This window comes from Sceloporus occidentalis, unplaced genomic scaffold, assembly GCF_023333645.1.
Source record: "Sceloporus occidentalis isolate IW3139 unplaced genomic scaffold, rSceOcc1.0.p SCAF_36, whole genome shotgun sequence".
Classification (NCBI taxonomy): Eukaryota; Metazoa; Chordata; class Lepidosauria; order Squamata; family Phrynosomatidae; genus Sceloporus; species Sceloporus occidentalis.
Genome location: NW_028317016.1, coordinates 8,799,537 through 8,871,625, shown reverse-complemented (window position 1 = coordinate 8,871,625; position 72,089 = coordinate 8,799,537). Strand labels below are relative to the sequence as shown.

The 72,089-nt window shown below is 42.3% G+C and overlaps 1 protein-coding gene across 2 annotated transcripts; it reads left to right on the top strand.

Moving 5' to 3' along the window:
- Window positions 1-42,456: 42,456 nt before the first annotated feature.
- Window positions 42,457-65,917, top strand: LOC149297916 (neuronal vesicle trafficking-associated protein 2-like). Of its 2 annotated transcripts, none has more exons than XM_089488106.1 (4): window positions 42,457-42,585; window positions 50,478-50,561; window positions 64,822-64,932; window positions 65,726-65,917. In XM_089488106.1, the coding sequence occupies exons 1-4, from the start codon at window positions 42,457-42,459 to the stop codon at window positions 65,915-65,917; spliced, it is 516 nt and encodes a 171-aa protein (XP_089344232.1). The 2 variants fall into 2 exon arrangements, with proteins under 2 accessions (XP_089344232.1, XP_089344231.1); XM_089488105.1 differs by having other exon boundaries at window positions 50,478-50,597.
- Window positions 65,918-72,089: the final 6,172 nt, after the last annotated feature.

The following is a 72,089-nucleotide window of genomic DNA, read 5'->3' as shown; positions in this document are numbered from 1 at the left end:
AGGGACTGCAGCAGACATTTTCACCAATTAATTTTAGGACAAAACACAACATATTTTGTATCTTATCATATTCTTCATCTTCCTTGATAAATATTGGGGACAGAACTAGGCATTTTACAGGTATTGTGCAGTTGTTTAAAATGTAAAACCTGTTCCTGCGCAGTTTGACAGTTGCCCGTTTATGCTACCAACCAAACCTCTAATTTGTGGTCAGTTATTTTTTAATTATCTTTCATATGATGTCATATATTATTTTTCATTAATAAATAAATATTGGTGACAAAATCAGGAATGTATAATATATAATATTGGGATAATTCAGTCATGTTCCAAAGCTCTGCATGTGCCTATCATCTGCCAGTGTCTGCCTGCCCAGGCCAGTGCCCTACTACTACTACTGCCGCTGCACCTCTTTGACTGTTCTAACTCTGGGGAACCGTTTTTAAAATTTCTATAATATTGGGAAAATTCAGTCTTGTTACAAGGTGCTGCATGTGCCTATTATCTGCCAGCAGGGCCGGCCTTAGGTGTTCAGGCGCCCTGTGCGGACTACTTCTCTGGCGCCCTCTTGACAAAAGAGAAAGGGAAAAAATCTAGTTTTAATTAGAGATTATTTATATTCAAGTGCAAACAAGCACAATAATATATACCATATTTGCAAATGCAAATGCTCTGAAAAATAGCCCTAGTCTTTTAATCGAGGTCGTCTTCTAATCAGACTTCAAATAGATGTCTGACTATGAGACTAAGATCCAGATCCCCCGCAGCGCTGCAGGGGACCTGGATCCTCCTGTCTGGTAACCTGAGCTGCTGCCGGCATTTCCATCGGCGTCTATCACCGAGCGCTGCCGAAAGTGCGGGCAGCAGCGGAGGTTGCATACGCGCCTACCTTGCCACTGCCGGGGAAACAGAGCCGGTTGGGGAGATTGCTCCAGAAGCAAGGCCGGGACCGGCAGCACTGTGCCGTCCCAAAGCGGATTCGGTAGACTTACCTCTTTAATTTTCTGGAGAAGGCGGGGCCTAGCAGGTCACACAGTGAAGTGCCTTAGTTGCTTAAGTGCGTGTCTTGGTTTGGAAGTGTGTCTGAGTGGGTATATTAGTGTCTGGGTATGTAAGTGTCAGAGTGGCTATGTTAATGTATGGGTAGGTGAGTGTCAGAGTAGGTATGTAAGTGTCTGGGTATGTAAGTGGGTATATTAGTGCCTGGGTGAGTAAGTGTCCCCCTATATGCCACTCTATCCCATGATATGCCTTTTCACCATATAAGGCATTTCTGGAGGCAGAGTGGCATATAGGGGGTTAAAAGGCATAACATGGCAGAGTGGCATATACGAGGGTAAAAGGTATATCAAGGAGGCAGAGTGGCATATAGGGGGTATAATGCATTTCTGAAGGCAGAGTGGCAAGCCTGGGGGTAGATGTGCATAACTGGAGGCAGGTTGGTAAAAAAAAGGAAATAAAAATAAAAAAATAGTTTACATGAATTAATATTTACTAGGGCTGCAACTAACGATTATTTTAATAATCGATTAGTTGGCCGATTATTTTTTCGATTAATCGATTAATCGGATAAAAAAAAACAATATGCAAATTTTTTGTTTATTTAAAATAATTTAATGAACTGGATGTTAAAAAACAACTTAAAATTTACATTAACATTCTTATTTTGTTATGATGTAATAAAAAAAACAATATTTTCAAAGTACAAAAACCCAAACACAATATTTATGAAACAAAATAACCCCAAACATTCCGAAAAGAGGTGGACTATTACTGTTCAAGAAACTTTGCCCCAGCCCTGGCACTTTGCACCCAGCGCTTTGCACCCAGCACTTTGCACCCAGCACTTTGCACTTTGCACCCAGCCCTGGCACTTTGCACCCAGCACTTTGCACCCAGCACTTTGCCCCACCCCTGGCACTTTGCACCCAGCACTTTGCACCCAGCACTTTGCACCCAGCACTTTGCCCCAGCCCTGTCACTTTGCACCTAGCATTTTGCACCCAGCACTTTGCACCCAGCCCTGGCACTTTGCACCCAGCACTCAGCACTTTGCCCCAGCCCTGGCACTTTGCACCCAGCACTTTGCACCCAGCCCTGACACTTTGCACCCAGAACTTTGCACCCAGCCCTGGCACTTTGCACCCAGCCCTGGCACTTTGCACTCAGCCCTTTGCCCCAGCCCTGGCACTTTGCACCCAGCACTTTGCACCCAGCCCTGGCACTTTGCACCCAGCACTTTGCACTGTGCCCCTGCACCCAGTCTCCAACTCTGCCCTGCACCCAGCCCTGCCCCCACACTCTGCCCTGCCCCCACACTCACACCCTGCCCCCACACTCACACCCTGCACCCACTCTGCCCTGCACCCACACTCACACCCTGCCCTGCCCTGCATCCCCACCCCCACTCTGCCCTGCAGGGTCGTCTTATAATCGAGCAAATACGGTAACTGGAAACACTGGTAACAATAATGTACCTTAAATACATTAACCCCTTCAGGACCGGGATTTTGATAATAACGTGTCGCTAAAGGACCGGAGCCGTTATCCCAAATATATTCATTAAGTTGTCCTGATTTGGAAACCACCCAACATGGCCAGGATTTTTATCTATTTTGACCAGTATAGGGCAAATATTGCAAGGCATGCATCACGTTTTTGAAATGTAATTTTTTTCAAATTTGGCATGGTAGTCTAATAACTGCAATAGTTGTCACACATACTGATTATCCCCCCAAAATTATATGTTTATGAAAAGTAGATAAGTCAAGGTGTACAACTAGGGTCATTTTGACACTTTTCAAACAGGGATTTTATCGCCAATTGCTGCCAAATTTTGAGGTATTTTTTTTGCATATGTTGCAATGTTGCTTTAAATTTTATATTATTTTTTGTATAGAATATGTGCAACTGCAGAAAAAAACACCAAATTGTGTTCACCAACATCCCCCGGTTCCAACAAGGCCTCACATGCATGGTTCATGCATTTTTTGAGGAAGCTATGAGGGCAAAACTGGAACATGCGCATTTTCGTTTTCACATTCGGAATTTTCAGAAATTGGTTTCCTGGGCCCATATCCCATTTGGGACATTTTGGAAGCCCCCCGCTGTAAATTACCCCATAAAAGTATATATTTATGAACAGTAGCCAAGTCAAGGTGTTCAACTAGGGTAGTTTTGACAGTTTTCAGCTAGCCATTTCTTCACTGATGTCTGCCAAACTTCACAGGGAAATTATTTTACTGCTTTTTTAACGCATACATTTCAATGTTGCACTGAATTTCTTGCACACCATAAGTGCAACAGTGGAAGAAAACACCACCATTTTGTTCACCAAGATCCCCTGATTCCAACAAGACCTCACATGCATGGTTCATGCATTTTTTGAGGAAGCTATGAGGGCAAAACTGGAACATGTGCATTTACATTTTTTTTTTATATTTTTTTTCATCAGATTACTTGTAAGTGACAGGTTTAGGCCGCTGACATCAATCAGGGAGACCGATCAATAATCAGCGACTTAAAATGTCACCGACAAGTGATCAGGTAATAATTATGATTATTTCATTTATTAATAATTTGTGTTTTTTTTGTAGAGCAGGGTCATCCGTGGGCTGCCATAATGATCCGATCACTCCTATTGGCCAGGAGCGATCTGATCAGCCCAGCCCAGCATTTGACCTGGAAGCACCCTGGACTTTCAGGTCAGTGCTGTTATTTTTACAGGAGTCCTGGGCAGACAGCAGCAGCAGCGCCCCCACAATCACCGCGATTGTGGTGATGTGGGGGCGTTTTTTGGAGGAGACGTACCTGGTACGTCCCGGTCTACCGGTGACTGTTAACCAGGAAGTACCAGGTACGTCCCGGTACTGAAGGGGTTAAATATAGGAAAAAGCACAGCTAACAGTGGAATCTTTGTAACAAAAACATTTTCCCTTTAAATATTGAAAAATTGGACCCTAGGCAATTATTTCCTTTGCACCCCCCCCACGCTTCCTAGCATGCAATCACTCCCTCTGCTCCCACACCAAAAAAAAATATTTTCCGCGCTGACTGCAGATTAGGGGAAGACCGTGAGAGTTAGTGCTGTCTTCCTTCCTTCTGACTCTAGTGTGACTTTGAAAGATCCTCTCTCCCGTACTCTTCTCCATAGTCCTTTTGTCCCCTCATTCACTAAGCCACACCTCTCTTTTTAACCTCCCTTTAGTTTAGGTATAAATCAAATAAACAACACATGTAAACAACACTTGCGTGTATAGCATTGCAGGTATAGTCCAACAGATTAACACACAAACCCAGCTTTGCAAGTATAGATCAACTGGGGACCACATGCAAACTCAGCACTGAAGGTATAGATCAAATTAAAAAAAACATAGAAACAGCACTGCACGTTATTATTATTATCCTTTATTTATATAGCGCCAACAGTTTACGCAGCGCTTAATACAATACATAAATTCAAGGGATATGACAAGACAAGAATTGACAGACTAAGACAAACCGATACATTTGGTGGAGAGAGCCCTGCTCGCAAGCTTACAATCTAGAGGGAATAGATAAACTAAATAAAATCTACAAACCCTGTATTTGCAGGTATACATAATGTATGAAAACATAGCATAGCAGATTTAGATCGACAGAATAACACACAAATTCGGCTTTGCAGGTATAGATCAATTGGAATTCACATAAAAACTCAGCATTAAAAGGTATAGATAAAAAACTAAATTACAGGCATAGATCACAGGTCGCACACCCCAAATCCAGCCCTGTCCACATAGAATTTGACCAGCACCCAGATTACACACACAAATTATAGCCAAGCCTGAGCCATCTTTGTCCCCAAACACCCTGCCTGTGCCATCTTTGTCCCATAAACACCCTAGCTGTGCCATCTTTGTCCCATAAACACCCTGCCTGTGCCATCTTTGTCCCATAAACACCCTGCCTGTGCCATCTTGGTCCCCAAAGCTCAAACACCCTGCTTGTGCCATATTTGTCCACAAACGCCCCTTTCTCTCCTCCTCCTCTCCCTGCCACCTGAGCACGGCCCAGGCGTTGGTGATGGGACGACGGCATGGCACCCCTGCTGCCGTTGCGCCTACACAGCTTGCACACCCCTAAGGCCGGCCCTGTCTGCCAGTACCTACCTAGGCTCAGTGCCCTACTACTAGTGCTGCCACTACTCTTTCACCATCATTACCTCTTGATGGTGAATTACCGTATTTGCTCAATTATAAGACGACCCTGCTTATAAGATGACCCCCAAAATTTCAATATGAATTTAGGGGAAAAAAGCCTGAACATAAGACTACCTATAAGAAAAAAGTTTAACTGGTAAATACTAATTCACATGTAAACAATATTTCATACTTAATAAAAACTATGATTTTATTTGAAAACCTGCCCCCAGTTATGCCTTATAGCCCCTTATATGCCACTGCCTCCCTGATATTCCTCTTTGCTACCAGATATACCTCATACCCCCTATATGCCACTCTGTCCCAGATATGCCTCTTGATCCCCTTATTGCCACTCTGCCCACCAGATATGCCTTATACCCCCTATATGCTACTCTGCCTCCCTGATATTCCTTTTAACCCCTATATGCCACTCTGCCTCCCTGTTATTCCTTTTAACCCCCTATATGCCACTTTGCCTCCCTGATATTCCTTTTAACCCCTATATGCCACTCTGCCTCCCTGATATTCTTTTTTACCCCTATATGCCACTCAGCCTCCAGAAAGCCCTTATCCCCCCATATGCCACTCTTACCCTCCCCTGACTTACCAGACTTCTCCCCGTGCTTCAGATTCCTTGGTATGTAATGGTGGCAGCCGCTGAAGGTATGCGCTATTCTCGTTGACAACCTCCACTGCTGCTGCCGGCACTTTCGCCGGGCTTCTATGACTGAGGACCGGAAGTTCATGTGACGCCGGCGCTCCGTCATAGAAGCCCCGGCAGCAGCAGAGGTTGTTTGCGATTTGTACAGACATCCTCCGGCTATTTTTCAGAGCATTTGCAAATATGGTATATATTATTGTGCTTGTTTGCACTTGCATATAAATAATCTCTAATTAAAACTAGATTTTTTCCCTCTTTTGTCAAAGGGGCGCCAGAGAAGTAGTCCGCACAGGGCGTCTTATAATCGAGCAAATACGGTGTTTTAAATGGAAACTGAAAAGGAAATAAGCTAAACTATGGCATAATGAAAAAGACTGGCTTACATGTGAGCGGATGAATGATGAGAAATTAATACAGATGGGACAGGGGTTAGCAAAATTGATGAGTTGAACTGGCCACTGCAAGACAATACATCAATGGGAAAATGATCAGAAATGAAATATAGAATTTGGAGGAAAGAAAACATGTGGCAGAAAATGAGAAAATGATCAAATAAAACAATTTAAAAAAGTGAACCGGGATGGTTTGGCAAAGAAAATGCAATGAAGGAATGATAATGTACAGAGATTCAAAATTATTTTATTTGCCAATTAATTTAGTTCCCAGGGTCTTAAACATACAAGGACTGGATTCTAAACCATAATTGGTGATAGCGGTGTAAAATATTTGGTTAATGATTTGACTCCATATTTTAAGGGGAATATATGGTTACCTAGACTGCATGTGCAATAAGGGTACATTAAAATCCAATGTAAAACAGCTTATACAAAGCAATTCAATGGTGTGCACAACTATTAGCACCCCTACAATGGATGCATTTTGTACACATGCATTCTAGACTAACAAGTACTTTATCAAGAAAGGTGTAGACCAAGCACCACCTGCATCAGGGGATGATCCTTGACAAAGGTTACCTGCGAAAATGTCAGGGTATTATCCCTAGCCTTCAGCCTTTATCTATTCAATTTATATATTGGTGCATTTTTTATTAGTGGGTAATTTATTATTTAATATATTCATTGGGGATTGCTTTTGACATATGCATTCTTTGACATACTTTGTACTTGGATGTAAGTATTAAACTTATGAAATCAATTGCTATCTTTCTACAGTTTACCGAGTGGGAGACGTGGAACATTCAAATAAGCAGGGGAAATTTGGCATTGTAGGACCTCACATGTGAAAATTTGCCAATAAGACCAAATGAAGCTGTAGCTTCTAGTAAAATTGTACAGGCATATGAGTAGCACATTATGAGGATGCCAAGAAAGGCATCCACAGGAAAAGCAAAGGAAGGAATACGGGATATGAAACAAGAAATTGTCAGAAAGCATTTCTCAGAATAATAAACCTTTTATAGAAATGTATGCATTAAGCTGTCAAAGTGCTGGGAAAGAAGGCAATGTACTGGACAACGAACAAGAGTAGCATGATGATCATTTAACAGATACAGGTTACTGACTACCCCAGTAAAATAAAATGGGCCTAATAATGAGAAAATTAATGAAAATAATATCTGTTATGTTACCGTTTTCATTTCATTGTTGCTGGCCAACTTCATGCACACTTTGGCCACTAGCTTTTTGAGATGGAATGTACCAGTGGAACCGTCACCAACACAGCTTTACTACCATTAACGGTTAGAAATCCAGATGTTCGTACATTGTGACGTATCCTAGAGTACAGGTCTAGGGGACATCAGTCCCCCTACTGGAGGCAGGTAACTACATTGCTGACTGTATATCATAATAAAGTTATTTAGTTTCCTCACCTTCCCCTGCTGAAGTCTTGCATGTTTAATTGTAACACACATGACTTCAGTTGCAGAGGAAAGACTAGCATTTACACTTAAAACCTTATTATATAGCAAAGAAAATGTTGTTGAATGGTCTGTAACTGACTGGCTACTTCACTGAAAAAAAATCCTAATACCAGCAATCTTTCTGTTAATCAGGAAGCTGTTAATATAGCTGCTTACTACCATGATAACCAATGTAAAAAAATGTGGCAACACACTGCAAGCTTATATGAATACCTGAAACATACAGGTATCACTAACTATGGTGTCAAAGGTGGCACCTCATACTGTAATACCCCTTTTCCATGAGAAATACTTGATGACATTTAAATGTACAATAAATCATTTCAGAGTGGTGAGGTTTTATAGGTTACAACGGCATCGTAGACAAGAATATTCACGTGTGTCTCCCATTCTTTTACATAGATGGCAATGTTACAGGCCTCAGTAAAAGGGTGAAAGACAAAAAGGCTTCCACTGGTCACATGAATAATAAATAAAAATAAATAAAGAAATATATCCTACACGTTCTGCAGCTCCCAAAAAGGACACTCCTCACAAGTGTTCACACAATATATACGTCAAGGATGAGGTGCAAGAACATGTGGAAAAATAAAAAACAATACTGATAGTGTAGTAAATAAACACACTGGTATTAAGTGCACTCACAAGAGTAGCAGTAAAGAAGGTTCATCAAAAATCACAGTGGCTTCAATTCTTCTTGGAATCTGGAACATATGTAAATAACCCCAAATGGGTGATCAAGGATTCAGCTATGTTAAACAAGTACTTTTCACTTACATAAGCTGTTTTTTACTGTGGCATACGATTATAATGTTTTGGTAATTCTGTGAAAACAATAATTGCGTTCTCAGTCCTTTTTTATAGTTGTGCTCACGACTTCATTTACTGAATAAGAGACCTATCCACATGTATAAAATTGAGATTTGGTAATTTATCACTAAGGGTGGACCCTCTTCTTAAGACATTACATGGGAGGAAAGGTGTGAACCCATCACAGCAATCTCTTTTTAAAGCCTAGCAGGATTGAGCAGTGAATAAGCTATATAGAGTAGGGTGTATACTGACACTCTCCACAGCACACCACTTTGCACACTAACACATACATAACATTCAAGACAAAACAGTACACTGACACTCCTCCACACATGCTAATTCCAAAACCCCACACCCCTCTTCTGGTAAGGTTTTCAACAAGATTTTGGAGTGTGTTTGTGGGAATTTGCCCATTTACTGATGTTGGACGTGAGGGTCTAGCTTGCAATCAGCATTCTAATTCATCCCAAAGGTGTTTAAAGTCAGAGCTCTGTGCAGGCCACTTCAGTCCCTCCATCGCCATATTTACCCCAAACAGCCTGGCTCCCCATGTTTGTTCCCAAACAGCATGTCAGTGACCCTAGATAGGTAGTCAGGCCATCTTTATCACTTCTTTGCCACAAACAGTGTATTAGTGTCCCCAAAATGGTTGTGCCATATTTGTACCCAGTTTGTCTCTGTCATCTTTGACACCAGCTTGTCTGTGTCATCTTAGAGCCCACACAGCATGTCAATGCCCCCAAACAGCCTTCCTGTGCCATCTTTGTCCCTAAGCAGCCTGTTGTGCTCTGCCCACACCACTTACCTTTAGTGGTGCGTCTCTCTTCTTCCAAACTCTTTGCAGACTGATCCTGCATGCAAGAAGTAGATGTGTTGTCCCTTCCCTCACACTCTCTTCCTGAAGGCAGTGCTGACTGATCCAGCATGCAAGGAGAGAGTGTGAGCGATCATCCAATCAGATGATTTTTACACTCTTTGTGACGCTAACTGCAGCTAGTGACTTTAAAAGGGACAGACAAGTGGTCAGAGCAGTAGCTTGTTGCCTAGAGTGGTGGCCCGGTCACAGTTATGATCTCTGCTACCATAACTGTTAAACCCCTGTGTACATGGAGGGGGGCACACAGGGGGTCCCCAGGAATAAAAGAATAACACGCAAACATAACTAAGAGACTAAACAAACTTTATTATTAAATTAACATTTGCAGGCAGAAGCAGGATTTAAAACAAACAGCCACCTCTGGACTCACAAAGAGTCATTCTTCAGCACTCAGGAGAGGAAAAACCCATTTATTGGGGGAAACCTCCGAGGAACCATGTCTGAAGAATCGCCCTTCCCTCTGGGCACTAAGAGGTTGATTGATTTCATATATGAATGTTTTAGAATACAATTGTACTTTTACATTCTCACGTTATTATTGCTTCAATATCTCTGTATGGTCCAAACTTCTACAGCTGGTTACATTGTTTGCATCCCTTCATTTTGACTAAGACTAAAGTGTAAGAGATGTTGGCAGTAAGAGGCTGTCCCTCACCTTGAGCAATCCCTGTTGAATTCCTGCAGATGAGAGAGAACATGGGGAGAACACAATGTGCAAGCTCACTTTTTCGCAAATTTCACATTTACACCCAATCCCCACCCCCACTACAGTTCCCTTATCCGGGCTGCACACCAATGTTGCCTTTGGCCAGTTGCACAAAGAAACAGAAAGATAGTGCTCTTGCACTCTCACCACTGTGGCTTAGGCAACCACTGTCTTCTGACAGTTTCACATACAACCACACCACGGTCGCATTAGGCTGATTGCGCACACAGACAACACCAACGCCATTGGCCAGTTGCACTAAGAAACAGATAGGCTGGTTGGGCCATCACCATCACTTTTGTCTGTTTCACTTACATCCCTGGTTCCTCAGACAGACATCACCGTCACCTTAGGCCGGCTGCGCAGACACCACCGTCAAACTGTTTCACGTACACTCTCACCACCGAGCCTTAGGCTGGATGTATAGAACCGCGGCCTTCAAACAGACTTCAACCAGTTTCAATTACACCACAGACACCACCGTCTCCTTCAGCCAGTTTCATATACACTCCACCTTTACCTTAGACTGGTCGTGTAGACAGTTTCCACCAGCGCCTCCGGTCAGTCTCACATTCTCCCAAACCAAGATTGCCTTAGGCCAGTTACGCCAACACCACCGTCACCTTCGTCCAGTTTTACATACACCCACAGCATGCTTGACTTAGGCCTATTGCAGATCTGCTCCGCCACCTATTGACTAAAACAGACTCCACAGGGTCTTACGCTAGTTCACAGACAGACACCACCGCCTTCGGCCAGTTTATAATACACTCCCACCACCTTTACCTTAGGCTTAGGCTATTGAGAGACGAATATCCCCGATGCCCGGTTTGAAGTCCCTGGCCGAGTAAGTGGTACGATCCCCCTCAGCAAACCCTTAGCTATGCCCGTAGAACCCAGTGTCCCCCTGATTCCCCAAGTGTCCTGGGAGAGTGGCCTCCCACCATCGTCGCCTTAGGCAGACAGACACCATGGTCGCATTAGGCTGGTTGCGCAGACAGACACCACCATCGCTTTTGGCTAGTATCACATACACCCCCCACCATGGTTTCTAAGGCTGGTTGTCCCAACAGACACACCCATTGCCTTTGGCCAATTTCACATACACGCACACACATCATGGCCACCTTAGGCTGGTTGAGCAGAAAGACACCACCGTCGCCTTTGGCCAGTCTAACACGCACCAAAACCAGGGTCGTCTTAGGCTGGTAAGTGCCAAAAGATACCACTGTTGTCTTTGGCCAGTATCACATACAACAGCATCACCTTAGTCTGGATGCACACCAGTGTTGACTTCTGCCAGTCTCATATAAACCAACACCACGGTTGTCTAAAGCTGGTTGTGCAGACAGACACAAGACTCACGTTTGACACATACACACACTACGGTTGCCTTACAGACATCATTGTTGCCATTGGCCAGTTTCACATACACACACATCATGGTCACTAAAGCTGGTTGAGAAGAAAGACCCCCACCATCGCCTTTGGCCTGTCTCACATACACCAACACCACAGTTGTCTTAGGCCGGTTAGTGCCAACAGGCACCACTGTCCCCTTTGGCTGGTTTCACAAACACCCACACCACAGTAGGTTTAGGACGGTTGTGCCAACAGACACCAACGTTGCCATCAGCCAATCTCACATACACCTATGCCACTTTCACTTTAGGCTGGTTGTACCAATAGGCACCACCGTCACCTTTGGACAGTTTAGCACACACCCACACTACGGTCACCTTAGGCCGGTTGCGCAGATAGACACCACCTTCTCCTTCGGCCAGTTTCACATACATCTCCACCATTGTTGCTTTAGACTGGTTGCGCAGAAAGACACCACCGTCTCCTTCTGCCAGTCTCACATACACCCACACCACGGTCACCTTAGACCGGTTGTGCCAACAGACACCACCATTTCCTTCAGCCAGTTCCTCATATACCCACAACACTTTCGCCTTAGGTCGGCTGTGTTAACAGACAGCACTATCGCTTTCGCCTAGCTTCACACACACCCACACTACGATCACCTTAGGCCAGTTGTGGAGTCACCACAGTTGCCTTCAGCCAGTCTCACAGTACTCCAAAACCACGTTTCGCTTAGGCCAGTTCTGTCAACAGATACCACTGCCTCCGTCGCCCAGTTTCAGATATGCCCATGCCATGGTCGCCTTAGGCTTGTTGCGCAGAAAGACACCACCATCAACTTAGGCCAGTCTCAGATACACCCACACCACGGTCGTCTTAGGCTGGTTGAGCCTAAAGACACCACCGTCACCTAAGGCTAGTTGCATAGACAGAAACCAGCATCACCTTCAGCCAGTCTCCTGTACACCCACACCTCTGTTGGCTTAGGCTGGTCGTGCCAACAAACACCACCGTCCCCTTTGGCCAGTCTTCTTAGGCCAGTTGCGAAGAAAGACACCAACGTCGCCTTTGGACAGTCTCACATACACCCACACTATGGTCAATTAAGGCTGGTTGTGCAGAAAGACATACATGTCACCTCTGGCCAGTTTCACATAGACTCCTACCACCGTCACCTTAGTCTGGTTGCATAGACAAAAAACACTTTCTCCTTCGGCCTGTCTCACGTGCACCCACACCATGGTCGCCTTAGACCAGTTGTACCAACAGACACCAAATGTTGTGCCAGTTTCACATACAGTCCCACCACTGTCGCCATAGAAACCAGCGTCACCTTCAACCTGTCTCATGTACACCCACACCTCTGTTGGCTTAGGCTGGTTGTGCACTTTGGCCGTCCCCTTTGGCCAGTCTCCTTAGGCCAGTTTCACACCACCGTTGCCTTCAAACACTGGCCAGCTTCACATACACCTCCACCACAGTCACTTTAGAGCAGTTGCGTAGAAAGACACCACCGTCACCTTTGGCTAGTCTCAAATACAGCCAAAGCATAGTTGCCTAAAGCCGTTGTGCCAACAGACACAACTTTCACCTCTGTCTGTGTCACATACACCCACACCACATTCGCCTTAGGTGGGTTGCGTAAATAGACACCATGGTCACGTTCGGACAGTTTCACAAACATCCACACCACGGTCACCTTACACTGGTTGTGCCAACAGAAACCACCATCGCCTTTGACCAGTCTAACATACACCCACACCACGGTAGCTTTAGGCTGGTTGTGCCAACAGACACCACCGTCGCCCTTGGCCAGTCTCACATGCACTCCCATCATCGTCGCCTTAGGCCGGTTGCACAGACACCACCGTCGCCTTTCGCCTGTCTCAGATACACCCACACCATGGTATCTTTAGGCTGGTTGTGCCAACAGACCACATCACAGTCTCCATAGTTGCCTTAGGCCAGTTGTGCCAACAGACAACACTGTCGCCTTCAGCCAGTCTCTCTTACACCCACACCACGGTCGTGCTAGGCCAGTTGAGCCAAAAGACACCACAATCGCTTTCAGCCAGTTTCACTTACACCCACACCATGGTCAATTTAGGCTGGTTGCGCAGAAAGCCACCAAAGCCACCATCGCCTTCATCCAGTTTCACTTATACCCACACCATGGTAACTTTAGGCTGGATGCACAGAAAGATACACACATCACCTTCAGCCAGATTCACATACACTCCCAGCACCATCACCTAAGGCTGTTGCATAGACAAAAACCACTGTCGCCTTCGGCCTGTCTCACGTACACACCCACACCATGGTCACCTTAGACCAGTTGTTCCAACAGACACCACTTTTGCCTTCGGCCGGTTTCACATACACAGGTTGCACAGAGAGACACCACGGACGCCTTCGGCCAGCCTCATACCCACACCACAGTTGCGCCAACAGACGCCACGGACTCCTTCAGCCAGTTTCACATACACCCATACCACAGTCACTTTAAGGCAGTTGCCTGGAAAGACACCACTGTCACCTTTGGCCAGTCTCAAATATACCCAAAGCATGGTCGCTGTCGGCCGGTTGTGCCAACAGACACAACTGTGGCCTCGGTCTTTGTCACATACACCCACACTACAATCACCTTAGGTGGGTTGCGCAAATAGACACCACGGTCACCTTCGGACAATTTCACATACACCTACACCACGGTCACCTTTGGCTGGTTGCACAAAAAGACCCCACCGTCGCCTTCTGCCAGTCTCACATAAACCGAAAGCATGGCCGCTTTAGGCCGGTTGTGCCAACAGACAACTGTCGCCTTAGGCCAGTTTCAAATACACTACCGTCGACTTTGGATAATGTCACATATACTAACACCACGTTCCCGTTAGGTGGATTGCGCAGACAGACACCACCGCCACCTTCGGCCAGTCTCACATACACCCACACCATAGTTGCCTTTGGCCGGTTGTGCCAACAGACACCACTGTCGCCTCAGCCAGTTTCAAATATACCCACACCAAGGTCATTTAAGGCCGGCCGAGTAAACACATGCCAACGTTGCCATCAACCAGTCTCACATACACCACTTTTGCTTTAGGCTGGCTGTACCAATAGGCACCATCTTCGCCTTCGGGCAGTTTCACATACATCTCCACCATCGTTGCCTTACACTGGTTGCGCAGAGAGACACCACCGTCGCCTTAAAACAATTTCACATACACTCTCACCACCGCTGCCTTAGGCCAGATGCACAGACATATACCACCGTTGCTTTCAGACAGTTTCACAAACACCTCTACCACATTGCCCTAGACGGGTTGTGCAGAGATACACCACCATCGCCTTCTGCCATACCATAGTCACTTTAGGGCAGTTGCCTGGAAAGACACCACTGTCACCTTTGGCCAGTCTCAAATATACCCAAAGCATGGCCGCTGTTGGCCGGTTGTGCCAACAGACACAACGGTCACATACACCCACACTACATTCACCTTAGGTGGGTTGCGCAAATAGATACCACGGTCACCTTCGGACAGTTTCACATACACCTACAACACGGTCACCTTTGGCTGGTTGCGCAAAAAGACCCCACCGTCGCCTTCTGCCAGTCTCACATAAGGTCGGTTATGCCAACAGACACAACTGTCGCCTAAGGCCAGTTTCAAATACACTACCGTCGTCTTTGGATAGTGTCAGATACACCCACACCACGGTAGCTTTAGGCCGGTCTCACATACACTCCCAACACCGTCGCCTTAGGCCGGTTGCACAAACACCACCATCGCCTTTGGCCTGTCTCACATACACCCACACCACAGTAGCTTCAGGCTGGTTGTGCCAACAGACACCACAGTCGCCTTTGGTCAGTCTCACACACACTCCCATCACCGTCATCTTAGGCCGGTTGCATAGATACCACCATCGCCGTCTGCCAGTCTCACATACACCCACACCATGTTTGCTTTAGGCTAGTTGTGCATACATACCACAGTCGACTTCGACCAGTATCAGATATTCCCAACCCACGTTAGCTTTAGGCCGGTTGTGCCAACAGACACCACCGTCGCCTTCGGCCAGTCTCACATACACCCACACCATGGTAGCTTTAGGCCGGTCTCACATGCACTCCCATCACCGTGGCCTTAGGCCGGTTGCACAAACACCACCGTCGCCTTCGGCCTGTCTCACATACACCCACAGCATGGTCACCTTAGACAGGTTGGGCCAACAGAAACCAGTGTCCCCTTCATCAGTCTCACATACACCCACACCACGGTAGCTTTAGGCCAGTTGTGCCAATAGACACCACCGTCGCCTTTGGCCAGTCTCACATGTACTCCCTGTGACGGGACCGACCTGTACCCCGACTGGGTACTCCCACCAAACGTTGCTTCCTCCTGCCGGGACTCCAACAAGTAACCCTTTCAGCGCCAGGCAGAACCAGCGTTGTAGATAGAAGGGGGGACGTCGCTGCACTTGCACTGTGGCTATCCGAAGCTTAGCTACACAGTGTGGCTACAGCCCACCCCAACATCAGGCAACACTCATGTTGAGGTGAAAACAGGACTCATTTATTAAAACCAAAGACAGAGCTATATATACACAAGTACGAAAAGGGGCAAGACAAATATCACATGATCTAATTACCATGTCAGTAATTAGATCAAATCCTGCAACACAATATCCGGGGGAAGGACAGAATGACATGAGACATAAATAATTACATTAATTGGGGACGAAGACGTGGAATGACGATAGACATATAATTGGCTTGAGAATGAGAATGGCCAGGACACAGGGATAACAGGAGGCTGGCTCTCAGGCCTCTCCAGGGGCCCCAGTGATGGAGGGTTCTGTCACACTCCCATCACATACACCCACACCACGGTCACCTTAGACAGGTTAGGCCAACAGAAACCACTGTCCCCTTCGATTAGTCTCACATACACCCACACCACAGTAGCTTTAGGCCAGTTGTGCCAACAGACACCACCGTCGCCTTTGGCCAGTCTCACATGCACTTCCATCACTGTCACCTTAGGCCAGTTGCAAAGACACCACCGTCGCCTTCAGCCTGTCTCAAATACACCCATATAACAGTTGTGTTAGCCCAGTTGTGCCAACAGACGCCACCGGCTCCTTCAGCCAGTTTCACATACACCCATACCACAGTTACTTTAGGGCAGTTGCCTGGAAAGACACCACTGTCACCTTTGGCCAGTCTCAAATATACCCAAAGCATGGCCGCTGTCGGCCGGTTGTGCCAACAGACACAACTGTCGCCTCGGTCTTTGTCACATACACCCACACTACATTCACCTTAGTTGGGTTGCGCAAATAGACACCACGGTCACCTTCGGACAGTTTCACATACACCTACAACACGGTCACCTTTGGCTGGTTGCACAAAAAGACCCCACCGTCGCCTTCTGCCAGTCTCACATACACCGAAAGCATGGTCGCTTTAGGCCGGTTGTGCCAACAGACACAACTGTCGCCTTAGGCCAGTTTCAAATACACCAGGGCTTGACAAATTTGTAGTGAATCTAGGCGCCAGGTAAAAAAGTTAGGAGCCAGGATTTTTTTAAACTAACAGTTGGTTAGGAGTGATCTGATCATCATCAGTCCACTTACTAAACTCACAGCATTTGACCTGGAAGCACCCTGGACTTTCAGGTCAGTGCGGGGGGGGGGGGGTTGTTTATAAATTATTTTTTTTTAACACTTTCAATGCTGATGTTCCATTGGAGCACAGCATTGACTGATATTTAGTCCCCACAAGCTTGTGGGGACAAATGTTAACCCCTGCAATGCCACGAATGTGTCATACACAATTGTGGCATTGAAGGGGTTAACGCTGCACTGTCGCTCTCAGGGAGCGATCAGGCAGCAGGGGAGGGTTGGGGCTGCTCTCTACACTCATGTGGAGACCAAAGAACCCTCTCCCCTGTCCCTGAAGCTGCCTCTGGCAGCTGGGACACATTACTGGTCTATAGACCAGCCATTGCAGGGGGGAGTCTCTGATGACTGATGTAGGCTTCCATGCCTACAGGAATCATCACAGGGCTTGTGGGGGCTCGTTTTAGCTGTTGCTGGCTTGCCTGGGCTTCCAGGCAGACCACCAGCAGCAGAGCCCCGTACAAAACGGGAATTAACCCCTAAATGCGGCATTGAAGGGGTTAACGCTGCACTGTCGCTCTCATGGAGCGATCAGGCAGCTGGGGGGTGTTGGGTCAGGTCCCCACACTTGTGTGGGGACCCAATCAACACACAACCCCCTTCCCTGAAGCTGCTTGTGGCAGCTAAAAACACGATTGCTGGTTTTGCAGCAACCGCGTTTTCAGCCTACAGAATCACTCCGTGGGAGTGATCTCAGGTTTGGGGGCGGGCTCGGAGTAGCTGTGCTGTCTGCCCAGACTCCTGGGCAGACAGCAGCAGCAGCACCCCCGTGTGGTGACTCAGCCTCTTACATCCACAATTTTTTCTGGATGTAAGAGGCTGACAAAACCTAGACGCCAGGACAAAATTCTCTGTCGCCATGGCGACCTGGTGCCTGGGATTTGTCGAGCCCTGAAATACACTACTGTCGTCTTTGGATAGTGTCACATATACTAACACCACGTTTCCGTTAGGTGGATTGCGCAAACAAACACCACCGTCGCCATCGGCCAGTCTCACATACACCCACACCATAGTTGCCTTTGGCCAGTTGTGCCAACAGACACCACTGTCGTCTCAGCCAGTTTCAAATATGGCCACACCAAGGTCATTTAAGACCGGTTGAGTAAACACATGCCAATGTTGCCATCAACCAGTCTCACATACACCACTTTTGCGTTAGGCTAGTTATAACAATAGGCACCACCTTTGCCTTCGGCCAGTTTCACATACATCTCCACCATTGTTGCCTTACACTGGTTGCGCAGAGAGACACCACCGTCGCCTTCAACCAATTTTACATACACTCTTACCACCGTCACCTTAGGCCAGATGCACAGACATACCGCCGTTGATTTCGGACAGTTTCACAAACACCTCCATCACATTGCCCTAGACCGGTTGTGCAGAGATACACCACCATCGCCTTTTGGCAGTCTCACATACACCCACACCATGTTTGCTTTAGGCCAGTTGTGCAAAGACACCACCGTCGACTTCGACCAGTATCAGATATTCCCAACCCACGTTAGCTTTAGGCCGGTTGTGCCAACAGGCACCACCGTCGCCTTCGGCCAGTCTCACATACACCCATACCACAGTAGCTTCAGGATGGTTGCGCCAACAAACACCACCGTCGCCTTCGGTCAGTCTCACATGCACTCCCATCACCGTCGCCTTAGGCCGGTTGCACAGTCACCACCGTCGCCTTCAGCCTGTCTCACATACACCCATGCCACGGTTGCGTTAGCCCAGTTGTGCCAACAGCACAATACATACCCAACAGCACCCATACCACCGTTGCATTCGGACAGTTTCACAAACACCTCCACCACATTGCCTTAGACCGGTTGTGCAGAGACACACCACCATCGCCTTCTGCCAGTCTCACATACACCCACACCATAGTTGCCTTTGGACGGTTGTGCCAACAGACACCACTATCGTCTCAGCCAGTTTCAAATATGAACACACCAAGGTCATTTAAGGCTGGCTGAGTAAACACATGCCAACGTTGCCATCAACCAGTCTCACATACACCACTTTTGCTTTAGGCTGGTTGCACCAATAGGCACCACCTTTGCCTTCGGCCAGTTTCATATGCATCTCCACCATCGTTGCCTTACACTGGTTGCGCAGAGAGACACCACCGTCGCCTTCAAACAATTTCACATACACTCTCAGCACCGTCGCCTTAGGCCAGATGCACAGACATATACCACCGTTGCTGTCGGACAGTTTCACAAACACCTCCACCACATTGCCCTAGACCGGTTGTGCGGAGATACACCACCATCGCCTTCTGCCTTCCCAACCCACGTTAGCTTTAGGCCGGTTGTGCCAACAGACACCAGCGTCGCCTTCGGCCAGTCTCACATACACCCACACCACGGTAGCATTAGGCCGGTGTCACATGCACTCCCATCACCGTTACCTTAGGCCGGTTGCACAGACACCACCGTCGCCTTCAGCCTGTCTCATATACACCCACACCACGGTCACCTTAGACAGGTTGGGCCAACAGAAACCACTGTCCCCTTCGATCAGTCTAACATACACCCATACCACAGTTGGGTTAGCCCAGTTGTGCCAACAGACGCCACCGACTCCTTCAGCCAGTTTCACATACACCCATACCACAGTCACTTTAGGGCAGTTGCCTGGAAAGACACCACTGTCACCTTTGACCAGTCTCAAATATACCCAAAGCATGGCCGCTGTCGGACGGTTGTGCCAACAGACACAACTGTCGCCTCGGTCTTTGTCACATACACCCACACTACATTCACCTTAGGTGGGTTGCGCAAATAGATACCACTGTCACCTTCGGACAGTTTCACATACACCTACAACACGGTCACCTTTGGCTGGTTGCACAAAAAAGACCCCACCGTCGCCTTCTGCCAGTCTCACATACACCGAAAGCATGGTCGCTTTAGGCCGGTTGTGCCAACAGACACAACTGTCGCCTTAGGATAGTTTCAAATACACTACCGTCGTCTTTGGATAGTGTCACATATACTAACACCACGTTCCCGTTAGGTGGATTGCGCAGACAGACACCACCGTCGCCTTCGGCCAGTCTCACATCCACCCACACCATGTTTGCTTTAGGCCAGTTGCGCAAAGACACCACCGTCGACGTCGACCAGTATCAGATATTCCCAACCCACGTTAGCTTTAGACCGGTTGTGCCAACAGACACCACCGTCGCCTTCAGTCAGTCTCACACACACTCCCATCACCCTCGCCTTAGGCCGGTTGCACAGACACCACCGTCGCCTTCGGCCTGTCTCACATACACCCACACCACAGTAGCTTCAGGCTGGTTGTGCCAACAGACACCACCGTCGCCTTCGGTCAGTCTCACACGCACCCCCATCACCGTCGCCTTTAGCCTGTCTCACATACACCCACACCACGGTCACCTTAGACAGGTTGGGCCAACAGAAACCACCGTCACCTACGACCAGTCTCACATACACCCACACCACAGTAGCTTTAGGCCAGTTGTGCCAACAGACACCACTGTCCCCTTTGGCCAGTCTCACATGCACTCCCATCACCGTCGCCTTAGGCCGGTTGCACAGCCACCACCGTCGCCTTCAGCCTGTCTCACATACACCCATACCACATTTGCGTTAGCCCAGTTGTGCCAACAGACGCCACCGACTCCTTCAACCAGTTTCACATACACCCATACCACAGTCACTTTAGGGCAGTTGCCTGGAAAGACACCACTGTCACTTTTGGCCAGTCTCAAATACACCCAAAGCATGGTCGCTGTCGGACGGTTGTGCCAACAGACACAACTGTCGCCTCGGTCTTTGTCACATACACCCACACTACATTCACCTTAGGTGGGTTGCGCAAATAGATACCACTGTCACCTTCGGACAGTTTCACATACACCTACAACACGGTCACCTTTGGCTGGTTGCACAAAAAAGACCCCACCGTCGCCTTCTGCCAGTCTCACATACACCGAAAGCATGGTCGCTTTAGGCCGGTTGTGCCAACAGACACAACTGTCGCCTTAGGATAGTTTCAAATACACTACCGTCGTCTTTGGATAGTGTCACATATACTAACACCACGTTCCCGTTAGGTGGATTGCGCAGACAGACACCACCGTCGCCTTCGGCCAGTCTCACATCCACCCACACCATGTTTGCTTTAGGCCAGTTGCGCAAAGACACCACCGTCGACGTCGACCAGTATCAGATATTCCCAACCCACGTTAGCTTTAGACCGGTTGTGCCAACAGACACCACCGTCGCCTTCAGTCAGTCTCACACACACTCCCATCACCCTCGCCTTAGGCCGGTTGCACAGACACCACCGTCGCCTTCGGCCTGTCTCACATACACCCACACCACAGTAGCTTCAGGCTGGTTGTGCCAACAGACACCACCGTCGCCTTCGATCAGTCTCACACGCACCCCCATCACCGTCGCCTTTAGCCTGTCTCACATACACCCACACCACGGTCACCTTAGACAGGTTGGGCCAACAGAAACCACCGTCACCTACGACCAGTCTCACATACACCCACACCACAGTAGCTTTAGGCCAGTTGTGCCAACAGACACCACTGTCCCCTTTGGCCAGTCTCACATGCACTCCCATCACCGTCGCCTTAGGCCGGTTGCACAGCCACCACCGTCGCCTTCAGCCTGTCTCACATACACCCATACCACATTTGCGTTAGCCCAGTTGTGCCAACAGACGCCACCGACTCCTTCAGCCAGTTTCACATACACCCATACCACAGTCACTTTAGGGCAGTTGCCTGGAAAGACACCACTGTCACTTTTGGCCAGTCTCAAATACACCCAAAGCATGGCCGCTGTCGGCCGGTTGTGCCAACAGACACAACTGTCGCCTCAGTCTTTGTCACATACAACCACACTACATTCACCTTAGTTGGGTTGCGCAAATAGACACCACGGTCACCTCCGGAGAGTTTCACATACACCTACAACACAGTCACCTTTGGCTGGTTGTAGAAAAAGACCCCACCATCGCCTTCTGCCAGTCTCACATACACCGAAAGCATGGTCGCTTTAGGCCGGTTGTGCCAACAGACACAACTGTCGCCTTAGGATAGTTTCAAATACACTACCGTCGTCTTTGGATAGTGTCACATATACTAACACCACGTTCCCGTTAGGTGGATTGTGCAGACAGACACCACCGTCGCCTTTGGCCAGTCTCACATACACCCACACCATGTTTGCTTTAGGCCAGTTGCGCAAAGACACCACCGTCGACTTTGAGCAGTATCAGATATTCCCAACCCACTTTAGCTTTAGACCGGTTGTGCCAACAGACACCACCGTCACCTTCAGTCAGTCTCACACACACTCCCATCACCGGCGCCTTAGGCCGGTTGCACAGACACCACCGTCGCCTTCGGTCACTCTCACACGCACCCCCATCACCGTCGCCTTAGGTCGGTTGCACAAACACCACTGTCGCCTTTAGCCTGTCTCACATACACACACCACGGTCAACTTAGAAAGGTTGGGCCAACAGAAACCACCGTCCCCTACGACCAGTCTCACATACACCCACACCACAGTAGCTTTAGGCCAGTTGTGCCAACAGACACCACCGTCACCTTTGGCCAGTCTCACATGCACTCCCATCACCGTCGCCTTAGGCCGGTTGCACAGCCACCACCATCGCCTTCTGCCAGTCTCACATACACCGAAAGCATGGTCGCTTTAGGCCGGTTGTGCCAACAGACACAACTGTCGCCTTAGGATAGTTTCAAATACACTACCGTCGTCTTTGGATAGTGTCACATACACTAACACCACGTTCCCGTTAGGTGGATTGCGCAGACAGACACCACCGTCGCCTTTGGCCAGTCTCACATACACCCACACCATGTTTGCTTTAGGCCAGTTGCGCAAAGACACCACTGTCGACTTCGACCAGTATCAGATATTCCCAACCCACGTTAGCTTTAGACCGGTTGTGCCAACAGAAACCACTGTCGCCTTCAGTCAGTCTCACACACACTCCCATCACCGTCGCCTTAGGCCGGTTGCACAGACACCACCGTCGCCTTCGGCCTGTCTCACATACACCCACACCACAGTAGCTTTAGGCCAGTTGTGCCAACAGACACCACCGTCACCTTTGGCCAGTCTCACATGCACTCCCATCACCGTCGCCTTAGGCCGGTTGCACAGCCACCACCGTCGCCTTCAGCCTGTCTCACATACACCCATACCACAGTTGCGTTAGCCCAGTTGTGCCAACAGACGCCACACACTCCTTCAGCCAGTTTCACATAGTCACTTTAGGGCAGTTGCCTGGAAAGACACCACTGTCACTTTTGGCCAGTCTCAAATATACCCAAAGCATGGCCGCTGTCGGCCGGTTGTGCCAACAGACACAACTGTCGCCTTAGGCCAGTTTCAAATACACTACCGTCGTCTTTGGATAGTGTCACATATACTAACACCACGTTCCCATTAGGTGGACTGCGCAGACAGACACCACCGTCGCCTTTGGCCAGTCTCACATACACCCACACCATAGTTGCCTTTGGCCAGTTGTGCCAACACCACTGTCGTCTCAGCCGGTTTCAAATATGGCCACACCAAGGTAATTCAAGGCCGGTTGAGTAAACACATGCCAACGTTGCCATCAACCAGTCTCACATACACCACTTTTGCTTTAGGCTGTTTGTACCACTAGGCACCACCTTTGTCTTCAGCCTGTCTCACATACACCCACACCACGTTCACCTTAGACAGGTTGGGCCAATAGAAACCACCGTCCCCTACGACCAGTCTCACATACACCCACACCACAGCAGCTTTAGGCCAGTTGTGCCAATGAACACCACCGTCGCCTTCGGTCTGTCTCACACACACTCCCATCACCTTCGCCTTAGGCCGGTTGCACAGACACCACCATTGCCTTCTGCCAGTCTCACATACACCCACACCATGTTTGCTTTAGGCCAGTTGCGCAAAGACACCACCGTCGACTTCGACCAGTATCAGATATTCCCAACCCACGTTAGCTTTAGGCCGGTTGTGCCAACAGACACCACCATCGCCTCCTGTCAGTCTCACATACACCCACACACGGTAGCTTTTGGCCAGTCTCACATACACTCCCATCACCGTCGCCTTAGGCCGGTTGCACAGACACCACCGTCGCCTTTGGCCTGTCTCACATAAATCTCCACCATCGTTGCCTTACACTGGTTGCGCAGAGAGACACCACCGTCGCCTTCAAACAATTTCACATACACTCTCACCACCGTCACCTTAGGCCAGATGCACAGACATATATCACCGTTGCTTTCGGACAGTTTCACAAACACCTCCACCACATTGCCCTAGACCGGTTGTGGAGAGATAAACCACGATCGCCTTCTGCCAGTCTCACATACACCCACACCATGTTTGCTTTAGGCCAGTTGTGCATAGGTACCACCGTCAACTTCGACCAGTATCAGATATTCCCAACCCACGTTAGCTTTAGGCCAGTTGTGCCAACAGACACCACCATCGACTTCGGCCAGTCTCACATACACCCACACCACGGTAGCATTAGGCCGGTCTCACATGCACTCCCATCACCGTCGCCTTAGGCCGGCCTTTGGCCTGTCTCACATACACCCACACCACAGTAGCTTCAAGCTGGTTGTGCCAACAGACACCACCGTCGCCTTTGGTCAGTCTCACACACACTCCCATCACTGTCGCCTTAGGCCGGTTGCACAGACACCACCGTCGCCTTTGGCCTGTCTCACATACACCCACACCACAGTAGCTTTAGGCCAGTTGTGCCAACAGACACCACCGTCGCCTTTGGCCAGTCTCACATGCACTCCCATCACCATAGGTCGGTTGCACAGACACCATCGTCGCCTTCAGCCTGTCTCACATACACCCATACCACAGTTGCGTTAGCCCAGTTGTGCCAACAGATGCCACCGACTCCTTCAGCCAGTTTCACATACACCCATACCACAGTCACTTTTGGGCAGTTGCCTGGAAAGACACCACTGTCACCTTTGGCCAGTCTCAAATATACCCAAAGCATGTCAGCCGGTTGTGCCAACAGACACAACTGTCGCGTCGGTCTTTGTCACATACACCCACACTACATTCACCTTAGGTGGGTTGCGCAAATAGACACCACGGTCACCTTTGGACAGTTTCACATACACCTACAACACGGTCACCTTTGGCTGGTTGCACAAAAAAGACCCCACCGTCGCCTTCTGCCAGTCTCACATACACCGAAAGCATGGTCGCTTTAGGCCGGTTGTGCCAACAGACACATCTGTCGCCTTAGGCCAGTTTCAAATACACTACCGTCGACTTTGGATAGTGTCACATATACTAACACCACGTTCCCGTTAGGTAGATTGCGTAGACTGACACCACCGTCGCCTTCGGCCAGTCTCACATACACCCACACCATAGTTGCCTTTGGCCAGTTGTACCAACAGACACCACTGTCGTCTCAGCTAGTTTCAAATATACCCCACCAAGGTCATTGAAGGCCGGTTGAGTAAACACATGCCAACGTTGCCACCAACCAGTCTCACATACACCACTTTTGCTTTAGGCTGGTTGTACCAATCGGCACCACTTTCGCCTTCGGCCAGTTTCACATACATCTCCACCATCGTTGCCTTACACTGGTTGCGCAGAGAGACACCACCGTCGCCTTCAAACAATTTCACATACACTCTCAGCACTGTCGCCTTAGGCCAGATGCAGACATATACCACCGCCGGTCGCTTTCGGCTAATCTCACATGCACCCACTGTGGTGGTCGCTCAGTCCTGTTGTGCCAATAGACACAACCATCTCTTTCAGACAGTTTCAAATACACCCCTATCACGTCTTAGGCCTGTTGCGCAGACAAAGTCCACTGTTGCCTTCGGCCAGTCTCAAATGCACCCACCCCACGGTTGCCTTAGGCCGGCTGTACCAAGAGGCACTACAGTCGCCTTCGACCAGTTTAGCATACACTCTCACCACCGTCACCTTAGGCCAGATGCACAGACATATATCACCGTTGCTTTCGGACAGTTTCACAAACACCTCCACCACATTGCCCTAGACCGGTTGTGGAGAGATAAACCACCATCGCCTTCTGCCAGTCTCACATACACCCACACCATGTTTGCTTTAGGCCAGTTGCGCATAGGTACCACCGTCAACTTGGACCAGTATCAGATATTCCCAACCCACGTTAGCTTTAGGCCAGTTGTGCCAACAGACACCACCGTCGACTTCGGCCAGTCTCACATACACCCACACCACGGTAGCATTAGGCCGGTCTCACATGCACTCCCATCACCGTCGCCTTAGGCCGGCCTTTGGCCTGTCTCACATACACCCACACCACAGTAGCTTCAAGCTGGTTGTGCCAACAGACACCACCGTCGCCTTTGGTCAGTCTCACACACACTCCCATCACTGTCGCCTTAGGCCGGTTGCACAGACATCACCGTCGCCTTTGGCCTGTCTCACATACACCCACACCACAGTAGCTTTAGGCCAGTTGTGCCCACAGACACCACCGTCGCCTTTGGCCAGTCTCACATGCACTCCCATCACCATCGCCTTAGGTCAGTTGCACAGACACCATCGTCGCCTTCAGCTTGTCTCACATACACCCATACCACAGTTGCGTTAGCCCAGTTGTGCCAACAGATGCCACCGACTCCTTCAGCCAGTTTCACATACACCCATACCACAGTCACTTTTGGGCAGTTGCCTGGAAAGACACCACTGTCACCTTTGGCCAGTCTCAAATATACCCAAAGCATGTCAGCCGGTTGTGCCAACAGACACAACTGTCGCGTCGGTCTTTGTCACATACACCCACACTACATTCACCTTAGGTGGGTTGCGCAAATAGACACCACGGTCACCTTTGAACAGTTTCACATACACCTACAACACGGTCACCTTTGGCTGGTTGCACAAAAAAGACCCCACCGTCGCCTTCTGCCAGTCTCACATACACCGAAAGCATGGTCGCTTTAGGCCGGTTGTGCCAACAGACACATCTGTCGCCTTAGGCCAGTTTCAAATACACTACCGTCGTCTTTGGATAGTGTCACATATACTAACACCACGTTCCCGTTAGGTAGATTGCGCAGACTGACACCACCGTCGCCTTCGGCCAGTCTCACATACACCCACACCATAGTTGCCTTTGGCCAGTTGTACCAACAGACACCACTGTCGTCTCAGCTAGTTTCAAATATACCCCACCAAGGTCATTGAAGGCCGGTTGAGTAAACACATGCCAACGTTGCCATCAACCAGTCTCACATACACCACTTTTGCTTTAGGCTGGTTGTACCAATAGGCACCACTTTCGCCTTCGGCCAGTTTCACATACATCTCCACCATCGTTGCCTTACACTGGTTGCGCAGAGAGACACCACCGTCGCCTTCAAACAATTTCACATACACTCTCAGCACTGTCGCCTTAGGCCAGATGCAGACATATACCACCGCCGGTCGCTTTCGGCTAATCTCACATGCACCCACTGTGGTGGTCGCTCAGTCCTGTTGTGCCAATAGACACAACCATCTCTTTCAGACAGTTTCAAATACACCCCTATCACGTCTTAGGCCTGTTGCGCAGACAAAGTCCACTGTCTGCCTTCGGCCAGTCTCAAATGCACCCACCCCACGGTTGCCTTAGGCCGGTTGTACCAAGAGGCACTACAGTCGCCTTCGACCAGATTAGCATACACTCACCGGTTGAGCAGGAAGACGCCACTTTCGCCTTTGTCTTGTCTCACATAGACCACCACTACGGTTGCCATAGGCCAGTTGCGCAGAGAGACACCACTGTTGCCTTCAAACAGTTTCACATACACTCCCACTACCGTCGTCTTTGTATAGTCTTACATATACGGACACCACGGTCGCCTTAGACCGGTTGCACCAACAGACACCGTGGTGGCCTTTGTTCAGACTCACATACATCCACACCACATTCGCCTTAGGTCGGTTTTGCCAACAGAGACAACTGTCGCCTTCGGCCAGTCTCAAATACAACCACACTAAGATCACCTTAGGCCTGTTGTGCCAACAGACACCACTGTTGCCTTCGGCCAGTTTCACATATACCCACACCACATTCACCTTAGGCCGGATGTGTCAATAGTCATCACCGTTGCCTGCGGCTCGTCTCACATACACCCACAGTATGTTCGCCTTCAGCCAGTCTCACATACACCTACGCCACAGTTGCTTTAGGCCGGTTGCACCAACAGACACCACCGTCGACTTTGGCAAGTTTCACATACACCTCTACCACTGTCACCTTAGGCTGGATGCACAGACAGACACTACCGTCGCCTTAGGCTGGTTGCACATACACCTACACCACGTTCACCGTATGCCTGTTCCGCAGACAGTCGCCACCATCACCTTTGGTCAGTTGCACAAAAAAGCACATAGGTCGGTTGCACAGACACTCCCATTGCCTTCAGCCAGTTGCATACCACCCACACCACCATCTCCTTAGGCCTGTTGCACAGAAAGACGCCCAACACCACCGTTGCCTTAGGCCAATTGCAGAGAAACCACCTACCACCGTCCCTGTTGGCAGGTTGCACGCACAGACAGACAGACAGACAGATACCCCCCCCCCACTATTGATTTTTATTTGGACAAACAGACACCCCACTACCATCACCTGCTCAGATGGCATGAAAGAGAAAATTTAAGGCTATATACCAACTCTTACAATAAGTGAGCAAAACTTTCACGCACTGTAAAAGACACTGAATTCAAAACAGGATACATATGTCTGCAAGGACTCTATAAGAGAGCTCAGGGCTCCAGGATTTTGAGTTACACTACTGCTCTGTTTACCAGATTGTATTAATATGGCTGTAAATGCATGAAGTAAGTTAATTGACTCTCGGAAATATATATACACATATCTACCTACAAATGCACATTTCTTAAAGAAACATGCTTGTTTTTCCAGTATGTTTCTTTTTGTGGTTTGGTGGATTAACCATGAATAATGACAGTGTGTGATAATTGGTACTTATTTGTACAAAAAGAAATAGTGTAGATAACAGTGAAGCAAATCCCTCTTGATACAATAAAATCATTTAAATCAGCAATAAAGGATAATAAACTTTAACCCTCAAGTGAGAGTGTGCATCCAAAATTATAAATAGACAAGCCAGTTATCTATGCTGCTTAAAGTGCATTGCTCAAGTTTATTGGCAGGCGCAGGACGTATTGGTTACGAACAGTATAAATAGTGCTAGTGGCTCACATGAGCTCCGGTTCTTGCTAATGCTGTCAATAAACATGAAAGATACACAAGTAATGTTCAACATTAATTGCAGCTGGATATGGCTATGACTATGGTCTGAATGAGATAGAAAGGAGTTCAAAGGTTTGTACATCTTACCCATATTGACATTGACATGTAAATTAGTATTCTGTTAAAAGCACTGACAAACAAAACTGTTGGCAATGGTAAACTTTTGCAGCAAAGGCAAACTAGTTCTTCAAAACTAAAATATGTACCACTTTCCCTGTTAGTTTTACTGAAATAGAATTTAAATGCGAAGGCAGAGCATCCCTTACCGACAGCCCATAAAGACAGTCTGCAATAAACTGGATAAAATCCTCATAGCTTCGGACAGCAGGTCTAGCAATAACAGCCATAGCTAGAAACATCAAACGCTAAAATATTTTCTGTTACACATGGCTTAAAGAAGTATTGTTGCACAAACACTCCCCATCGCCTACTTGGATGGCAGCAAAGAGAAGCCCAACTCAACAGGGCAGCACCAGTCTGCCTTCAGCCGAGTGCTATGCCCAATCCTGCTCCTACACAGGAGGTCCAACCTGAACCGGGTACTGCATGGCTGTCTACACTGCTGTTATCTCTTTAAAACAGAAAGCTCCCATGAAGGAAATAAAACGTCAGACCTGTATTTGTGCGAGATGAAAAATTCTTCATCCTATAGTGACCTTCAGAGACACCAACTGGAACCCGGACACACTGCTAGGTAGCCAGCAACATCTATATCTCCATCCACACGCATCTGAGGGAGCTGAGTGAGCAGGGAGGATTTCCATAAGGCAAATGTCTTGTCACATCACAGTGTCATCAGCTGTGTCTATGACATCATTCACTGTTCTCACCATCTGAAAATGATGGATAACACTGGTATTTGAATTACACTATATTCTTTATACACAGGGATATTTTACTGACAGTCTTAGAAATTCTGCAGTTTATCAGAGTCCAAAGCTTTAGAATATCAAGGCTTGAAACATATATCTGTAGGATTTTCCTGATGGGTGATACTTTGTTGAGTTATACTGCTTGGTTGCTGCTGAGATGAATAATAGTTTGAATAAAGCATTGGCCAATCCATCATTATGTTTAGTCATTGAGGGTGTGTGGCCTTATCTATAATGGTTTGTTTGGTATGGTTGCAAGGGAGAAATACAGGACCCTCAACCCCATGATACAGAGGGATCCTATATATACAAAACGTGTTAACATATCACCAGTTCATATTTTGAACAAAATAGTTTATTTGCTCCATCATATGAGTGCATATAAGTGAGCAATGCTTTCACACACCTTAAAATAACATGTTTCACTACACAGCCATTTAGATACTTACATCGGGAAGGACTTCATAAACGAGCTTAGGGCTACAGGATTTTGGGTTACACTACTGCTCTGCTTACCACAACATATTAATATGGCCGCATATCCATGCATCAAGCAAGCTACCTGACTCTCGGAAATGTGTGTAATATATATATATATATATATATATATATATATATATATATATATATATATATATATATATATATATATATATATATATAATTGGTTGTGGCGATCAGAGAACTCCTTTGAATGAGCTGAAGCTAATGTAAAATTAACAAATGTTTTCTGTAACAGAGTACAATAGTATATTGTTACCTAATTGGGTGACATTTTTAAGATATCAGCTCATCTGAAATGAAAAATCACTACAAAATCACACAGGCTTAGTCCTTCCATAATTATTCTTGAGGACTTAGTGGCGTGTGGGATGGACACCTAAAAATCAGTTGCACACACGGCCGGCGCCACCTACAGTCAGCCTGGGGGGAGCCTCCTACGCGGCGGGCTAGCCGCCCACTGCTGTGGTAGAAGAGCCGGTTGGGGAGTTCATAGATCCCCCTCTAACAGGCGGCACTCCAGAAGCAGGACCGGCCCTTAAATGGGTCCCGGTGGGTCTATAGGACCCAAGCGGAACTATGCCGCCCCAAAGCCATTGACGCATCCGGTAGCGACAAAGAGGTAAGTTCCGACATCCGGACTTACCTCGATCTCTTTCATTTTCCGGGAGAGGTCACACAGCATCATTGCGTGATCCCGCGGGAGCTGCAGTAAGCTCCTCCTAAGGCAACGCGCAGAGTGAATTCTGTGTCCTGGCTCGGTAAAGTGTCTGAGTGGGTATGAGTGTGTCTGGATATGATAGTGTGTCTGGATATGATAGTGTGTCTGAGTGGGTATGTTGGTGTGTCTGAGTGGGTATATAAGTGTTCCTGATTTGCAATGTTAGTGGGTCTGAGCGGGCATATTTATGTTTGGGTATGTTGGTGTGTCTGAGTGGATATGTTGGTTTGTCTGAGTGGGTATATTAGTGTTTCTGATTTGCTATGTTAGTGTGTCTGAGTGGGCATATTTGTGTCTGGGTATGTTGGTGTGTCTGAGTGGATATGTTGGTGTGTCTGAGTGGGTATATTAGTGTTTCTGATTTGCTATGTTAGTGTGAGTGGGCATATTTGTGTTTGCGTATGTTGGTGTGTCTGTCTATGTTGCTGTGTCTGAGTGGGTATATTAGTGTTTCTGATTTGCTATGTTAGTGTGAGTGGGCATATTTGTGTTTGCGTATGTTGCTGTGTCTGTCTATGTTGCTGTGTCTGAGTGGGTATATTAGTGTTTCTGATTTGCTAAGTTAGTGTGTCTTAGTGGGCATATTTGTGTCTGGTTATGTTGGTGTGTGTGTGCTTAGGTATATTAGTATGTGTGCATATGTGTCTGCGTGTGAACATGTGTCATATCATCACTTTTTATAAATGTATCTAATTAAAGTACTGGAATTGTGGTTTTATATATATATATATATATATATATATATATATACCGGTGTGTGTGTGTGTGTGTGTATATGTAGATATATATATGAAACAGTTTATGTCTGTTTTCAAGGACACATATGGCCCCACAAGATGGAGAACGACTGCACAGAGGTGTTGATTTTAATTTGATTTGTTTTGATTTGGTGATTGTCTTTCAGACGCACAATCCAATAATCACAAACTGAACTAGGGGATTTACCATAGCTGTCCCCTGGGACCTTCTCTTTGCTGTTTCTTATTGGGAGCAGGGCTAGACATGTCTACGGGTGAGGTTAGTGTGCCCCCCCACTAACATATATGCACTAGGGCACACATACTCGCATATACACACTCACAGTAACACTCCCAATTACTTACATACACACCAACACACACATTAAAACATCCTCACAACTGCACCCACCACACTTCACAGTTTTACCTTGACTGGTGCCTTCCCTCCGCACCTCACAATTTAACCATGCATTGTTCAGGGCCAGCTAAGCCCCTGTAGAAGGAGATGATAACTGGGATGGGCACTTTATAATACTTAGCAAACTTGTCACCCATGTACAGAATGAGATAGGCTGCTCGCCATCTTAGTGTCTTCCTTGTACCTTCCTTGTATCCACATTTATTCAGCAGGTGACCGCACAGAAGAGTTCGGTGGAGTAGGTACGGAGACGTTGAGAGAGAGAGAGTGAGTGACACTGGGGGGAAAAAGCAATAAAATGCAAAAATTCAGACCTCTCTGCTTCATTTTTGAATACTTTGTTGGGGTTTCTTCTTTTCAGAGATTCATGTGAATTAGCAAAATTGGCAATTACATTAAAATTCTTAGGAATGTAAAATAATGAACTTCTAGTGTAAAAATCCTAAGGCAGAATACAGTGACAACAAAACAGGGGGAGCAATAATTTAAAGGCAATGCAATAAAGCAAGCAAGGTGCTGGGTTGTGTAGCTACAGGCATTAATAACAGAGAGAGACCCCATCTCCAGAAGGATATTGGCATGTTGGAGAGAGGAAGGATACTAAAATGCTAAATTATTTTGCAGCATTAAAATATCGGGAAAGACTAAGGGACCTTAATCTGTATAGCGTGGAAGAGATGTGATATAAACATTTAAATCCTTAAAATGATTTAACAAAGTCTAGGAAGAAAGTTTATTTCAATGGATGAGAGATGTTAGAGGTTATCGTCTAAAACCAGACGGTCAGAAATTTGTTGTAATGTAAGGAGATTTACAGAGAAGATGGTAGGTAAATGGGACAGCCTCTTATCAGAAGTGGCAGAGGCTAAGACAGTGAGAAAACTTAAACATGCCTGGGATAGATATATGGCTATTCTGAAGGCAAGGACCAGGAGTAATCCAAGTCTTTACATCAGGAAAAAAGGGAGGACTAGATGGGCCTACTTGTTATTATTTGCTGTGAAATTCTGTTTCTAAATATTACAATCGCTTATGGTTGATTCTTAAATAATAAAAGGCATTTAGCATGATACATTTATAATTACTAACGTAATTCAGTTGCACCTCTCTTCATTAACTCAGGTTTTTGCCAATGATAGCAAAGTTACCTCCTTATATCCACCACCATGCGCTTGGTTCTAGTCTACCAATGCAACTGGCATGTGGTTATTTTAAAATCTGCTTTTGTCTTGCACTAAAAAACTCATGCGTTCATTGGTAGTGAGAAATCTGACAGGAGCATTCCACCTCAAGTCATATTTTCATTTTCTGACCATTACTGCTACATTTTACAGGCTAAACTCAAGGTCTTGCTAATAAACCTGTTTTTATGTGTACGTGGAAATATCCTGTTTAGAAGATGGAGAGCAAAATAGTTTGTTCCACTAGGGTCATCTGCAACATGAGAAGATCTAAAAGTATCACAGAACCTTTTTATGTGAAAGATGAAAGGGCTAGAGGATCCAAGTCGAATTTTTATATTTGTTGATACTTCATTTTCCAGCAGCGTATTGTGAATTTAAAAGCTACTGCATTTTGCTCACACTCTTAAAATATAAAGTATTAATTATGCAATCTTGGATTCATTCATAAACAATCAAAGTTAAGTCTCTCAAATATCCTTGAATGAAAGTTGTTCATCTTTAATATATAACTTTTGCGTAGGTTTGCAATAAGTGTTTAAATAGAGGATGGGGTCACAACATTTTTGGCCCATTTGTTTTGGGCAATGAATTTCGTTCTCTGCCCATTTGGTTCAGCCGAAAAACCCGTGGACATTTTAGATTGGGGAACTAAATTTGTTGCCTGGTGCCCACATTCACTCCCACTCTCTCACATTCATTCTCGTTGACTCTCTCTCTCTCATGATTTCTAAATGTTTCCCTAGATCCTCTGCTGACCACTTCCGCATCTTCTCTCTCTCAGCTGCCTCTTTCGGTGATGTCGTCTTCCCCGATTGTAGGATTTCGGAAGATGTCACCGCAAGCGCTGACATTTTGGTGGAAGTTCCTGAATATATGAGACTATACTTTTTTATATATATATATATATATATATATATATATATATATATATATATATATATATATACACAAACCAAAGGGAGCGGCTGCACACTCAGAAATATTGTTAATATACACTGGCTTTTATTTGCCCGGGTGCTCCAAAAATAGCCAGAAACATGTAACCAAAGAAAAATGGGCACTCACGGGTCTTTGTAGCAAAGTGCATTAAACACTAGAGAAAGGACTGGAGGTGGTCCGAAACGTTGGCCGTGCTGATTGAAATAAACACGTGAAAAGACCCGTGAGTGCCCATTTTTCTTTGGTTACATATATATATATATATATATATATATATATATATACACATACATACATACTCGTATTGCAAGCACATGACACACAGTACTAAAAATGTGTTTACTGTTATAAAAGCAATTACTGGTATCTCTCTAGTACCATTAAGCAAGGCAGTTCATGTATAGACTACCCTTTTTTACTTTTTATTTTACTATAGGAAAAGTTTAGTAAGACATAACAAGCGTTAATTCTTGGATGACATTTCTAAATGATGCACAGCGAGAGTCATACTTCTCACTGCCAGATGCAACACAGCGTTACAGCTGTCTCAGAACGTTGTAAACAATAGATGTCTATAATAAATAACATGCACTCTTTCTCCCTCTTCCCCTACTTACTCTCTATATCTCTGTCCTTTCTCTCCCCTCTTTCCACTCCCCATCTTTTTCTTCTCTGGCTTTTTTTTTTTTTTTCAAATACTCCCCACTCTTTCTTCATTCTTTATCTCCCCTCTTTCACTCTACCCCTCTACTTATCCTGTGTCTTTGTCTTTATTCTCTCTCCCCTCGCTTTTTTCCTTCTCACTTCTCTATTTTTGTGACCCCCACATCCCACCCCCTGTACACACTATCTGGCCTCAATTATTTATTTTTTTAACTTTTTTTCTCACTGTTCTGTATAAGAAATTTGTTTCAAAATGAATGCACCAAAAATGAAACCAAAAAGTGGAATAGATTTTGCTCGCAGTGTACAAGCCTAATATGCGCTATATTAACGTTACACAATGTATAGTTTATCTCTTCATAGACTATCGTCTCTGGTTGTCATATTTTGGGATGTGAATTAAAAAGTATACATAGTTGTCTTCTGAGTCCTTGATACCCCAATCACGTTGGCATTTTTACAATCTGTATCAATCCAAAAATGGAGTAGGTGAGCGACTGGACAGCTGTGTAAAAATAAGGATCACAGGGATGCCTTTGCAGCCAGAAAGATCTATGAGTGATTATACCATATGTCATTAGACAGGTACACTTTATTACTCAGTAGACTTGAACATAGCTAAAGTGTTCTTGAAAAAAGAACAAAAATGAAACAATATCCCAGGGATATTTTTTTACCGTTCCTACAGAAGCATAAGCTTGATAAACCAGATCACAATATCACACAATTAAGCTCTTTTCAAGAAGTGAATATAAAGTACTGAAATCTGCTTTCGTCTCAGAAATATTGAATTGGATATTAATGGTTGCTATGGTCATTGCCAAATTAAAATAAAATTCACAAGGTCACTCAAAAAAAGCACATCCTGAAAACCTAATGCTTAAGTGCAATGCTTAGAAACTGCCTTCATAAACACACTCGACATAAAAGGTACTAATGGTTGCCTTGTACTGTAACCCCCAACTGTTGATTTTGCAACCCTTTTAACCTTTCATAACCCTTTGGTAGCACTTTCCCTTAGTCCATTAATTGTACTGGTTACACAACCAATTAAAGTGCTTTCTTCATTTTAATATATTGTTTTGTCTTTGAGCATTTCTCCAATAATTTAATTTTTGTTACACACAAAGATACATAGTTAAGGTTCGACCCTGTGTCTTAAGGCTGTTACTCCCATGAAGGGTTGCCAGTTGTCCAAGTTTCACCTGGGCAGCCCCAAGCTAAATATGTATATCATGGGTCCCAGATTCATCTTGGGAGGGGCAAACTGGGCAACCTTTGGACAACCGAAAGCAGCAGATTGCTACACATAGCAGGGACCTGGAATATAAGTGCAGTCCGTGTAGAGGAGCAACTGTAAGGACTCTCGTACGGCATCACTGGTTAGGGGTGGCTGGATGAAGTAGTAACGAAGTACAGACTGGGTAGGCAGCAAACAAGCAACAACGGGTAAACAGAGGTCAGGGCTGGTAGAGTTCAGGCGCTAAATTAGTAAACAGGATCAGAGCAAGGCAGCAGGCAGAGGAGAATCAGGAGCAAGCCGAGGTCAAAGCAAACAGATAATCAGGAATAGTGGGGAGGCAAGCCAGAGGTCAGAACCGGGGAATCCACACAGAAGAGTTTAAGCAATGGAAACAGAGGAACACACTGGGTGAGCACACTGTTGCTTGAGAACAATCAAGCACTGAGGTCTGACAGAGGAGGGTTTATATAGTGAGTGCTGACTGGGAGTTACTGAACAGCCCCTTAGCCCAAACCTCCTCCCCTTTTGTGATTAGTTAGTGCAGAGGGAACCTCCCTCCTCTTCTGGTGGGATACCTTGGCACGCCCCCTGGCTATGTTTACATACTAGCGCGATCGGACTGCCTTGAAAACAGGCCGCGCAGATCACGCGAGTCTGCGGGTGTGGCCTGGGGATGTGGCCCTAGATGAGGGCCTGGTACAGGGTAAGGGACCCCTGTGATGGCATAGATGGCTAGGGTCCTGGGTCAGGAGGATAGAACATGATTGTGCTGCATTTCTGAATATGCTTAGGAATATGAAAGATTTTAAAACATAACATTGTTTGTAACATAGTTAATAAATAAAGCCAAATGGTGGAAAGAATATGCCCAGCAGATATTAGGGATCCTAACTGAAAAATATTTCTTGGGCCTCCATCTTTAACATAACTAATAATAGAAATTCTTATATGTTTATGAAGATAATGTTTATCACATTTTAAAGAAAAATACATCACAGTTCTAAAACTTTATGCGGATTCATTGTCATTAAACTTAAATTTCAGGTGTCTCCCCTTCATCCTGTAAGCATGACATAGCCAAAAGGGGCTCTAACCATTATATATGGTAGCACTCCCAGGTCAACTGAACCATTAAAAATAAAATAAACTCTCTAAGCATCCCTTTACCATTGATGACAGTAAACTTCACTGCAAAATGCAAATAATACTTCCTATTTAATCATTATATCCACCATGCCATTTATAATTTATCAAGATGACTCAAACTCGCTAGAGCAGGTCTCTATTCTCATTCTGTACCAATATGTATTAACATATGTTAATGTTATTGTCAATTTTGTATATTGTCAGTGTTGTATATTGTACTAACCTTAACCCTGACTTATTCTATTAGTGCTACAAAACAACTGGAGTTCTATAAACAAGATATTGGAATATAATGCTTTCAAAGCAGCAACAGAAATAATTAAATTGGTTTTACACAAACTTTGTCGTGTCAATTATGTAACAGAACATTTCAACAGAACCACAACAAAACTGCCAGCAACAATATAAAGTTGAGTCCCAAATTAGCTAATAATACATTTGTGGAGAAAAACTATAAAAAAATGCTTCTGAGGGTGTTATGACGTAATATGTGAGAAGCTAATACTCACTGGCCAATTTTGGACGTGAGATTTTTTTCTGGAAACGTAATATGAAAATGTATACACTTACACTTAAAGGAAATAGCAATCTGTCAATATATGTGGAAGGAACAGAATGTGGATTACAATGAGCAGTTACCTGCCATGAAAGGGACTGCATCTTTAATGTTAGTGACACAATACCTGTTACACTGAACACAGGGTATTTTAATGCCTGGCAATATTGTGTCATTAATAAATTGATTAAATATCACTTTAAAAAGCATGCAGTTTGCCCTAATGCAGTAATTGTTGCTAAGCATGTGAAAGGGGACCCAAAATATCACCTACGGGAATACATCCATAGCTATGCAACAGGATACAAGGAATAAAATAATAATATTATTATTATTATCTTTTATTTATATAGCGCCAACAGTTTACGCAACGCTTAATACAATACATAAATTCAAGGGGTATGACAAGACAAGAATAAACAGACTAAGACAAACCGATACATTAGGTGGAGAGAGCCCTGCTTGCAAGCTTACAATCTTAGGGAATGGGGTGACAAACATAAGGCACAGAAAAAGGTAGTGTGGTGGTTGTCAATGACAATGAAGTTCTAGCAGCTAAGATGGTATGCTTCTCTGAAGAAGTGGGTTTTGAGATGTTTCTGAAATGTTGGGAGGGAGGGTGAAAGCTGAAGGTTTGCTGGGAGTAGATTCCAGAGATATGAGGCAGCTCGAGTGAAATCTTGTAGACGGGAAAAGGAAGGGGTGATAAGTGAGGAGAGCCTTAGCCTATGGGAAGAACGTAGGGATCGAGTAGGAGAGTATTTGCTTTTGAGGGCAGAGATGTATGAAGGAGCAGTATTATGGATGGCCTTATATGTCAGTACCAGGATTTTAAATTTGATTCTAAAGGTAATTGGGAGCCAGTGGAGGGTTTCACAGAGTGGGGGTGCAGAAGAGGAGCAACGTGCAAGGAAGATAAGCATAGCAGCGGCATTTAGGACAGAGTGTAGATGAGAAAGTCGAGACAGTGGAATGCCAATCAGAAGAGTGTTTCAGTAGTCAAGACGGGAAATGATAAGTGAATGAAGTTTTTGTGGATTCTTGGGTGAGATGTTTTTTAGGTGCAAGCGGCAGGCACTGGCGAGGGACTGAATGTGAGGGATGAAGGAAAGGTTAGAGTCAAGGATGACCCAAAGGCATCGGGCGTGGTTAGTAGGAGAGATAGTCATGTTGTTAATGGTGATAGAAAATTCAGGTAGTGGAGTGGAGGTGGAGGGAGGGAAGATAACGAGTTTCAGGTGGCGTTGTAACATCCATGAAGAAATAGCAGACAAGCAATTGGTAATGCGGGACATGAGAGATGGAGAGAGATCAGGAGAAGACAGGTAGATTTGGGTATCATCTGCATATAGATGATAGTGGAGGCCAAATGAGTTGATTAGTTTGCCAAGAGATGAAGTATAAAGAGAGAACAGCAGAGGGCCAAGGACTGAACCTTGGGGGACACCAACCAAAAGTGGAAGGGGTGATGATGTCTTGCCAGAGAAGTTGACAGAGAAGGAACGGTTAGACAGATATGAGGAGATCCAGGAGAGAGCTGTATCTTGAATGCCTATAGAAGCAAGTGAGTCTAGAAGAAGGTGGTGATCAACAGTATCAAAAGCAGCAGAGAGATCCAATAGTATTAGAATAGAGAAGTGGCCTTTTGCTTTGGCAGAGAGCAAGTCATTGGAGACTTTTGAACATTTCATCCAATGATAAGGGAGGGTACATATGCCAAATACAGTGCTAGATAAGGGCAGACTAGATGGGCCAAAATGTTCTTATCTGCCATCAAATTCTATGTTTCTATATGACATGTCTCCACTACAGCTAAGTAAGTGACTATACAGGACTGCCATTTTTTGGTGGTGGGGATCCACAAATGACCCTAAGAATACAAGAATCAAATTTATTGAATACAGAGAATAGTACATTTTATGCTTGCCAAGCAGGTTAGAATTAATATTTGTCTAAATACAAAGGAAAATACATTATTACAAACTGTCCAACAGGACTCTGCCAGACCTCTTAGTCCGGAAAGTCTCTGTACATAGAACCTGGCTAGTCTTAGAATATTGAAACTTTCTTATCTGATCCATTGTCTAAATGGCAGTGGGATAGAAAATTATTTAAAAAAATATATTTTGAAAGGTAATACTGTAGCCTTAAAACTGAAAGCATGTGTGCTCAGATTTTGTGAATAACTGAAACAATGGCTGAATGTACAAAATTATAGAACTGTCACCAAACACAATCTCCTTTTGTGAAATATCTGGTAAAACCGCTAGATATGGCGCTAAAAGATGGCGTTCCCAACCATAAAAATAATTTAAAAAAAAAGGAAATGTTTGAAACCGCATACCTTGTCTTGTCCAGTAATACAAATAATCAGCAAAATAAATCCATAGAAAAGACATATTTTGTTCCAAGGCTTAATCATACTAACCTTTTGCTAGTTTTGTGGCTACTCTTTCAGACTCATGATAATAGAGGGACGTGAAGCAGGGTGATTTAGAATAAATGTTGAAGTAAATTAGCCCATCACAACCTAATTATAGAATATAATTGTGTAATCTTAATAAACAACTGTTTGCTGTCATACTAATGCAAATATTTTATAAACAGGTATTTATTCCAACATCAGCTAGTTCTCCATAGCTTCTTCCCTGGATTGATGATCCTAAGCCTCCTTATAATCATACTCATGAGCATGTTACTGCCACTTTTACCTATTTATCCCTGGTTCTACTCATAAAGCTAATAGAAGTCATGTATTATTACTATTAATTGTATATATATAAACTGTAGCATATAGTTAATATAATGTAAGGGACCCATTTATATGGACTTAGCCCGTATTCTACTTTGCATACATAGTGTAGAGAGCTGTTTCTCAGTATTAAAGTACAACTTTCAAAGTATTATTATTATTATTATTATTATTATTATTACTGTTTTAAACAGGTTGAATGAAAAGAGAGAATACGTCTCAGATATGAAAAAGACTGATGATTGGAACATACTCTTCCTCCCTATAACATTCACTTGCTACTGGCTGCGTAGAAAGCAGTCCTTTAACTAACAATGAACTAATAATTCACCCCTTTTCTGTCAGATCGCTTGGACGGCTTTTAATGTGGTCTCCAAGGAAACGACATATTTTTTTCACAGTTTCTCGTGAAATAAGCTGTTTCTGGTTTTATTAGCGTGTGTTATTGTCTACATATTGCTCCCCAGTGACATAAGCAACCAAATCAGTTAATACTTTTGATTCATGAAATCAGAATGTCTGTCATAGTTATACAAAGGCAAATTAATGATTAACTCCCTCTCATGTCTCTCTCATTATCCGGTAGGAGGCATCGCTGGTTAAGAAAGATCTTGCGGCTAAAGGAATATTCCTAGACGAATCTGTTATTCTACACTTGTGACACCAGGTGGCGCTAGCAAGTGATCATCAGGGTAGTAGCTCCAGCCATAGTGCCGCAGGAGCGCTGAGCTGCAAAAAGCGCACTTAGTCGCCTTCAGTATCTCTTAGAAAAAGCCGATCTTTGCAAACGCTGTTCGCTTCAGCACCACAGACAGCACCCGGCTCATATCCGCTAGCCTGGCCACTAACCGTGCGTACTTAACGGTGAGTACCCGTGTGTATGGCTTGATCCCTGTACCTTCTATTAACAATGTTATGCTGACACTCCTAGAAGGAATGAAGATGACCTGTCTATATGATGCATGCCGTAGATATACACAGCCAGTAGGTTTAGTTATATAGATACACCATTTTCAATTATGCTCCAGGTTGCCATCAGAACAATAGATGCAGATGAAGTGCAAAGGTCTGCTGTACATCAGTAGTGGAAGCTTATGGAAAAATCTTGGTAGTGATCATAACACAGGATAACCCAGCCATCATTCACCTTTGTGTTTCTGTATAACAGCAGATCGTCGTTATTTTGAGGTTTGGGAAGTAAGGAGAAAGAATGGTGAAGCTGGGGAGTAATCTGAGTGATAAGAACAACAAGGATCCTTCTGGTGAAGATGGATTTCAGACGGTTCCTTTGATCACACCCTTGGATGTAAATCATCTGCAGTTCCCTGCCCCCGAAAAGGTAAATCTTCTACAAGATGTTCTGAAAGCAAAGGTCTAGACATTTTTTTTTGCTAAATTCCCAAGTGACCCCTTTATATTCAACAATCTATACCTTTCATACTGTCTTTATATTAGCAAAATACATTGTTCTGATTTCCAAAAAACCACAATTTTTTGGTAAACCAGCATATGTATTGGCTAAAATACTTTAGTAATAGAATTAAATATGGATATTACAAATGACTGAGAGCTTTAATGCCATAAGCAAGTAGAGAAGTCCATGTGATGTCAGATATTGCATAAGAAAAAGAAATATATTAACCTGCTGTGAATATTCTTTAGTTTAGTACATGTATTTGCAATACTGGGGCACATTTGTCATATTTGAAAAAAGTTATATACCATATACATATACTTATATATATATTTAGATTTGCTTCACATAAATTCTATACAATCTCTAATTATATTTTTCATAAAATTTGTATGCAACCTAAAAAATCTGAATATGTGAAAAGAATTTCATATTTTAGAACCTATTGGGTGTTAAGCCTTTGAGAGAACGGCACACCCCTCTATGCTAATAGTATTGAAGCATAAAGGAATTAATGAATTTAGATAAAAAAAACAATAGTTTTTTGTTGTTCTTGCCCTTAAAAAATTAAATCATGATTATCTATATTAAGGTACGTCTAATATTTCTGGCATAATCATCAGGGACTATTTCAAAATACATTATTTTTAACATATAAAAACAAAATAATTATTGATACTAACGGCAGCATAACACGAGCGCATGTCTGCAGCACTGCCTGTTTCTGGGATGAATTCCTGCAATAGAAAATCTTCAAATGAATTCCATTATTTATGGTTCATTTGTTTCACACCTTTGTTGGCTCCAACACAATAGTCTTGTCTGCACAGGCAGAGTGGTTTTTGGCAGTAATTGCTCTTTACCTCATTCTTGAAGCAGAATTTTATTTTGGTCAAATGATTTTAGCAGCAACAGATGTTATAAATCCTTCGAAAACATGAATATATATATATATATATATATATACCGTATTTGCTCGATTATAAGACGAGGTTTTTTTCAGAGCAAATGCTCTGAAAAATACCCCTCGTCTTCTAATCGGGGTCGTCTTCTAATCAGACCTCAAATAGAGGTCTGATTATGAGACCAAGATCCAGATCCCCCGCACCGCTGCAGGGGACCTGGATCCTCCTGTCTCCCACCCCACACACACCCCACACCCCCCACACACACACTTACCGGTGCTTCCTGCTGTATTGCCGGGGCAGCGGGTTGACGTCTAAGCGATTCGCGTAGACAACGTCCGCTGCAGCCGGAAGGAGGTGTGGCTAGCAGCAGGGGTTGTCTGCGTCCGTCGCGGATACCTTCCCCGACTGTCAGAGATCAGGGGAACTCTGATCTCTGACAGCCGGGGAAGGTATCCGCGACGGACGCAGACAAACCCCCGCTGCCAACTCCACCTCCTTCCGGCTGCAGTGGAAGGAGACGTCAACCCGCTGCCCCGGCAATACAGCAGGAAATTGGAAGCCCGGTAAGTGTGTGTGTGTGTGTGTGTGTGTGTGTTAAATGGGGGCATAGGGCATTTCTGGAATGCCTTATACCCCTATATGCCACTCTGGCACTTAGGGGGTTAAAATGCATATTATGGGGCAGAGTGGCATATAGGGAGGTATAAGGCATTTCAGGAGGCATAGTGGCATTAAGGGGGCATTTAATAGAGCACTCTGCCTCCTGAAATGCCTTATACCTCCCTATATGCCACTCTGCCCCATAATATGCCTTTTAACCCCCTAAATGCCAGAGTGGCATATAGGGGTATAAGGCATTTCTGGAGGCAGAGTGCTCTATACAATGCCTTTTAACTCCCTTAATGCCACTCTGCCTCCTGGAATGCCTTATACCTCCCTATATGCCACTCTGCCCCATAATATGCATTTTAACCCCCTAAATGCCAGAATGGGAAATAGGGGTATAAGGCATTTCTGGAGGCAGAGTGGCACATAGGAGGTCAAAAGGCATACCATGGGGCACAGTGGCATATAGAGGGTTAAAAGGCATATCATGGGCCACAGTGCCATATTGGTGTGGCAAGCCTTGGGGCAGATGTGCGTAACTGGGGGACAGGTTGGAAAATACAAGGAAATAAAAACAAAAAAAAATATTTTTCTCAATCATAGCTTTTATTTAAAAAAAATAGTTTACATGAATTAACATTTACTGGTAAAACTTTTTTCCTTTAGGGTCGTCTTATATTCAGGCTTTTTCTTTTTTTCCTAAGTTAATATTCAGATTTTGGGGGGTCGTCTTATAATCGAGCAAATACGGTATATATATATATATATATATATATATGCTATATTTATGCATATTGCCATACTCAATACCATAAATTACGTTTAACAACAGAATTGTAGAGACAAAATTGCTAAATTATCTGAGGCAATCATCAAATTAATTTTAAATTGTCATTTGTAGTTTTGAAATATGGATTCATCATTTTATATACTTACTCCGGAAATCCCAACAAATTATGATAGGTAACTTTTAATTATGTGACTTCAAAGCATATTGTATTTGAAGAAGCCAAAAACTCATATCTCATAGCGCTGCTTAGAAAGTATTTCTCCATGCATCTCTCAATTCGGAAAGGATGTGTTAAAGCCAGTGCTGTGAAGAAGTATTTGCCCCTTCCCGATTTCTTTCTATTTTTGCATATTTGTCACATTAAATGTTTCAGATCATCCAACCATCAAATTCAATAAAATGCAGTTTTTAAATGATGATTTCGTGTATAGAAGGAAAAAGTTATCCAAACCTACCTGGCTCCAGTGAAAAAGTAATTTCCCCCTTAGTTACTAAATAAACCAATTAACCAAATGTAATTGATAATTAGGTTCAATTTCATTAGACACGAATGATCACTGCCAGTCCAGTTGAATTGAAACATCAATCGAATAGAACATGTCTTGCAAAGTGAAGTAGGCTAAAAGGTCTCAAAAAGCAGCAAATGATACCGTAATCTAAAGAAATTCAAGAACAAAGTGATTGACATCTATCAGTCTAGAAATTGTTACAAAACCATTTCTATGGCTCTGGGACTCCAGAGAACCACAATGAGAGCCATTACTACAAATCGAGAAAATATGAAACAGTGGTGAAGCTGCCCAGGAGTCTCCGACCTACCAAAATTAATCAAGAGCACATAGACTACTAATACAGGAGGTCACAAAAGAACCCAGACTAACAGATAAAGAACTGCAGGCCTCACTTGCCTCAGTTAAGGTCAGTGTTTACAATTTCCAAATAAGAAAGACACTGTGGAAAGTGGCATTCATGAATGAGTTGCAAAGTGATAACCACTGTGATGAAAAAGAACACAAAAGCTCACATTTGCCAAGAAACATCTTTAAGACTTTTGGCATAAATACTGTGGACTGATGGGTCAATAGTGGAACTATTTGGAAGACCTGGGTCCCCTTACATCTGGTATGAAGCTATCACAATATTCCACAAAAAGAACATCATACCAACAGTCAAAGATAGTGGTGGTAGTGTGATGCTCTTGTGCTGCTTTGCTACTTCAAGACCTGGGTGACTTGCCATAATTGATGGAAGAATGAACTCTGCTCTCCACCAGAAAATCCTGAAGAACAATGTCCTGCCATCAGTTCATAAAATAAAGTCCACCTATGAATAGGTCAAAAGAAATATAATTAAGGTTTTGGAGTGACCTAGTTAAGGTTGTGATTTTAAATCAGTTTGAGCTGCTGTTACACGACCTTAAAAAGACAGTTCATGCTCGAAAACCAGACAATGTGGCTGAATAAAAACAAACTCCTCAATTATTGCAAACATTTAATTGCAGTTATTGCTGCCAAGGATGGCACAACCAGTTATTAGATTTAGGGGGCAATTACTTTTTCACTTGGATAATATAGGTTTAATTAACTCTTTACCTTCACCAAATTAAATGATTATTATTACATCCAAAGACATTGTCTTTGTCTTATACGTACATTAGCTGGATGATCTGAAACACTTAAACTTGACAAATAAGCAAGCATTGAAGAAATCAGCAAGGGGCCAAATACATTTTTAGAGCACCATATTAATGCCCATTAATATCCATTAACTAATCACCAAAAAAAACCCATTAACTGGTAAGGTGTTATGCATCAAACCAGGATGTTGACTTCATACTTGTGGTATTTTCCTTTATTTATAGTCAGCCGCTTTCAGTGCTTATTTGGCTTTGAAGAAGAGTAATTTTCACCACTGGGAAAAAACTATAATATGTTTCTTGTATTAATGGTTTATTGAATTGTTCTACTGTTGGCTAAAATTATAATCTAGAGTATTACATATTATATTGCTCTATGGTGGCTCACTGTTTATATTAATTCCTAAGACTTTTGTCCCACCTCATTATGATATTCTTCCTTAATGACATTTAGTAAGCTTAATAACAGAATGACACAGAATGTGGCACAGGAGGTTATATATCACTGTACATTTTCTTCTTATTGTAGGTTAATTATGGATTTGTAATGTTATCAATATGATCAAAGTTAGTTAGCAGTAATGTTTTTGTCTTAAAACAATGTCATTTATGTAAGAATCCAGAACACAAACTATCCCAATGGCAAACCTGCTTCTGGTCAAGATACTAATGGCCATGCCTATCAAGGCAAATCTGAAGTGGTTTAGAAGCAAACATTTAGTTTTGGACCCACTAAACAATAGATAATTCATGGACTGATGTTCATGCAGTCAAATTGGTTATAGTTTATGCAAAATGGACTCTGGCAAGCACAGAAAATGCACTGGAATTGATGTAAAAGGACTCCAACATTTTATAAAAAATAAAATTACCGTATTTGCTCGATTATAAGACGACCCTGATTATAAGACGACCCCCCAAAATCTGAATATTAACTTAGGAAAAAAAGAAAAAGCCTGAATATAAGACGACCCTAAAGGAAAAAAGTTTTACCAGTAAATGTTAATTCATGTAAACTATTTTTTTTAAATAAAAGCTATGATTGAGAAAAATATTTTTTTTTGTTTTTATTTCCTTGTATTTTCCAACCTGTCCCCCAGTTACGCACATCTGCCCCAAGGCTTGCCACACCAATATGGCACTGTGCCCCATGGTATGCCTTTTGACCTCCTATGTGCCACTCTGCCTCCAGAAATGCCTTATACCCCTATTTCCCATTCTGGCATTTAGGGGGTTAAAATGCATATTATGGGGCAGAGTGGCATATAGGGAGGTATAAGGCATTCCAGGAGGCAGAGTGGCATTAAGGGAGTTAAAAGGCATTGTATAGAGCACTCTGCCTCCAGAAATGCCTTATACCCCTATATGCCACTCTGGCATTTAGGGGGTTAAAAGGCATATTATGGGGCAGAGTGGCATATAGGGAGGTATAAGGCATTTCAGGAGGCAGAGTGCTCTATTAAATGCCCCCTTAATGCCACTATGCCTCCTGAAATGCCTTATACCTCCCTATATGCCACTCTGCCCCATAATATGCATTTTAACCCCCTAAGTGCCAGAGTGGCATATAGGGGTATAAGGCATTCCAGAAATGCCCTATGCCCCCATTTAACACACACACACACACACACACACACACACTTACCGGGCTTCCAATTTCCTGCTGTATTGCCGGGGCAGCGGGTTGACGTCTCCTTCCACTGCAGCCGGAAGGAGGTGGAGTTGGCAGCGGGGGTTTGTCTGCGTCCGTCGCGGATACCTTCCCCGGCTGTCAGAGATCAGAGTTCCCCTGATCTCTGACAGTCGGGGAAGGTATCCGCGACGGACGCAGACAACCCCTGCTGCTAGCCACACCTCCTTCCGGCTGCAGCGGACGTTGTCTACGCGAATCGCTTAGACGTCAACCCGCTGCCCCGGCAATACAGCAGGAAGCACCGGTAAGTGTGTGTGTGGGGGGTGTGGGGTGTGTGTGGGGTGGGAGACAGGAGGATCCAGGTCCCCTGCAGCGGTGCGGGGGATCTGGATCTTGGTCTCATAATCAGACCTCTATTTGAGGTCTGATTAGAAGACGACCCCGATTAGAAGACGAGGGGTATTTTTCAGAGCATTTGCTCTGAAAAAAACCTCGTCTTATAATCGAGCAAATACGGTACAATTTCTGGGACCAGACTTTTCATTGAAATGTAATAAGAATTTAAGGTGCATTTTACATGTTGAAAAACTGGCTGGTTTTCTGTCTACACAGTATGGTAGTGTGACTTTATTACTTATAGTGAAGTGGTCCCCTTTCTGTCAACACACCTTTTCTTGTACCTTCATCATTCAGAATGGCCTCTGGCATTTTTGCAGACAAACATGTAGGCCTCATGTCACTCTTTGCAAAGATGGTTACACTTACGTGATACACTATAGGTAATTCTGTTGTGGTTGTGCATTTGAGCATCATTTCAAAAAAACCCTGTCCTCACTGCCTAGTCTGCATGATTGATTAGTTATTTCCTATAGTTATTTGTTATTTGACCTGACTTGGATCCCAATTTTTACTATGCACCACTCTTTTTAAACAATGGCTGTTTCAACTGTTCCATTCAATTTGCTTTTCACCTCCCACCAAATGCAGCTAATTTTTAGTTGTTGCACAAACTCAAACTCTGGCTTAACCTACAAGGGTCTATGGCTTTTACAAGTGAACTTCTCCCTTACAGTAGATATCTCCTCTTCACACAGGATGTTACCTCTGATACAAAAACAGTTACAAAGTGTTTCTATAAAACTGCTTTAGCTGGGGTTAAAAATGTTCTTTAAAGGTCATATGACATGGGCTTTTCGGTGGTCGTCCATATCAGTGCACATTTACCAATACTATCTACTCAAAAACATTCTTGAGTAAGGTTGGGCCATGTGGAAAAACTCTTGAGATTGTTTCTTTTAATATTTTCTATTTTAATTTTTCAGGTGACATAAATCACAGATAACCATTACAAAATCATTTTTTAAAAGTAGTGAATCAGAGAACACATATGTAGTAGTACAGCCTTTAATGTATATTTTTTTTATAATTAAGCTTAATGGTCTGTCTTAATGGTCTCTTAACTGGAAGCATAACTGTTTTAGAATGTATTATTCTGTAGTTCCACAGAAGGACTTTCCATATGAAGCAATAAAAGATAAAGTCATAGGAAGGACATTGACCTGTTAGTATAACATGCATTCATTTACCCTGGCTGTTATACAATGTATACATGTTTTTTTGCAACATATTTGTAACTGAATTTCGTATGACTATGTATTATGTGCTACTAATTCCTTGGCACATAAAATAATATGCCTCATTTGAACGTGTGAAACTGAAATCTATCATCAGTGCTGCCTATTGGTTGTGAGAAATGTAAATATCTACAAAGATGAGCGATGTTTCAAATTGTGAATGCATTATTTAGTATACTGTGTTCATATATTCCAACTACCAATTCATGTGGGTGTTTTTAGCTTCTAATAGCATTCAGGTTATAGGAAGTTTGTTGCATGGTTTAAGTTTTGTCTGGCTTCCAGGTTTAGAGACAGTAACATATTAATTTATGTGTTGGCTTTTGGTCCAAGGGACCTACATGATCTGGCCCTCTTGCTGTCCTTTTGGTTAAAGGAGTGACCTTAATCTGGCATAGTATTATCCTTACGTCTTCACCATTTAGCATACAGAAGCACGGCACCTTGGTCTTCAAGAAACAATATGATGTGTATTTTGTAACCATCAAGGTGTACAATATTAATAAATATATAATACATTTTCTGTAGTTTTACTTTTTTAACTGTTCCTCTCTATGGATCTTATATTTTGTACATATACATAAAAACCTTAAACTTTCAATTATTTTAGGTGGTGGTAAAAACAAGGACAGAATACCAATCTGAACAAAAGAACAAGGGGAAAATCAGAGTCCCAAAAATTGCGGAGTTCACTGTAAGCTTTACTGATGGAGTGACTGAAAGGTTAAAGGTCAGTAAAATCTAATATTCTATTTAGCTTTCCATTGAGGAGGTTGTCAGGTGTTGTGTTATGTGTTTTTTTTTCTTTTTTTGCTGTTGCTGTTTTAGTAGCCATTTCAGTACCAGATACATGAGAAAGACAGAAGGAAAAGCTGGTAGGCTGCCCACGGTGCCTGTGCATGGTTATTACTAACTGACTAGCAGACACGTAGTGGGACTAGACGAGATGATTCTCTTCTAGATCTTCTCTCATAAAAGCTAATGAAACTAAGGAGCAGACTCTATCAAACTGGCTCATTTAATCTTACATAACTCCTTGATCTCTTGGTTTACAAAATGGGAATGGTGAAAGTATGAGGAAATCTGTCAGGGATTGGGAAAAGCCCAGTTTTTACCCAACAGGCGATAATGGATAGTTAGATTGTGTAGGTGGTAGTTGTTTTAGTAGGATACGATCTATCACTTCCAGTATATATATATTTGTACTATTGAACATTACCCATTCTGTCTTCCTACATAAAATATCCTCAGATTTTGCTTACGAAATCTGTTCACTTTATAGTGCAAACAGTGTCCACAAGAAATAAGAATGTTAAATATTGTTATTTATTGTAATCACGTCAAATGCCTTTATTTCTTCTCACTTTGCAAATATATTTTGGCCCTTTGTTCTGCAACATTGTATAAATCAAAATATGTAATGCAGAAATACAGGTAAAATACTGTATAAATACCGTATTTGCTCGATTATAAGACGAGGTTTTTTTCAGAGCAAATGCTATGGACTTCCAGGTGTTGCCCAGACATCAGCATAATGTTGCACACCTGTGGAGGGGTGGTGAAGCCTGCCTCCACCATCATACATCAGTAGTGTTCACACTGTATTGCCAAATGACAATAGGTTCGGATACGCCTTTAAAGAAGGTCATTCAGGTTGAATAAATGGATAAATATGGTTTTATTGATAGATAATATGATAATATTGCATGAACACAATCTTATCAAGTATACACAAATCACAAATCTGATCAGAACAATCGATTACATACGTTTACAATGTATCTGATCAGAACAATATACTTACATCACTGAGAGGCTAGCACGTCATCTGTCTGGAATCATCAGCTGGGGAAGCGCCGGCGACCAGTCAGAGAACCTCCTCGGGAAAGTACCAACACTGTACAGGCGTGCACTCCTATACAGGTAATCAAGGCTTCTGACTAATCGGGATCCTCCCCCTGATTTTATACACAAATTTACGTGTATTGGCCTCGTGTTGTTTACTGCACGAGTCACAACCTTGCGAGTGGCCAACTCCCAAGGATATGAGCCATACAGTTACAAGACGCTTCAGTATGCCTGGCACTTACTACTATTTGTTCTGATTATATTTTCGGATATCTTGTCCTTGCTTTCTAATAAAACAGCTTGTTCTTGCTAACACAAATAAGTCTATGATTTGCACATTAGGTTACAAAGAATCATTCGTAAAATGTATCTATACATCACACACATAAACAGTGAACCAGGTGCTGTGGAATCACTCCAATCCAGTGAGGAGCTTGTTCAACACATACAGATGCCTGCAGCACTTTTCGTGTTTTATTGCCACTATCATAAGAGGACATGTCAGTGGCTTAACACAAAATCTTGTGTTGAGGGCCCCCTCTCTATGTATGTATCTTGTTTTGGATCAAAATGACTGTGTCTTGGTAAATGTTATTGACTAAGTGTGAAATTAATGCTCGGATTTGTGCTTATATTATGGAGAAAATAAACTAAATTTTGCTTATAAATATGAGTTAGTACTATGGAACTGGTAAACACCTTGCTTATACATGATAATAAAATATTACATGTTGCATACAGCAGATTATGGCTAATTTTAAAGAGGTTGGCTCTTACTTCTGGAAGCCTTTCCTATCACTTTAACCTCATCAGTACCATTACATTTTCCCTATATGAAAGTGGCGGGGCTGGAGAAAGTGGGAGGGAGTGAGAGGGAATTGCTTTATTTTTTACTCTGGTAATTACCCTGGAGGACTCTGATACACTTGATGTTGCCATGTATTTCAGTTTGTCTCAGGTACATTAAACGGTATAAACCAATCACTTAACCAAAAGTGGTAGCAGTGAGATTAATATCCACAGGAGTCATGTATGTAAGGGTTACTAATGAAACAGCTATGTACAGAAACAGCACCTAATGTTGGCACATTCATTCTACTATGTATAAATTCCAAGACTACGCTGTCTATAAGCATATTATTTGTGGAGCATTTACAATGCTTACAATTAATTAAAATATATACAGGGTGCTAAGCTTTTACATCAAGATGCTTGGGCTTTTTAGCTAACATCCTAATTGGAGTCCACATAGGAGTCTTGAGAATATTGATTCTCTCAATATGTGTGTATCCCTCTCTTTAGTCTATTCTCTCTCTCCCTTTCTTTCTCTCAATTAGTGCAACATAGCAACCATCATAGTTATTTCCCCTTTTGAGATCTGATAATTGTCAGACAATAATAGACGCACGCTATACAGCTACAAGAGATGTCAGTTGTACAATTACCTATAAAATGCGGCCATCTATTGTCTGTCACAATTTAATTTTGAACAAAGTCTCTGAAACATATAATAACATGAATTATAATTTACCTGGATATTATGTAATTACTTTACATAATACTCACCAAGAATAACATGCTTGGAATGTAAATACAAATTGCACAGATTGATGCAAGACAGCATTGTATTTCTTATAAATCCTATGGTCTGGGTTATGTGGGGGGGGGGTGTTGAATCTAATGATGTAATAAACACTGGGAGATTTGGGGGCATGTTTGGAGTCGTACAAAACACCTGAGCACTACAGTGCCCAGAGAACCATGTGATTCATGAGTAGATTTGTCACACTTGCCCCCGGGTCCCTGCCAGTCCAGTCTGCCTTGGAGTACTAGCGGTGGGTCTCTATGTCCCCACTGTGTAGTAGTCCGCTGGCAGGGCTGTTCTAACCCAGTGGCGCGGCAGGGAATCCTCCGCCACGATGTAGTTCTGAGCAGCAACGATCTATAGGGCAACACCTGTTATATACTTTGGAAGGGGAACAAATGCCCAGTTTTAATTGCTGGGTGTGCACTTCCTTCCCCTTTCACCTTGTAGCTCTTGCCCATGCAAGAGCTATCTTTTGTCTCTAAATGTGTTCAGTGTAATTGGGTTTTCCCTGGGTCCTGCACCAGTTTCAAGTTCCTTGCCTTGACCACAAGTCTTATCGTGTTGTACTGTCGCCATTGCATCCTGAACTGTGTACCAGACTTCTGCTTGGCCATAGGCTTAATTTACGCCTTATCCCTTTATACATCTCGAAACTGCCTTGACAAAAATTCTGCGTTGTCCGTTCCAGCTGTTGCTGTTCTGTGTTTTGATTATCAGGTGATACGAGCTCAGCATTGCGGATCCTGATACTGACTCCTATACCTGGCATGACGAGATGTAAATGCTTTTTGTCTATTACAGTTTATGATAAATAGAGAATTAATTCTTGTTAGCTATCTGGGACAACTAAGATCTAATTTGGCCGACATTTTATTGTTTATGAGTGCACTCCTGGTGGTAAGAGTCCTATCATTTGTGGAGCTGATAAAAGAGAGCACTGTCTTTATGGTGGTTGACATAAAATGGAGAGCTCAAAGGGACATTATTATCTGTAATACTTTAATATGAAAAACATTGGTGGCACACTTGCACATCCTTTCACTGTATTTTCTTCTTGACATTGGATCTTCTGAGCCTACTGGTACCCTATTCATATTATTGGTACAAAAAAAATAATTGCAATGAATATTTGTTGACTTGATCTCCTCATCATGTGCACCTCTCTATGGCAGTATAAGTTGGAAGAATTTGTTACCATCCCATCTTAACAATGCACATATTTTATGTCCTGTTTGAATCACCCCCCCCTTTGCCCAATATAAATTTTGTTATGTGGAACAAGTAGATTAAAAGAATTGAAGATAATGTGGCAGCTGCAGTTCAATGTTGATCAACAAAAAATAATGCACTTGGAACTTCCAAAGGCACAATATAGTATTAGGGGTACTGTGCTGTTGGCAACTACATATGGTAGAGATTTGGGTGTTATTATCCTGAGGACTAAAAGTTGGAAAGGCAGTGTAGCAAAAAGCTCATAGTGTGTTTCACAGAACCTTAACAACCATATCGACCATATCATGAGATAACCCCAAAAATAAACTATGCACATGGCTTGCAAAAATGGTAAGCTTTGCTCTACCTTACGTATTCTTCCATATCCCTCAACTCACAGACTGGGGACTTCATCCTCGTTTGCCACCACTTACCAACACCTCTGTAACCTAATAGTATACTGTGGAAAATTAAATTTATCAGCTTGAATGACAGTAACCATAGGCTGTGGCCTCTGGCTGTTCTTTTGGGACTGAGCTTAAGCCATAGTGTGCTCTCAATTTGGAGAAAAAAATCTAATAAACTGCTTGGTTGTCTATCTTGGAACACTGCATTGTTTACATGTATTATTTTCAAACATGGACATATGATGTAACTACATGAATTACCTACTTCAAACTAATAAACATGTTTTATCCATATTTGTGATTGTGTGTGTTGTAGATATATGCTCCTAGCGTAAATGTAACTATAAACCGTGTGGTAGAATGCCTCTAAGGTTATCTGATGTTTTTTTGTCTTCAAGGATGTTTTCTTTCCACCGTCAACACTTTTATAACAAAAAAACAGAAACAGCAAAGACAGAAATTTATAAGAATATTAGTGTGCATATTTTCTGAAACGACTATAACACTTCTAAACAGTGATTTTTATGACATAACTGATTATGTTGGGACATATATTTTTCATTTCTCCATTTTCTCCTAATTACTTCCTTCCTCCAGGGCACTCATAACTGATGCAGCAGTATTTTAAGTGCACTTTCTTCAATTATTCTTGCTGCCTTTCTGTAGGGAAAGTGTTACCACAGCAACACACGTGTGTCACGTGACGTATGATAATGGCAAATGGCAAATATTTATAGTCATGTTGTGAGAGTTCCTCTGGTGCGAAAAAGGTTAAACTAAAAGTGCCAGAAAATAAACATGGGTTTATGGTTTACGATTACGAACACTAGTTTTCCATATTGCTATTCATAAAATATAGATATTTTATAATTGCACATTTGTTGTCCACACAGATCTCGACATACAAGGTTCTGCTCTCTATATGTTCACTGAGACTAAGTTTTAGGCAAGAATTTGTATGTTCTTATTCTTCTTCATTATATTAGATTAGATAGAACAACACAACAAACTGAGGATTGAGGTAATTTTACCAATTGCTCTGACTATAGAATATTTTTGTCATGATTCCACCCTGCTTACCTGGACCATGCATAATCAGTTATAAACCTGCCCAGCCCTGCAGTCTGGGCCTTGACATTGACGTTTTAGGACTTCCTGCTTTGGTTCCTGCTTTGGTTCCTGCTTTGGTTCCTGCTTTGGTTCCTGAGTTGCGGCCAGCGCCCCACTAAGTGGACTCCCAAGTCGAGTGCCCTGCAAGTGGGCTTCCTGCCGTGTGTGCCCTGCAAGTGGGCTTCCTGCCGTGTGTGCCCTGCAAGTGGGCTTCCTGCCGCGTGTGCCCCAACGAGAGGGCTTCCTGCCGTGTGTGCCCCAACGAGAGGGCTTCCTGCCGTGTGTGCCCCAACGAGAGGGCTTCCTGCCGTGTGTGCCCCAACGAGAGGGCTTCCTGCCAAGTGACTTTCTTTGTATATATATATTGTACCATCATATGCAATACAACTCTTAATCCGCATCTTATTTCCTGCGCCTGTCTGTACCAACCCCAAGCCATCATGCATCGTGGGGTACAGACAGAGCCCCTCGTATCCCCTGCACCTGGGTTCCTATCAGACCTGCTCTCCTGGTTCGTGACAATTTTACTGGCAGGATTGTTACAGAATGTTGTGGTTTTTGTTTTGTGTTTATGCAATGCAGTCTGTATTATGTTTATATGAAAATCATTGTAATCCTTTTGAAACCTACTTGGTTACTTTAGTAATTTATCACTTTCAACTACTTCAAGAGCAATGTAATGTGTCCCAAAGGTCCTATTTTAATTAAAACAGCTTCTCTTCTTAACGTTTTTATTATCATGTGCTATATTTGCAGGGCGTACATAGGGTATTTGGCACCCAGGGGGCTGTATGTGACCCCTCCACTTTCAGATGTAAAGACACCCACAGAAAAATTAATGTTGGCAAGAATATTTAACAAAATTGTAAACACTTACTGAACATATATGGTACAGCATAACTCCTATCACTATATACTGAGCCAGACATTGATGGTGGTACAGCGTAACCCCCATCACTATATATTGTACCAGACATTGACGGTTGTGTAGCATAACCCCTTTTACTATATACTAAGCCAGACATTGACGTGGTGGGCCTCTGCCCCTAAAACAGCCTGCCTGTGCCACCTCTGCCCCTGAAGCAGCCTGCCTGTGCCACCTCTGCCCCTGAAGGAGCCTTCTTGTGCCACTACACTTTCCCTTACCTCACCTGCAGATTTCACTTGTCCGGGGGCCGGTCAAGCAGCACTTGGGCAGATGTCTATGCTGCCTGAAGGCAGCATAACACAGGCCCACAGCTTACTGCCCGAGTTTCCTCGTGCAGGTGCCACACCGGTAAACTAGGTGCCCCTTTGTCTTCCCTGCAGCTGGTGCCTAAGGTACGCTACTGTTCGTATGACATCTGTTGGTATGCAGAAAAGTAAGGTTTAATGGTACATATATGTGGGCAACAATGCTGATTTTCTAACCAACAAAGTGACAACCTCAGGTTGGCCTATTTTGGTTTTTTTTGTGGACTTTTGATGCTTTTTTGATGTAACACTATGTGCTATGTCATTAACCCACATACATAATGAGGTCAGGCACACTCCTGCAGAAAAGCCAGTGATGTCCTTCAAAACCCAAGACATCAATCTTGTATAACTCTGTTAAAAATCCACAGCAATGAATTTCATACTTTGTCATTATGTGTTTAGTATGCAAACAGCAGCTGTCTCTAGAAGCAGCCTTTGGTATTTATGGAGAAACCATAAACCCAGTAGACTGAGAATCATTGTGTTAAATGGATAAGTTAGTGGGCCTCAATTTTCTTTGAAATATTCAGAAGGAAAAACATGTCATTATTGTTTATAAACAGCAACTTTTAAATGAACCTTAAGCTGGGTCATCCTTAAGCGTGTGATGTCATGTGTGTCTCCAATTGCAGTAAGCACATTGCGGCCTCGCGTTATTCTCCACCCGAATTATATCTGCTCCTCTTTTACAGCATTCACTGGGCCTGATTCACACTACTAATATTTAAATTATTTTTTTCCTTTTAGCACGGAACATCACATAGATGTACTAAAAAAGAATATGCCTGTATATGGTTTTGTCTAAACAGTGTTGCAATGGGTTTGCATAAACCAGTTAAGATAAATGTGGCAGAGGCAGTAGCTGAGAAATGCTATACTACAGTGAAACTGCATAATTGCTTTCCAGCCGCCAGATAATAGAAAGCCTTTGCTTTCTGGCATTTGTTTTATTCATTGTGCAGCAGAGAGCAGCACGGCTGACTGATAAATAAGTAAAACGAAGCTACATTAAGGGAACATTTGCATGCGGCGTTCACGAACATTCCAAGTGAAAACAACAGTGGTTACTTGATAATATGCATCAGAAAGAAAAATGGGGGTAGTGTGACTTGAAAATCATGTCTGGAAGAACCAAGGTTTTCATTTCCCAGTAAACTCCTTGGAGATCTGCCCACTTGCAGACATTTTATTTTAGAAAAGAAACTGCTGCTTCACACAACCATAGCAGAATTAGAGCGGACATCTAAATCTCTGGTCTGTAGCCTGTGTTTCTGCCTGCTAATTTATATGCTGTAGGCTGTTTAATGCAATGACTCTGCAATGGTTGTGCATTGTTAATCCCTACATACATACACACACACACACACACACATATACATATGTTGTATGTAAGAATATTAGTTGTTAATATTTTATTTGTAAGCCTAGAGAGTGAAAGGCCTTCTATTGTCCTTTATCATCTTGTAATGTTACAGAGTTGTGACCACTGACTTCTAAATTCCTAATCAAAAGAACCAATCCATGCATGTGTTTCTCAAGTTAAAGGGATGCCTGTGGAAAGATGGACACGGTTTCCAGCTTTCATCTTCATTTTATTTTGATTTGGCAGATAAAAGCTACGAAGCTGGATAAATGGATTCTATGCAATTAACTGGGGATGGTTGATTGTCTACGCTGTCTCTGTGTATAGTTTCCAGTACTACGGTGCGTTTCTCATGCTGCATGCAGGCCCAGCATGATAAAGACGCATTTGAGAACAAAGGACCGTGAAACAAGGCAAAAAATTGTGCAGGTTTCCAGCTGGTACCTGGAAATCTGCTATATTAATTCAATTACCTAATTTTTTTTTAATGCCAAATCACGTCTGTCAATTTTACAGTAGCATGTATAAAGCAAGTATTTTTCTGTCTATACCCATGGCTGTTTTCTACCGTATAAATAGCAACATACATTCTTTGTCAAAATGCTATATGTACAGCATGTACTTGGGGATATGCTACTCAGCTGTTTGACATTTTGTATGATTACCCAGTGTCCAAGATTTTGTCTGAATGTCTGAATTTCATACTTGTGTCCAGGCGCCCTAGGTAGCTTCAATGACATCCACTTCTCCTTTGGACACCTTACCGACCCTTGCTTTGATACAGTATTCAGCAATGAACATTCTTCTGCAACTGCTGTTTATCTGCAATGAAATATGACCATGCTTGGATTTTCCTTTGGGTCAGCAGAAAATGCTGGGTTAATTTGTTAGGTAAAAATAAACAATCAAGCGTAAAAAATATTTTTACACAATATTTATCACAGTAATACAAAGCCGCTGGAATCTTTCATGACGTGAAGGTATTACAAACTAGCAGGTATTTATCTTAGCACTTACCACATGCAACTTTGTACATACCTCAAAGCTCTCATGGTTTTATCTTTAGTATTAGTTTTTTTTTTAGTTTTTTTAGCTTTTTAATACAGCCTGAAAGAAAACTCCAAGCTGAAAGCCACACAACCAGTGAATAAACCCTGATAGTACTATTTTACTACATGCTGTATTTAAAACTCTTGATTCAATATAGGTATGGGTCTATTCACTAAGCAGCTATTGTGTGTTGTTGGCAGACAATTATGGTTTGCAGCATTAAACATAAATGAATTGGACTAAATACCTTCTTGTATGTTCATCTTTACCACTGGCATAAAGTCAAGTTGATGGAATTTGAAAAAACCAAAAGCAACTTGTGGATTCAAAAACGTTGCTTGCTAGTTGCAAATGTGAGTTGGATTTAGTGATTTTCTTTGCCGCATTGTCAGTTAGGTGGATCAGGGTCCATTCAATGCATCTTTTGGGGACTAGGAGTGAAAATCAATCTGTAACAAAAGAACATTTTTTACTTATCCCTTGATGCCCTCAAGTTCAAACCATAGCAAGATGCAATCCCGAAAATCTTTTAGAAAGACTATAACTTCCATTATAGCCACAATAAGCCTAGTCAAAAGTGTCATTTGTGGTACATTTTTGGTGGCTAGCTTTTTCTGGTTTGGTGGTTTCATTAACACGACCATGGCTGTGGTGGCTAAAGTATTAATTATAAAGTTTGTGGAATAGAAATATTTAGGTACCAGTAAAATGGATGAAGTATCCTTCATGAAAACAGATGTCAGCTCATAATTCAGGATTTGTGGGTCATACTGGGTAGTGTCTGTTGTGGGCAAATTTTAGTAGTCAGGAACTGGGGAGCATCAGGCATAGGAACATCTTGATGGCAGGGAACAAATGTGCATCTAGTGTGGATAAGTACATGACATGACAAGGATATTGGAGATGTGCGGAGAAAAAAGAAATTAAATGGTTGTTTTAGGAAGGTCACTTTAATGACAGATCTGTACTCTATGAGGATATAAAGTTTGTTAGCGTGGCAAGAGGTAGAGTTAAGGGATATGGTTTTATATCTGTTGGCAAACAAGTTTAGAATCTTTCAAGGGAATATTTTTTGATGCTCTCAAAATAATTCAATTGTTATTAATGAGCCATGGCTAATTCCCACCTCCAAGTTTATGAATAATAGCCATGGATCATAAATAATCAAGGTTTCCCTCCTGTGGTTATTGGGGTATTGAGATACAAATGAGGTTGTGTTGGTAGAGTAATAGGTTATTGAGTGTCTTATTTTCTTACTATTTAGTAAATATATTGTGAAAGTCTGTATGAAATAATTTCAAGATTGTGAAAGTTCTGCTTGTTGCCAGTGGCCTTTCTTATACACTTATGACATATATTAGCAACCACAAATGACTGACAGTCCATAGACTAGTTTAGTCACCTTTGAATGCTGAGAAAATGATTGAATAACTGAGATTTTAAACCCTAAGGCTAGGTTTCCACTTGGGTTTTTGTCCTGCGTTTTTTTTCTTGATGAAAAACACCACGAAAACTGCCACTGCATTTTCCTGCGTTTTGGCGTTTTTTTCTGGAGTTTTTTCTGGCGTTTTAGCCTTTCTGTGGAAATTGCTTTTTTTGACCTTAGGCAGTTTTTCCAGCCTTTACAAGTTAGAAGTTTCACCCAGCTAAAAGGGATTAGGATAAATGGCAAGTATCTGCCCCCTGATGTCATTTACTTGGTAGAGTTCTACTTAAACGCCCCGGCGGACCCTTTTGTCTCTTTTCTGTGGTTTGTAAGGCATGCTTTATTCCGAATGTCTGCTCCTCTAGGAAGATCGGCCCCAAATGATGGTGCAAATTGTTTGCTGTTGCTTTTGGCAGGCAGGATCCAGTTGATGCGTCGCGTATGTTTGTTTGTAATGGCATGTTTGTTCCAAATGGTGTAGAATTCAATATGAACTTTGTTTTGTGTGAAACTGTTTGTTTCCAGCCTATTTCTCGTAGGACACACAGATACTGGGTCCATCCTCTGCATTGTAACTGTGGAAAAAACGCCATAAAAAACGCCAAGGCAATAAACCCACATGGCTTTTTCATGGCGTTTTTTCTCTCCCATAGACTTCTATTGGAGAAAAACGCCAAGATTTCCTTGCAAAAAACGCCAGAGTGTCAACATGCTGCGATTTTGAAAAACTGCCACAGAGCCCAAAAAAGCAGAAAAACGCCAGAGAGGACTGAAAAAACGCCAAACAAAAAAACGCCAAGTGGATATGGCATTCTGCGATTTCCTATTGAAGAACAGCTAACATCTGGCTGCTGCGTTTTTTCACTAAAAAAACGCCAGGTGGCGCTATTGGCGTTTTTATGGGCGTTTTTAGCTAAAAAAAACCAAGTGGAAACCTAGCCTTAGACATTCAATTCGAAAAGCTCCTGTTTCCACTTATTTGACCTATCTTTTGAATCAGCTGCTTTGTTGCACAGGAGCCCTTAAACATATTTAACTTTTATTTTATGAAATACCAGCAAATGAAAAATAAATGCAAGGGTTAGTGAGAGAGCACAAGTAGGTTTCATGATAGATGAGATTAAATAAATTCACTTTATTTCAGACAGATTTAAGCCAAGGGTATATACAAGCTGCACTCATGGGGAAAGTAATCATTTCTTGGTTTGAAAGTACAGTGATGCAGAGCACCTTATTTTCTCCAAGGCTATACCCGAAAAAGATATATCAGTAACAGGGTTATATATGGACAGAGCTATGTCATTTTATATGTTTTCCCTGCTTAAGATTTATTAGGAATGTTGTGTGAAAGTTATGACTGTTCAATTTAATCATGACTGTTTTTTAAATTCACAACATGTAGCCATTGCCTCTTGAAATGTGAATTTTACAAAGGGGTTTCTTTACTAACCAACACCCAACATCAGTACCTTAGGAGATGTTTTAATCAGGTCTATGGTTATTATAGATTATATAAAAATACATGTATTCTTACATAGATAGTAATCATTAAAGCTATGTAAAAAAAGGTATATCTGCCAAATGTGTTAAACTAATCATTGAGGATGCCAGTTATTTACTGCTCTTTTTAAAAGGGTAAGCGCAAAGAAATACATTTGAACGTTATAGCGCTAGGGTTGTACATAGTAATGTTGTATAGCGTTGAAGCGTTGTTTTTGTTTCAAATAATTTCAATAAAGTTAAGTTCTTTGCAGGTTGCCATTTCTAGGCAGTCATGCAATATTTAGGTGTTATTTCTTACTCAAAAACTACATTAAGCTAAATAATAACGTCTTCTGTAGACATCCATTAGTTATATTTTTTATATACAATTTATTTTTATGTATTTTTATATTTTTTATTTTTATTTTTTAAGGTGTAGCACCTTATTTTAAAACTCTACAAGAATATACTCCTTGCTGACCTAATTAACAATACACTTTTGAAATGTTGAAAATAAAGTCAGAGATCTGGTGAAACACTACACGCTGTCTCATGCGTTTTCTTCTATTTGCCTAATCCATTTAGGGATGGACTTTTCCTGGAAACACCTCTGGAACACTATCCTGTTCATGTTTAAAGAAAAAACTAAAGGGTTTTGTAGGAGGGGAATAACAATTACAGAAAATGTGGATGGCCTTTGTGTTTTTGGACCATCATGCCTTTTCTTTTCTTACCCCTTAAAATATAGGCAAGCAGAGTTGAAAACTTGAAATTTTCCTTCAACTTGAGTTTTAACTCGACTTGTCTACTTGCAAACTTTTATCATACATTATACTCTCATGGATCTGACAGCAACTTTAGTGCTAGTACAAATTTCAGTTCTAACCACGGCAGTTTTGTCAATTTAACACATAAACATGTCTTTTTTGTCTGTTTAGTAAATAGACCCGTTTGGCATGCGTGAAATTTCATCCCTGCTAGATATTCCACGGTCAACTGTAAGTGGTGTTATTGTAAAGTGGAAGCATTTAGAAACAGCAGCTGCAAAGCAGAAGACCACATAAAGTCACAGAACAGGGTCACCAAGTGCTGAGGCTCTGCTGATTCCATAGCTGAATAGTTGAAAACTTTCACTGGCATTGATGTCAGCACAAAACTGTGCAGCTGGAGCTTCATGGAATACCATTTGCAAGCAGCTTCATGCAAGTCTCACATTACTAAGTACAATGGCAAATGTTGAATTGAGTGTAAAGCACGCCACCACTGGACTTTGGAGCGGTGGAAACACTTTCTGTGGAATGACAAATCACGTTTCTCTTTTTGGCAGTCTGATGGGCGAATGTTACCTGTCTGACTGGAGGTGGAGGGATAATGGTATGGGACAGTTTTTCTGGCATTTGGCTGGGGCCCTTACTTCCAGCAAACCAAGACATTTTGGACAATGCTATGCTTCCAACTTTGTCAGATCAGTTTGGGGAAGTCCCTTTTCTATTCCAGCATGACTGTCCCCCTGTATACCAAGCAAGGTCCATAAATACATGGTTGGATGAAATGTCATTTTCCATGAAAACAGCTAAGTGACCCCAAACCTTTGATCTGTAGTGTATATAATACAGGTTCATACAGTTTACACTTGTCTTTGGCTCAGATAATGTGGAAGAATCTGCAGAGAATGCTTTATTTGTGCATTGTATAGTTTATTTTTTCTTGTAAAAAAAACCCAAGAACGATAAACATAGACAATAAGAATGTAACATGGTTATAAAGCTTCTAGATTGATTCTAATCACATATAACCTCTTCTTAATGGAAAGAGAGGTACTAAGGTTCTCTTTCGAAGATACTCATAAGATTCTATAGACCTCTTAAAAAGCTTTTTCCTTTGAAAACATCTAGATGTGATGCATACTTAAATTCACAATACATTATATAAAGACCTTGTAGAGAAAAATGGAATGTTTTGTGGAGGAAGATCAGAAGAACAGTTGGTTCCTAATAATGGTTTGAGGTTGTTATTCCTCTATACTACAAGTGGAAGCTGTCAATTTCCTTTTCATTTGTAAGATTTCCATTGCCATAGTAATACAGTGTTCCATCTGTGCCCATAAAATGTTTTGTAAATAAATAAATGCACAAACAGCATACAATTATTTTTTGTGTTATGAAGTGCAAAAAACTGTAATGGTTTTATGTACAAATTAAACACTAATTCACTGTCTATTTTCACTTTCAGGTTACGATCCTAATAAGTCTGGCACTTGCCTTTCTTGCGTGCATTGTATTCCTTGTGGTGTATAAGGCATTCACTTATGATCACAGCTGCCCAGATGGCTTTGTGTACAAGGTATGTATAATACTCATCATACTGCCGTCTTACAAATACAGATACTAGCAAACTGATATCAGCAATGGGTAATTACCTTTTGATTGCACCGAAATCTGACATGTGTATTTTGCCAGCCATTTTTAGGTTGGTAGTAAATCTGCTCTCCATGAGTTTCACATAAAAATGTTCCATTTACCATTGTATTGCTTAATTTATACAAAAAACTAAACAGTGAATCACTACTCAAAAACAAAACAAAACAAGCAGTTCTCATCAAGCACACAAACATTCTAAGGACAAAATATTTTATATAGAAAAAAGCAAGATGAAAAAACCCAAGTTATAATTAAACCTGGCATGAAAGATAAGAAATAAACAGACATGGGATCCAGTAGAAGGTTGAAGAAAGAATGTTGAATGAGTGGTTAGTTGTATTAACAACTAGTAGCAGGGCACAAGAATGTAACATTACAAGTGTAATACAAAAAATACATTTGGTTTCTAAGGCTAGCTTAAGGTATAATTCTTATAACAGACTTAAACATTTAGAATGTTCTATATCAAGAGAAAATACATTCCAATTGGAAAACACAAGTATTGCCCTCACGCACCTTTTTTTCCCTTTTTTACCTCTTACAACCTTTAGTTCCACAAAATCATCCAACATTCCCCACCAATATCAGTCATTTAGCAAATATTCCATTCTTCTACTTTATATTGAGAGGGATACACATGATAAAATATGGCGTTATATAGGTCAAGCTTTGACCATTGCCACTCACCGTTTATTATTTGTACTTTCTCTGTACAGCATAAGAGATGCATTCCCTCTTCTTTGGATGCATATTATGCAGCACAAGACTCCAACTCACGAGGAAGATTCTACACTGTTATCAGCCACTACAGCATGGCCAAGCAAACAAGCTCACGATCTGTGTCTCCTTGGCTTTCTTCTGGCTCCTCTAATCATGACGCCAAGGCAAGCAAAACTGAGGGGCACTGAAAGGCAATGTATGCACGTTACATACCTGTTTCCAGTATTCTGAGCTTGACTTAGATAAGTTGCCGCACTGAAGATGGAAAGCTACGAAAAAAACGAAAAACCCAAACTAAATAAAACCTTGACCTGGAATAATGAAAAAAATATTTTATTTGTGCTTTGTTATTGTTAATTTGTAACCAAGTCCCAACCTTGTACAAAGGTATGTTTAATGTTAATTGTTACTTGCAGTGTAAGAGTCTCAAAAAACTCCAATCATGCAAAATATTTTTTCATTTAAAAAAAAAATTTAATCATTGCCAAAGTCAGCTTCATTGATGGTGTTGTTTACATGAGGTGCAGGCATATGCAAGCCAATAATGTTTTGCTTAGAGCTCATCCTAGTAGTTTTACTCATTGGTATTTGTGAATTAGCAGCACAGCAGTTATTGGGACAAGATAAAGCTTCATACAATTCTAGTATTGTAGTAGTAACTGACTATGAGCCAAAGGGGAGTATAAAATGGTAACTTCGTTAGTTAAAATACACAGTTGGAGTTACACATGGACAGGAGGTCTACAGTGATACAGTGATTTGTGTGATGCAGAGAAAAATCAAGCAATTGCGCAATCCTTTGGTGATTCCCAATGTGCCAAATGTAAAATCTTGCACAACTATCTTACAAATGACTTTTGTGACCAGAAATAGCATTTGGATTATACAGAGAAAGATGAAAAAGGTGGTAATGGCCACACAGTTTTGCTGGTATTTGATCACCTTTTGGCACATCATGGATAAAAACGTAATGTTTGATGTAGTTGTGAATGAAACTAAAGATCAAACTGGAGGAGTTGAACGAGGTGGCTTTCCTATACCTTCCCTTTGCTTTCTGAGCGTATTTGTTATCGCACAGAAAAGTGGTTTCCTTTAATAATCAATATAGTTAAATAGCTCTGTTGTAAGTTACTTAAAAACACTAGTTAGCAGCTACACGTATGCAACATTGATGTCTTTTATGGAATACTGCTTTGTATCTCCCCCTGCTTTAAAAAGAGAACCCCCTACGTTACAGGAGGTATACATAAGGGAAACATATATAACTCGAAAACCCGTTTACATTGATGATATACCTGAAAGTATCATAATAATCAATAACCATAATCTGCCAGAATGGGTTTTTCTTGATGTACCTTTTAGAAGGTAACCCAATGTTGTTATATATGGAAGAGATCAGACCAGCCATTTTGTTATTACCTAGTTCCCTATTTCCATTCTTAAGCACCTAGAGGCTATTGTGTTGCTATTTAGATTATACTGCATTTTCATCACTTTAGCATACAATTACTTTTTATTCAAGCCTCATGCAGAGTTTCCAAAATGTGGTGTGCAGCCACTTCTGCTCTCATCTCAGCTGAAAGTGTAACATGTGTTTTATGTTAATGTTAATAGTGCCAAATTTTCTTCTTCGCCTGTAAATTCATTGTCACTTAATATATATAAACAATTCACGTTCTCAAACGTTTATAATTTTGTGGTGTGTTTCTTGTTGGTAGCTAGCAGAGACTAGAATATTTTCGGTGTATTTCATGCACTTTTCTGGCAGGAGAAAAATAAAGCTGGATGTGTCGTAACAGTGTTCGGTGTCCATTTTTTTGACAGATATGGTTTTCAAAAGGAAATATATTTTGTTGCAAGAAAAGCTACATGTTGAATACAATAACTTTAACAATCAAAAATTTTAATAATCTAAATTTTTTGTGAAAAATCAAGAATTAAGTTCATTATATATATATATATATATATATATATATATATATATATATCATGAATTTTTTTTAAAACTATATGTAAATAAATATATTTAGATATTACATTATCTATAATGGCCCTTAAATACCTAAATTCTATTTTATGTCCCTGTATATATACTCAGTGGTCACAGGGACACTGCGAGTGGCAATTTAGATGCAAGCAAGACAAACATGATAGAAAGACGCAACACTGAGACACTTTACAAACTCTGCTATACTGCAGCTACATAACAAGCAGATGTAGACTTAACTTGAGTAGTTAGAATGATATTACAAAAAACATAATGATAAATAATTTGACTGCCCTTGGTACACTTTCAAGTTTTTTTTTATGTCAGGCGTTTGAATATGTATCACAGCTGCATTAGAGACAGTCAGATATGTATGTTATTTATGTTTTTTTACCTTTTTACTTCCTTAACTGAATATGTTCAACATTTCTGTATATACTTTCCTGCATTGTTGATCATTGTTGAATTTTTTATTTCTGATTTCAGTTTTATTTCTCTGAACTTATTTGCATAGTCTATGCAAATAGCCCCCCCTCCCAAATTATAAACACGGAATAGTGGAGACTTTCTAAGCTTTAGTAGACTCTAATCAGAAGTCTAAAGATTTGCCTCTTACATCTTTGGCAAAAATAAGAGTACTAACTGTGCTAACTCAGCCAGGAGCAATACTTAGCTATGATCATCACATAGTTAATATACTACCTGGATGCTGATGGGTATTCCTTTAAAAATATAATTTACAGCTTGTGTTTAATAGCCTTGCTTTGTGTCACATATAACAACTTAAACATTATATACATCCCCATATAATTTGAACAGAGTAAGATATCTCAATATACCCACTGGGAATATTCCGCTGCAGCAAAGACACAAGTTTCAACTGAAATAAATTACCATTTAAAACTTACTGAGTGAACATAACCTTTTATATCTGGTTCAAGACCGCCCCAAAAAAGACAAGCAGCAATGAATCCAAATTTATTAAAATATTTTATTCCCCAAAGGCCTCTTCAAATACACCAGATCTCTTAGCAAATCAATTCTAGAATCTACAGCTGAAGATACTACTTTAGACTTACACTTGCATCGGATAACCTCTATGAGAAGAGGAGATTGAAATTTGAAAGAAATATGGGAGACATGAGGAAATAAATCCTACAGATAGTAGCCAATGTTTCTTCCCAATCATTCTGGATAAAGTTTTTATAAGAAAGTAGCTCATCTTCAGTCTAAAACAACTACTCTAAAGGCCACTTTAGCAATGATGGACTCTAAGTTAGAATAATTAGAGGGCCGCTGTCACAGAAGAAATTAAAAACTTCTGTTCCAGACACAGTTTCCACCCAGGATTTGGAGCCATATCTTATCTTATTTCTAAAATGTCTTTAAATATTAGCAAATGGTATATAGCTTGTCTATCACTCTCTCAAATCAATTTATGGAATGTCAGCGCTATGGAATTTAATGGCGCTATATAAAACAATACATAATAATAATAATAATAATAATTATAAAGCCTTCCTGATATTAATAAATCTCCAGTCTAAAATCAAATAATTTTCTTAAAAAACTACATCTACCCAGAAATTCAGTTCATTAACCCCTTCATTCCCCTATAGATGTACCGGGACGTCCAAAAAACGCCCACAAAGAAACCCCTATGGACGTCCCGGTACGTCCAGCCCTTCTAGCAGCGCCAGGGACACATCCCTGCCGCTGTACGGGAGACCAGGCTGTCGTTTGACAGCCTGGACTCCCCCCTGGCATCAGAAGCCGGCTTTGCCGGCTTTCTGCTGCCCGATCTCCCGTAACAGCTTACGGCATGAAAGCCGGTAAGCTGTTACAGTTGAAAGTGCCCGATCGCGCAGTTGCAAACGCGCGATCGGGCATTCCCTTCCGGGTTACAGAGGCACAGAGACGCTGCGATCTCTATGCAGGTCTGTGAGGACCTGCATAGAGATCACAGTGTGATCGGTGCAGGGGGATCGCGGGGAGGGGAGTGAGAAACCCTCCCGTCCTGAAAGAGAAAAGCAGGGAAAAAAAGTTAATTCATTTAAAAAATAATATTAAATAAATCATTAAAATAATAATATATATAATACAAAAAAAAATGATAATGTGAGCTGTGATGTCATTGTGACATCACTGGCATGTTCAGGAGGTCCCTAGGAGGACCTCTAACTATTTCTGTGTAAAAATAATATATAAAAAAAAAAAAACTAATGTAAAAAAATTAAAATAATAAAAAAAATATATATATATATAAAAAAAGATAATAAAAAAATTATTAAAAAACCTTACTTCCCATTGCCCTAGCATAACAGCTAGCCAGTATAACCCTTCTGCCCCCGTTCCCAACCCCCAAACCCGTTAAGCCATAGGCATAAAAATTATACAAAATTGTACACCTTATAGTATGCTCCCTGGTGCTGGGAAAGTCTGGAAAATCTATATAAATTAGGTATTTCTGAAATCAGGACACCTGAATTGATAAACTTGGAGGGGATTTTCCATCACTTTACCTAATTTTGTGAGGATTCAGAGGGAAAATGTAAAAAAAAATTAGTTTATTTTTCTAATCTTCGCCAGTTTTTATAAATTTCTCATTCTAAATTTTCAGCTAATCATCCAACTATGGTATCAAACGAAAGCTCTATCTCTCCTTGAAAAAACAATATATAGTTTATATGGGTACACTATTCACAGGAAAAGAGAATCATCGCTAAACCGACATACCCCAAAAATGGCAAAATTGCTCTGGGCTTTGAGGTACCAAAACCCCCTGGGATTGAAGGGGTTAACAACCTTTATTGATCTGTTGCAATCCACAAGATCCAACGGAAGGAGATGTAAGGAGGTCACAGCTATAATACGAGATAACAACGTTCCTGACAGGTGGGGCTTCCTGACCAAACTATTAATTAGATTTCAGGTACAGTCCTATACATCTACTGACCTTATTCATGCTTATTTAATTGCAAACTCTATTTCAATGATCTTGTTGGATATTTGTTAATGAATTCACAGGCTTCCCTCTTTTTTTCTCTAATTTGATTATCCATTGAAGGAAATTATGGTAATGTAAACATGTAATGCTATCACTTTCTTTTTATTTTAACCCCTTAAGGTCAATGGGCGGTCCCTAAACCCATTGAAAACAATGCATTTGGACACAGGCTTTGTCATTAAGGGGTTAAAAGGATACATTAAGGGACCATTGTTGCGTTTATTATAGAATCACAATAAGGAACCAATTTATAATTAATAAACAAGTTGTTTTTCCCTTTCACGCAGGTCTTTTCTGAGATATCACATATTAAATCCCATTCACACATATATTTAACCAACATACTCATCATTACATTTTAATAAGGAACTCATTTATAATACATAAATAATTTTTGTTTTCACAGACGCCTTTTTGAGAATATACTCATTGAATTGAAGGGACCAATACATTATATAATAAGCCTAATTGTTTTTTCTTTTCCCTGCCTCTTCTCTTTTTGGCACCTGTATACACCCTGTGAATGGATACAGGGTTTTATTTGCTTGACCCTTTTTAGACTGCTTGTGAAAATGGACAGATATTGTGTTATATGTCTAGAGAGTTCAAATGCTCCTGAACAAGATACTTGATGAGAAAATTATCATATGGTTTGATGCCACTTAAAATGATATGTATAAACTCACAGGGCTGGAACTCTCCATGGAAAAAGAGCTTATCTTTATGATTTATTAGTACAACATAATATTGATATATGCTACACACAAGAAGCTCATTGGAAACTAGATGGCTCTGATTTGTGGAAATATCGTAAATACCTCCACATCTTTACCTCTAGTTTCCAGGAAGCTAAAATTGATTCAGGATTAAAATCCCATGCCCAGGCATTAGCTTCATTCCTCTGTAAAAAATAATCATTTTGATGCTTGGAGAATCCATCATCCCTGAAAAAGGGACTTTGCTTTCTATTCCAATGCTCATTACTCTTACCCTGGAATCTAATAAAATTTGCTTCATGCTGCCTCCTTTGATATGTGCACTGAAACCCGTATTGGAAACATAACCAGGTCAGATCATGTTCTAATTTTCTTCAAAATTAAATATAATGTTAATTACTCTTAAAACTAGATGGGGATTAAATAAAGTCATTCTGTCCTCAGATAAAGAAGCAGAGGCTCAGCACTCAAATGATAAGGTGAGTTTATTTCACGCAGGCAACGTTTCGACGCACAGACCTGTGCGTCGAAACGTTGCCTGCGTGAAATAAACTCACCTTATCATTTGAGTGCTGAGCCTCTGCTTCTTTATTTTGGATTTATTGAGGGACTTGGTGGTACCCTGGCTCGTGCACCATTTCACTGCTGAG

Excerpts from the sequence above, each read along its gene's own strand:
- LOC149297916 (XM_089488105.1), top strand. The coding sequence starts at position 42,457 with ATGGTGAAGCTGGGGAGTAATCTGAGTGATAAGAACAACAAGGATCCT. Across the intron at positions 42,586-50,477 it reads AGTTCCCTGCCCCCGAAAAG|GTGGTGGTAAAAACAAGGAC; the intron begins GTAAATCTTCTA and ends CAATTATTTTAG. Across the intron at positions 64,933-65,725 it reads CAGATGGCTTTGTGTACAAG|CATAAGAGATGCATTCCCTC; the intron begins GTATGTATAATA and ends TTCTCTGTACAG.